Source organism: Ptychodera flava, chromosome 16 (genome assembly GCF_041260155.1).
Source record: "Ptychodera flava strain L36383 chromosome 16, AS_Pfla_20210202, whole genome shotgun sequence".
In the NCBI taxonomy this organism is placed as follows: Eukaryota; Metazoa; Hemichordata; class Enteropneusta; family Ptychoderidae; genus Ptychodera; species Ptychodera flava.
Genome location: NC_091943.1, coordinates 11633993 through 11695896, shown reverse-complemented (window position 1 = coordinate 11695896; position 61904 = coordinate 11633993). Strand labels below are relative to the sequence as shown.

Genomic DNA, 61904 nt, shown 5'->3' with positions numbered 1-61904 from the left:
TTTAAGTGAGGCAGTCTGACAAAAAAACAAGTTTCCTTTTTTCTAAAAAAAACCCTTTAACTCTGTTTTCCTGTTGGGGTGTCACACACCATTGTCTGTGAAACAAGATTAGCTCCATTGATTAAAAGATTGAAGCACTGTAACCAAGATGTACTTCCATAAATACAATGAAGGATTGTGATTTAAACTTTGAAGGTAGAATTTCCTTCGCAAAAATCACTGATCAATGAAGTTGTTGAAAACAGCCTCTTTGAAATTCTACTCTGTGTTGTCAGTGATATGCCTATTCATTCCTCAATTTTAACTTGTACAAGTACTTAAACTTCAAAATCAGCATAAAAATCAGTATTCAAATGATCACTGTGACACTGTCACTACATCTTTGCATCTCATCAACATTCAAGAGAGACAGTTATGTGTATTTTTGTATTAAAATGGTCAATTCTTTCAAAATACCCCATGTGATACATTATAGGCTTCTCCTGGTTTTGATCTTCTTGACCTGATAGTGACAGAAAAACCTGGCATGGTCAGAGTTGCATGATGTCACCGACGAATTCATCATAATCAATTGTTGATATTCAATGTGCATTTTTTAGTGGAAAGATGATTCTTAGACATTGAAGAGTACCTGTATTAAAGGTTGGTTAATTTAATCACCTGTCAATTAGTTATATTAAATAAACAGTATTTTTCATTTTAGATTAGAAACTCACTTGGTTTGCTCAAATAATTGCATAGAAGGTATGAAAGTGTAGCTTCTCTTCATTATTTGCATTTAAAAAAGTGAAGAAACCTGATACACTCTGAATTGTGGTACTGTAATTCTATTCAACATACCTTTATTTTACAGCCTCTGACAGTATCTAAAAAAAGTATGTTCACTACAGATCACCAGATTACTGCAGAATATATTGCATTTGTCTGCCACACTTGGACAACCTACAGTACCTATAAATCAATTTTATTCCCACTGTAAAGACCAAACAAAAATTTCACACAGTTTCTATATTCTGAAAATGAATTCATCAGTAATGGCAAACTTCATCTGTCACAGCGTTCTGGATTTACCGTGATCATAGAAAGTGGAGCGAATACATGTATGTCTTTATCACAAACCTGACTGAATACAATAAACAAACAAGCCAATCAATAAAGGATATGTATATGGTAATATCACAATATGAACAGAGTTGTAGCAATATGATTGAAGGAATTCACAGAAATCAATAGTGGTGTTATCATTCAGTGAATAACATCCAAGGAATAACGACATGTTTCTAGTTTGAGTGTAATTTAGAGACATCGTCAGATGATTTGTGTGGCCACCATCCTGGGACAGATGCCTTCACTTCATAGGTATGACCATTTTCACTGGACACTCTCAGTAAATTGTCACTGAAAGCCATTCTTACAAGAGCTAGTCCATAGACTCCAATGTGATTTCGGAATTTTCCAGCATTCTTTCCCTCTGGAGTCTTGACAGTTTCTCCAGCTTTGATGATTCTGTCACCTTCATCACAAATGAACTTGATTGGCATAAGTCTTTTCCTTATAACGCCTGTATGATAGGTCCTTGCAGTGAGCTCCTGTCCTAAGTAGCATCCTTTGTGAAAACTTACACCATTCATATAATCTAGGTTAGATTCCAAAGGTAGTGAGTTTCCTGGAGGTAGATCCTTGATTCCTTCAGGTATACCATGCAAGTACCTGTGGGTATCATACTCAGTTAATGGCACTTCACACAGATTACTATCCATGTCTGGTAAGGACATATTCTTTTGAACTAGCAGCCTGTGGCCAACAGATGGTACCCTTGGATCTGCAACAGAAATTGGTGGGCTGCTTGTAAAGTCGATTGCGCCACCATTGTTGTACACGGCCCATGCTTCATACTCTGAAGAAACGTTTGTTACAACAACCTTTTTACGCAATTTGTACGTCTTAAGGTGCTTCTGCAGCTCATCAACGACATTTGCATCACACTCAAGGTAGTACGCCGGTGCTGCGCTGACTTCACTAGGCTCCTCTCGATAGATGATTGCATCATACAGAACCCTTCCTTGCAAGTTCAATAACATTGTGTATATTGCCCTCTCGTTCCTCATTAGCCCCATGTCATTTGTTATGAGACCCTGTAGGAGGTTTTCTGAGTCCTTCCCACTAACTCTTAGAAGAGCTCTGCTGCTCAATCTGGAGCACTTCACCGGCGAAGTGGCCCCTGCAGCGAACGATGACGCATGTCTGAGGGTCTGCGACCGATGTTTAGCCACGGCTCTGGAAACGAATTTCTCGACAAAACGCTGCCGTGCACACAAACTGTACACATTCCCGACAATGCCTAGCATATCGACACTCACAAATTCATAAAACACGGGTTGTTGGACAAAAAATACCTGTGTGTATGGCTGGGTTGCTTCTCACCCGTTGCGTGCGACAGGAGGAATGGAAGCTTACAAAAAAAATACAAAAAGCACGATTAGAAGCAGCAAAGTGTGCGCATGCGTGCATCCTCGTACGCGGATGTCATTTGAAAGATCAAAAGAACGTGCTTCTTGAGATACTTGTTTTGTACCTCTAGAACCACAATCGTAGTGAAATCCACATGTGATCGTATCGTCCGTGCTCTCTGTTTCCAAATACGACTGGTGCTTCTTGCGAGACATATTTCGTTCCTTAGAAGCACACTGTAAAAAGACATGAAAATAAAGAAATTGCACCATTTTAACCACTTTACTCAAAACCCCTTTTTTCCCCATTAAATTATGACTGGTGCTTCTTGCGAGACATATTTTGTGCCTTAGAAGCACACGATTAAAAACATGAAAATATAAAGAAATTGCACTATTTTAACTTAACTTACTGATGAATTTATTTCACGTTTTATGAAACAATTGTGACTTATCTTCTACTGACCATCTGTAATAAAAAAACCACACTTTTCCTTATATCTTCCTATTTGTGCTTCTTGCGAGACATATTTTGTATCCTTAGAAGCACATTGTTAAAAAACATGAAAATATAAAGAAATTGCACCATTTTACCGTAACTTATTGATGAAATTATTTCACGTTTATGAAGCAATTGTGACTTATCTTCTACGAAGACCACTTTCAATTGAATAAAAAAAATTTCCTTTGATGTTATGGCTGGTGCTTCTTGCAAGACATGTTTTGTTTCCTCAGAAGCACACTATTAAAAACATGAAAATATAAAGAATTTGCACCATTTTTACCGTAACTTATTGATGAAATTATTTCATGTTTTATGAAGCAATTGTGACTTATCTTCCAAAGAACAATTTTAATGATTCAAATAAAAACCACACTTTCCTATTGAATTATGACTTGTGCTTCATGCGAGACATATTTTGTATCCTTAGAAGCACATTGTTAAAAACATGAAAATATAAAGATATTGCACCGTTTTAACGTAACTCATTGATTAAATTCTTTCACAGTTTATTAAGCAATTGTGACTTACCTTCTACCGACCACTTTCAATTGAAAAAAAAAACTTTTCCTTTGATATTAGAACTGGTGCTTCTTGCAAGACATATTTTGTGTCCTTAGAAGCACACTATTAAAAACATGAAAATATAAATAAATTACACCATTTTAACTTAACTTACTGATGAATTTCTTTCATATTTTATTAAGCGATTGTGACTTTCTTCTACTGACATTTATCTTTTATCTTTATTTAAAAAAACACTTTTTCCTTTTATCTTCCAATTTGTGCTTCTTGCAAAAACATATTTTGTGTCCTTAGAAGCACACTATTAAAACATGAAAATATTAAGAAATTGAACCATTTTACCATAACTTATTGAAGAAATTATTTCATGTTTATGAAACAATTGTGACTTATCTTCTACCGATTACTTTCAATTGAAAAAAAAAACCTATTCCTTTGATATTATGACTGGTGCTTTTTGCGAGACATATTTTGTATCCTAAGAAGCACACTATGAAAAACATGAAAATATAAATAAATTACACCATTTTAACTTAACTTACTGATGAATTTCTTTCATATTTATTAAGCGATTGTGACTTATCTTCTACTGACCATCTTTTATTTAAAAAAAAAAACACTTTTCCTTTTATCTTCCAATTTGTGCTTCTTGCGAGACATATTTGTGTCCTTAGAAGCACACTATTAAAAACATGAAAATATTAAAAAATTGAACCATTTTACCATAACTTATTGATGAAAGTATATCATGTTTTATGAAGGAATTGTGACTTATCTTCTACCGACCACTTTCAATTGAAAAAAAAAACTTTTTCCTTTGATATTATGACTGGTGCTTCTTGCGAGACATATTTTGTATCCTTAGAAGCACACTGTTAAAAACATGAAAATATAAAGAAATTGCACCATTTTACCGTAACTTATTGATGAAATTGTTTCATGTTTTATGAAGATATTGTGACTTATCTTCCACAGACCAATTTTAATAATTCAAATAAAAAACACACTTTCCTATTGAATTATGACTGGTGCTTCTTGCAAGACATATTTTGTGTCCTTAGAAGCACACTATTAAAAACAGGAAAATATAAAGAAATTACACCATTTTAACATAACTAAGTGATGAAATTATTTCACGTTTATTGAAGCAATTCGACTTATCTTCTACAAACTGTTTTTAATCATTCAAAAAACAAAACAAAACCCACTTTTTCCTATTGAATTATGACTGATGCTTCTTGCAAGACATATTTTGTGTCCTTAAGAAGCACACTATTAAAAACAGGAAAATATAAAGAAATTACAATAACTCCATTTTAACTTACCTTACTGATGAATATCTTTCATATTTTATCAAACAAATGTGTTTCATCTTTTACACACCAATTTTAATTCAAAAAACATTTTTTCCTCTTATCTTCCGATTTGTGCTTCTTGCAAGACATATTTTGTGTCCTTAGAAGCACACTATTAAAACATGAAATATAAAGAAATTACACCATTCTACCATAACTTAGTGATGAAATTATTTCACTTTATATGAAGCAATTTGACTTATCTTCTACACACCAATTTTAATCATTTAAAAAAAAACCCACTTTTTCCTATAGAATTATGACTGGTGCTTCATGCAAGACATATTTTGTGTCCTTAGAAGCACACAGTTAAAACGGGAAAATACAAAGAAATTACACCATTCTACCATAACTTAGTGATGAAATTATTTCATGTTTTATGAAGCAATTGTGACTTATCTTCAAATGTCCATCTTTAATTTAAAAAAAAAAACTTTTTCATTTTATCTTCCAATTTATGCTTCTTGCGAGACATATTTTGTGTCCTTAGAAGCACACTATTAAAAACATGAAAATATAAAGAAATTGCACCATTTTACCGTAACTTATTGATGAAATTATTTCACGTTTTTTGAAGCAATTGTGACTTATCGACGAAATTCTTTCATGGTTTATGAAGTCATTAATATTGTGACTAATCTTCTACAGACCATTTTAATTTTCAAAAGCTAAAGATAAAATCTAGGTAGACATCCTGAAACATACTGAAAACTGACTATAAAAAGTTGAGAGGTGTAACAGCGAACAAAAATGAAGGATTATCCAGACCTAAATACATATTTTTTTGAAGATATTTTCACCTAAAAGCTTTCAAACGTGAAAAGATATCGATAAGCTTTTGCCCTCCTAACTTCAATGGAGCAAAAACTGATTGATTTGATACCCAAAGTTTTCCTTGCCAGAGGAAATCAAGAAAATTATGTTGAATTTCATCGATGATAAAAGCAGGAGGACAGAGGCAAATCAAAAGATGGAAGAGTTTGGTTACAGCAAGGGGATTATTACATGACGCGGCCTTGGAATGGCATAGCTGGAGCATATCTATCCCGCCATTATTAACACAGTCAATCCAGTTTTTTTTAATACTCACTACTGTTACCCAAATAAGTACCAAGGACCGTGAGACCAATACTATTCCCAAAAAAATTCAAGCAGGTGATCAGTACGCCCACGCCAAGGGCCAACCAAAAGACCCGAGAGACTTACGATAGATAATTTTGCTGGCAAGCTTGTAAACAGAAAACCAATATTTTAACCCTAAATTCGGTTTTACGAGTAACAAGAGTATTTATATCATGAGCATTAGTTGAAAGTATACGTTTATGTGCCGTGGGCTAGAGGGGCTACATGCACCCCCCCCCCCCCGGGATAACAAACCTGTATTTTTCAGAAGCCTTGTTAAAACCGATAACTTTGTTACTAACCAATAACGTATCAAACCCGATAACGTAGTAATTTTTCCTAACCGATAACGTATCAACAAATTTACCGATAACGTATCAATGAACCAACAACGGATTAAATCAACTGATAACGTAGAAAAGTCAACCAATACTGCATCAAAACAACCAATACTGTATCAATTAACTGATAACATCTGATTCAGTGATTAATTGGGAGCGATAGATCGATCGATTTATAGATAGATAGATATTAGATAGATAGATAGATGGATAGATAGATAGATAGGTCGATCAATGTATCGCTAGATAAATCGATCACTCAATCGATAGATCGATCGATCTATATATTGATGTTGATAGATGGTCGGTCGATCGAATTGATCGATAGATAAATTGATGGGCAGATCGATCGATAGAACGAAGGATCTATCAATTCGATAGAAAAATAGATCAATTAATCGATAGATCGATTTATCGATCGATAAATTCGTCATCAGATAGATGGATAGATATATCTATAGATCGATTTGTAATCACATTGTCTCGTACTCAATTTTCTTTTCTTCAATTTATTTTTTTCGTTTAGCGTAAATTGTTACAAATTTGTTTCCCATACTAGATATATTGCAAAAATGATGCGGTGACGCGGTTTTTTAAATTTCTCCTCACTTTTTTACTCTTTAACCAACAAGAATGCGCAAAAAACATGACAACGACATAGCAATGCACGCAGAGATTAATGCACAGTAGTGTTGTTTTAGTATTTTTGTATAGCAACAGTTCTGTGGTTTGACTTTTAGTGCAGCAACGCACAGTTTTGCCAGCTTAATATAACAGTGAAATATATGTACAGTTCTGACCGGAATGTTAGCGTCAGTTATTTACTTGAATAACGACAGAAAGGATAAAAAGGAAAGAAAAAAAGCAATATGTTTTCTGCAAAATCTGTTGGCTTGCTTATACAGGAGTGAATTTTGATTATAAGAAATTCAATTGAGCAATGAGTCCAGATTTACCTAATTCAGCCCTAGAATGAGAGTTACATGAGTGTGTACGGGTACTTTACTATCTGCTCTGTTCTGTCAAGAGTCTATGTTTTATAACTTGTGTATTACGAATTTTGACCTAGTGTTATCGGATTATGGATTGGTATGATTACGATTATTTCACAAATATGAAATAAGTTTTAACAGGAATATGATATGATTTAGTAGCCATTTGGATCATATTTGGAAGGGTACCCACGTATCACGGCAAATTTGCTGAAACACATACATGTGCCATATCTGGGTGCCCTACCAAAATGATCAAAATGGCTACTAAATCATATTATCTTCCCATTAAAAGTTTATTTCATATTTGTGACATACTTTTGAAACAAACAAACAAATCAGATTTTATATAAACGTTGCCTTTTGTATCATGTGTAGCAAAAGTATGGCAATTTTTTTGCTATTAAAAGTCTTGATATATTTATGACATTTCCCTGCAGCAATAAAGCAGATTTCATACGAAGTATTGTCTTTGTAATATATCTAAGTAAAACTTTGGTAAAATTTGAGATTAGCTGTGTAACAGTAATTTTCGATACAAACGTTAGGGTATCGGGTAAATGTTTGTCTTATTTCAGAAACAAAGATAGACAATATTGAACATTACAATATGTCATTTTGAAGACTAATAAATTGCCTTTCTAATACTAAACAAGCCAGGTTAAGCTCATTAGATGACTCACAAGAATAATTTAACAATTTGAAAAAAGGTGCCAGTCTGCAGAACTGTGATAATGCATTACTCTTCAAAATATGGCTATTACAGCTATACAATCCAAATATTTTTTTTCTATTAAAAGTCAATTTTATATTTCTGGTATGTTTCTGTAGCAATTAAAACAGATTTCATACAAAGCATTGCATTTCTTATTATGTCTAGCAAATAATTGGTAGAATTTGCGATCCACTGTAATTTGCGATGTTAAACTTTGGGGTATGGGTAAGTTTTAGTCATATTTCATGAATCTGTACGAAGCCTTTGAAAGAAAATGCAACGACCATCTCCATTGGTAGGAGCAAAAACATTGAGCAAATGATAGGAAGTATCATCCATTTTAACATGCAAATGCAGTAAACGACCTTGAATGATACTTTTGACAGAAACAACATCAACATTTTTGTTTCGCGGAAACAGCACCGCAACACCAGCAAAATTGCTCGTTCCATAAAAGAAGTAAATAGGCGCACGCCAAACAACTTTCCAATGTGCCTGATTTGCCATTGTAGAATGGGTTTCTTGTAGAAAATTAAAGTCAGCGCAATGGTTACACTTTAGTTAAGACAGAAAGTTGTACCGTTATAAAGAGCGTGACATCCATTCACATTCCAAGAAATGACTGAAATACTTGTCATCACCAGAAAAGCAAAAACAAGAGAGAATATACATTCAATGTTTACTAATTGCCACATTTTTCACTGTCAGATTTTGTAATTAAGTCAAAAATTTTGAATATATTAACAGATGGATTGTCTTTTGTTCACATTATACTTACCTGTCATAAACCTCGAAATTAGCGCTTAAAAATCTTCAAGATGTGTTTAAAGACGCGATGATAACCAGCAGAATATTGCTATGTTTCAACATCAAACAATGGTTGTTATTTGATACACATGAAGGTAATTTTTAAACCGAAGATTGGTCCTCAGATACACGGAATTATAATAAGAAGAGGGATTTTTTGAATAAAAGGAGGTCTGTAGAAGATAAATCACGATGCTGTGGAAGGATTTCATCAAAGAGCTACCATAAAATGGTGCAACTTCTATATTTTCATGTCTTTTAACAGTGTGCTTTTCAGGATATATAATATGTCTCGCAGGAATCACAAGTCAGATATAAACGGAGAAGTGTTTTTACCGAATAAAATCGGTCTGAACAACATAAGTCACAATCGCTTAGTTAAATATGAAAGAATTTCATTATTGGGTTACGTTAAAATGGTGCAATTTCTTGATTTTCATGTCTTTTAACACAATGTGCTTCTAAGGACACAAAATATGTCTCGCAAGAAGCACCAGTCTAATATAAAGGAAAAAGTTTTTCTTTCAATTAAAAGTGGTCGGTAGAAGATAAGTCACAATTGCTTAATAAACTTTGAAAGAATTTAATCAATGATTACGTTAAAATGGTGCAAGTTCTTTATATTTTCATGTTTTTTAACAGTGTGCTTCTAAGGATACAAAATATGTCTCGCAAGAAGCACAAGTCATAATTCGATAGGAAAGTGTGTTTTTTTTGAATTATTAAAATTGGTCTGTGGAAGATAAAACACTATTGCTTTATAGAACGTGAATAATTCCATCGACAAGTTATGGTAAAATGGTTCAATTTCTTTATATTTCATGTGCTTCTAAGGACACAAAATATAGTCTCGCAAGAAGCACCAGTCTTAATATAACAAGAATGTTTTTTTTAATGGTCTGTGGAAGATTAGTCACAATTTTCATTGCTTCATAACCCATGGAAGAATTTCGTCGATAACTTACGTTACAATAATGAATTTTCTTTATTTTCATGTCTTCTTATAGTGTGCTTCTGAGGACACAAAATATGTCTCGCAAGAAGCACCAGTCATAATTCAACAGGAAAAAGTGTTTGTTTAATTAATAAAATTGGTCTATAGAAGATAAGTCACAATTGCTTCATAAAACATGAAAGAATTTAATCAATGAATTACGTTACAATGATGAATTTCTTTATTTTCATGTCTTTTTACAGTGTGCTTCTAACAGGTTTGGCCATGCACTTTTCTACTTTCTTTCTGTGTTTCTGAGTGCAAATTATGTATCTCAAGAAGCACAAGTGATAATAGAGAAGAGAAGACATATATTCTTATGTTTGTACTGCACCCACAAAAGTAATATAGTATCCCGGATATGTTTACGTACTATAAAATGACATAATTTGAGAAAAATGTTGGGTTTAAAGCTCATAGAATTTTCTTTTTTCATTGTGCTTCTAAGAGTTACAAAAAACCCACGAGAAGCACAGTTACACATTATACAGGGGAGGGATTTTTCGTTTAAACTGTGACCCAACACTAAAGAATTTTGCTTTAACTAAATGGTAAAGGACATCATATTGCATACAAACTTGGTTTTAACATTCAATGTTCTGTATATTTGTCTCATTGTGCTTCATAGAGTACAAAATATGTATCTCAAGAAGCACAAGATATCATATTGTCTACAAAATTGGTTTTGATATTCAATTTTCCTATCTTTTTCTCATTGTGTTTCTTATAGTACAAAATATATATCTCAAGAAGCACAAGACATCATAATGTCTACAAAATTGGTTTTAACATTCAATGTTCTGTATATTTGTCTCTTGGTGCTTCTTAGAGTACAAAATACGTATCTCAAGAAGCACAAGACATCATACAGGGGAGGAGGTTTCTAGGTTTGAACTATGACCCACACTTTAGGCATTGTAAATTTAAATAAGCAGAAAAAGCATCATTTTGTCTAAAAAATTGGTTTTAACATTCACTGTTCTGTATATTTTTCTAATTGTGCTTCTTAGAGTACAAAAATGTATCTCAAGAAGCACATGTAATTATAGAAGGTAGCTAGGAGATATCTTTATGGTTAAATGGTGACCCATACTTTTAGGCATTCTAAATTTAACTAAGCAGAAAAAGACATTGTATTTTCTAAAAAAATTAGTTTCAACATGCAATTGTCCTATCTTTTCTCATTGTGCTTCTTACAGTATAATAAAATATATCTCAAGAAGCACATGTAATTATAGAGGGGAGCTAGGAGAGATCTTTATGATCAAAATGTGACCCACACTTTAGGCATTCTAAATTTAACTTGGGCGAAAAAGACATCAAATAGTCTACAACGTTTGTTTAAACGTTAAATATTCTGTATATTTTTCTTATTGTGCTTCTTAGAGTACAAAAGATATATCTCAAGAAGCACATGTAATTATAGAGGGTTAGGAGAGATCTTTATGGTTAAATGGTGACCCACACTTTAGGTATTTTAAATGTAAAAAAGCAGAAAAAGACATATTGTCTACAAATTGTTTTTCAAAGAGTACAAAATATATACTCAAGAAGCACATGTATTAATAATGGGGCCTAGCGGAAATTTTAATAGTTAAGAAGGGATGTGACCCACACTTTAGCATTCTTAATTTAACTAATCAAAAAATTTGTTTTAACATTAAATATTATGTATATCTTTCTAATTGTGATTCAAAGAGTAAAATATATATATATCTCAAGAAGTAGATGTAATTATCATAAAAGAGCAGGAGCTAGGAAAGATTTTTATGTTTAAAAAGTTACACACACTTAACGCATAATATTCTTTTAACATTCACTGTTCTGTGTTTGTGTCATTGTGCTTCTTAGAGTCCAAAAAATGTATCTCAAGAAGCACATGTAATTATAGAAGGTTGCTAGGAGAGATCTTTATGTTTCAAAAGAGACCCACACTTTAGGCATTCTAAATTTAACTAAACAGAGTACAAAATATATATCTCAAGAAGCACAAGACATCATACTGTCTATAAAATTGGTTTAAACATTCAATGTTCTGTATACTTTTTCTCTTTGTGCTTCTTAGAGAACTATATATATATATATATATATATATCTATATATATATATATCTATATATCTATCTATCTATCTATCTATCTATCTATCTTATCTATCTATCATCTATCTATCTATCTATCTATCTATCTATCTATCTATCTATCTATATATATATATATATATATATATATATATATATATATATATATATATATATATATATATATATATATATCTTTATGAGATCTTTATGTTTCAAAAGAGTACCACACTTTAGGCATTCTAAATTTAACTAAACAGAGTACCAAATATATATCTCAAGAAGCACAAGACATCATACTGTCTATAAAATTGTTTAAACATTCAATGTTCTGTATATTTTTCTCTTTGTGCTTCTTAGAGAACAATATATCTATATATCTATAAATATATATATATATATCTATATATTATTATATATATATATATATATATATATATATCTATATATATATATATATATATATATATATATATATATATATATACACAACTGAGTTGATCAGGATAATCTAAAATATTACATTTCCACTACAAATTTGTTTCGTATAGGCTGCAGAGCCGCCTACACTCATCGGGTGGCTGTGATCGAAACAAATTTGTAGTGGAAATGTAATATTTTAGATTATCCTGATCAACTCAGTTGTGTATTTAGCTCTACTCTAGTATTGAGCACTCTACTCCAGCTGATCTTGAACTAAACAAGAAGTGTATATATATATATATATATATATATATATATATATATATATATATTATATATATATATATAATATATATATTTAATATCTTATGAGATCTTTATGTTTCAAAAGAGTACCACACTTTAGGCATTCTAAATTTAACTAAAACAGTGTACAAAATATATATCTCAAGAAGCACAAGACATCATTTTGTCTATAAAACTTGTTTTAACATTCAATGTTCTGTATATTGTCTCATTGTGCTTCTTAGAGTGCAAAATATATATCTCAAGAAGCACATGTATTCATAGAGGGTAGCTAGGTGAGATATTTATGTTTAAAAAGTGACACACACTTTAGACATTTTAAATTTAATAAGCAGGAAAAGACATATTGTCGACAGAATTGGTTTTAATATTCAAATTTCATATTTTTTTCTCATTGTGCTTTTTAGAGTACAAAATATATATCTCAACAAGCACAAGACATCACATAGGGGAGGGATTTTGGTTTAAACTGTGACCTAAAATATGCATATTAATTTTAACTGAACACAAAATGGCATGATTGCTTAAAAATTAGTTTTAACATGCAATTTTCCTAATTTTCTCATTGTGATTCTAATGGTACAAAATATGTATCTCAAGAAGAAAGAGCCATAACAGAGGGGAGGAAAAAGTTTTTTGTTTAAACTGTGATCCACACTTAGGCATTCTATATTTAACTATTATAGAATGACTGAATTTAACATAATAGGGTGTAATTGATGCGATTTTCCTATCTTTTTTCGGTGTGCTTCTAAGAGTAAAAAATATGTATCTCAAGAAGCATTACATGTTAGTGATCCACACTAGGCATTCAAACTTTCACTACAAAGAAATTAAATAATTTTCAAAAACAATGCAATTTTGCTATGCTTTCTGATTGAGTGCTTCTAAGGACAAAAAGTATATATCTCAAGAAGCACATCATAATTAGATAAGGGGGTGGGGGATGGTGTGGAGAGAGTGAGAGACATTGTTATGTCTAAAAGTAGGCATTTTACGTTTACATTAATATAAATTGACAGCATTAAAAATGAGTTTGGCATGCAATATTCCCATATTTTCTGATTGAGTGCTTCTAAAGATACAAAATATATCGCTCAAGAAGCATGTCATAGAGGGAGGGGGAGAGATGTTGTTATGTAGAAAATGTAGGCATTCTACGTTTACCTCAATAGAAACTGGCAGCATTAAAAATGAGTTTAACATGCAATTTTCCTATATTTACTGATATTTACTGATTGTGCTTCTAAAGGTACAAAACAAGTATCTCAAGAAGCACGTTCATCTTTGAAATGACATCCGCGTACGAGGATGCCCTTACACGCATGCGCACACTTATGCTTTCCCCTGCTTCTAATCGTGCTTTTTGTACTGTTTTTGTAAACTTCCATTCCTGGCGACAGATATGCTGCAGACGATATGAAGTGCGCCACCACAACTTCCTGCACCCTGAACACCCAGAATGCAAAGGTATTTTTCTACTAAACATGGCCGACCCACGAGAAAAAGCGATACAGGATTACAGAAAGAAGTTGCTTGAACACAAGGAATTAGATGCTAGACTCAAAGAAAGTAAGTCGATTCAATTCTTAAGATATGTTAAATGTGTTATTTCGACGAAAATTATCCTCGACCCGTGTAATACGGCGCATAACCAAATATCAGAATACACAGTACACGCTTCTATGAAGTTGTATGTAGTTGTGCATGCATGCTGAGTCACTGTAAATAATGCAGAGAAGGAGAAACACGTTTTGAAGCAATTTTACATAGATAACTCTTGACTTCTCCTTTGTTCAGTCATGCTTTATGTAAACTTGATTGTCTCTTGACGTGGAAAGGCCGCAGTGAGAAAGATGTCAGATTTGTCAAAAGTAAGGTGGTGTTGACTCGCACATTTAGATAATGCATTTATGTATACATGTAATAAGTTATGAGTAGTAGCAATCCCATCGTAATATTATTTTTAAGCAAATTTGGAAAAAGTTGAGGTCCATTTGTGACTTTTGGTAGATAAATACTTATACATGAAGAATTAATGTTAATTTAGTAAAACTAATTGAGAACACCTTGCCACTCAGAGTCATACCAGGCAATTTGGACCACATTTTACTGTTGTTACAGAAGACCATCACATGTCATACCATCACATTATTGAGAAAAGACTGAATAACAGTCGTCCCATCAAGTATCAGTAGTCAACCTTCTGGTTACAAATCTATCATGTGCGTACATTGTCACATCACTACTCAAGTGTTGAAGGGTTTATTCTATCTATATTATAACACTTCATAATTGTTTATAAGTGCCCAGAGTACAGGTTGCAATTATGGAGTTCTACATCCAGTGCGAGTGAGTTTGGGGCATGTTTATCCATATTTGAATATGCTCTAGATGAAACTTGTTAATCAGGATAATATAAACATGTGTATCTTATTTTCTGCCACACAGTGCGAGAGCAGCTCAAAGAGCTGACCAAGGCATATGACAAATCAGAGAATGATCTAAAAGCTCTTCAGAGTGTAGGACAGGTAAGTTTTGGACAAGTACCATATTGTCTCCTTTTGTATAGCAAGTCTAATTTGTTTTTTATGCATTTTGAAAATACATACACGGACTCATTTAAACATGATGAATAATTACTATATGGTGAAGCATGATACTTTCAGAAAATGTGTTTTATCCATGCAATGTAATATAATTATCAACTTTTTCTACAGATTGTTGGTGAAGTGTTGAAACAGCTTACAGAAGAAAAATGTGAGTTAATCAGTTGCACTCTGAATATTCTCTCTGCTCTGAAATTCTCAATCCAGGGTGTCATCTGTCATCTTTACAGTCCAAGTTCATCAATTTCCTAAGTGTGGAATTAATTCTGTACAGGAGACTGATATCGATACTGATGATAACAACATGAGAATGGACCCAACTTTTATAATAAGGAAATACGTACTATGGAAAGGAAATCTTTGCAGTGTTCTCCCCAGGCCATTTTAGCGTAGCGGTCCCGCTACGCTTTCGCCTCTCCCCGCTACGCTTTGATTCTCCCCGCTACGCTTTAAAATATTCCCGCCATCCTTTAGTTCACACGCTAGCGCTCTGCGTAGCTACCAGCTGTTGCATGCATTGTCTACTAGCGCTCACTGCAACTTTCAACCTGGTGAAAGAGTGGAAGGTGTGAAGTATGGTATGCGTCCGATAACTTGTCCGTAAGTGTTGAGAGGAACGTTAAAACAATAGAAGAATCGGCTGGGTTGTTCACAAGTTTTCATTCTACAACGACTATTACGACCAACAAAGACCTTTGAGTCGGTATACATCGAGGACAAGTATTCACAGAGTTAGGCGGTGTAGCATGCGTAGCACTAGCGGGACCTTTGATCACATTCCCATGCTTTGATCAACGAAATGGACCGCAAAAGAAACAAAAGAAGCAGTTGACTAGTGAGGTTGATTATGATTTTACAACGATGATCTTTTTTTTTGTCCGAGTACGATCACGATCGCGATCGAGTTCACATTCTGACATTGCATGAATTCCAATATGGCGGCGGCCATGTTGGCCGACGTGTTTACAACGTGTTGACATTGATCCTGGCGTCGCGTGTGGTTCCACTCTGACACGTTCTCTGAAAAATTTTACACCTGATTTTCGAGTGATTCTAGTCGTACTTAGTTCATGTCTTGTGATCATCTTGGTGGTATTTTTAAAATCAAGAATCGAACGACGATTTTCAGTGGCAGTGGTAGTTACGCGGGGGGGGGGGGGGGGGGGGGGGGGGGGGGGGGGGCTGGTTGAAATTGATCCCCGTGATGAAACATTATTCGCGGTGTTGTCGTTCAAAAATGATATAAAACTCAATTACATTTGAATTGTGTAAAGCCTAAACTTGTGAATTTTCTCTTTGTTGGCAATTTTGACAATTTTATTAGCAATATATGTATTAATGAAACTCCAATCAGACGAACCATTTCTTGCTTTCAATCTGAACTTGCTGTTACTGTTTGAATCTTCTATTTTAATTGCAATTGTACTATACTGTGATGATTTATTTAAGTGTAATAAAGAGTTTCCATGATGTTCAAATTGCATACTTGTGTGTTACCATTGCATTTTGTTGTGAGTGTACATGAATGCGTGGGTGCATGTGCAAGCTTATATCCATATGCAAATATAAATTAATGATATGCAAATGATTATGCAAATTAGCCGCTACGCTTTTGCTTGATCCTGGGGAGAACACTGCTTTGTATAGTAAATAACCTTCATACTGACCTTACACCTGAACTTGATAAACCTGTAGGTGTTATGAAAGTCCACTTTTGTTCTGGGAATGTTTGAAATCTAGTATATCAGCTACAGTATAAATAACTGAACAAATTTTCATGTCCTAACTATCATTCTGCTTCTTTAACTCTTTGGATCAGTTATCGTGAAAGCCACAAATGGACCAAGATATGTAGTTGGTTGTCGTAGAGGTGTTGACAAAATCAAGTTAAAGCCAGGTACCAGAGTAGCACTAGATATGACCACACTAACGATAATGAGGTACCTACCCAGAGAAGTGGATCCATTGGTTTACAACATGTCACATGAAGACCCAGGAAATGTATCCTACTCAGAAGTTGGTGGTCTTTCAGAACAAATCAGAGAACTCAGAGAGGTATGTCAGTCTTGTGATCAGAAAATATATGATTTGTTCCCAGTCTACGACATTGTTCAGCAGTTTGTGGCTCACACTATCATATCAGGTCAGGTCAAGTAAAATTGCTGTGTTTATGTATGTCTTAGCAAAACAGAAATTGAGGGAAATTACGTTTGTATATGTCTGAAGAGCCTTCAAATTGTCAAGTCTTTTGAAATGCCTCATTTAGGACATGTTGGGATTACTCTTGTTATTCAATTTGGACATGGATAACAGCATATGAATCTGGCAAAAAGTGTATTTAATCATTATCTTTAATTTTTGATTTGATGTAGGTAATAGAGTTACCACTGATGAATCCAGAGCTGTTCCAGCGTGTTGGCATTACCCCTCCAAAAGGATGTCTTTTATATGGGCCTCCAGGTAGGTAGTGCAGAAATCAGCACCCAACTAGAGCTTAGTCTCACATTATACTGTATTTGAACTCAGAAATAGATTTTTGTATAGTCACCAACAAAGGCAACCAACGCTGACTCTAGAGATATCATAATATTTTTAAACATTTAGAAATCACACCAATACAAAGATGATCTTGTTTGCATAGGAAGTTTACTTGTCTGTTTACAATTTGAACAGTTTTCTGCCATTGCATCTCACTCTGTCATGTGTATGTTGTTGTGTACTTGATTTCTGTAGGTACTGGTAAAACACTTTTAGCCAGGGCTGTTGCAAGTCAGCTAGATTGTAACTTCTTAAAGGTAAGATGTGAATCGACAGGAGAGCAAATGCTTGAAATTCTTATTGTAAATAAAAAAGGACTTTGTTGCAAGTTTTGTCAGTGACAGTTTTCATGGATATTAATCACATTTTCGTTTGTATCTTGTGAAATGAATGAAAATGTAAGTGTTCAACCCACTTACTAAATTTCTTGTGTGATGATTCTAAAATACATACTTTTTCATCAAAATTATCAATGTGAATCATCAAAATTAACAGTAACTTCTCTCATACTCTGTGATTCTCCTTTCAGGTTGTGTCAAGTGCTATTGTTGATAAGTACATTGGTGAAAGTGCCAGGCTAATCCGTGAAATGTTTGGCTATGCCAGAGATCACCAGCCATGTATAATCTTCATGGATGAGATTGATGCCATTGGAGGAAGGAGATTTTCAGAAGGCACATCGGCTGATAGAGAAATTCAAAGAACACTCATGGAAGTGAGTAATCAGAGAACATACACACATATTCATAAGGGCTTGCCACGAAAAAGCTCCTAGAGCTTCTTAATTCTAACACCTTCAGTTTTCTTTTCCGCAATCCAAATGTCAAAATGGCATCTAAGATGGCAGATTAGTGTTTGTAACCAGTGTTCTGACATTAAATATTCATGAATCTCTGGAGGGCAATTCACCACGCTGTCACTTCAAATGTAACAAATAGCTGTATGTTGTTTGTTCCCTGTCACAGCTGTTGAATCAGATGGATGGTTTCGACACACTGGGTAAAGTCAAAATGATCATGGCAACAAACAGACCAGACACACTGGATCCAGCATTGTTGAGACCAGGCAGATTAGACAGGAAAATTGGTATGTCAGATATCTGATAATATTTCTGAACATTCTATTGTGATGCTGAGAAGTAGTAAAGAAGGTTTTGTTGTCAATGACAGTTCAATTCTTATGTCAAGGCAGCTTGATTTTCAGGTAGACATTTGAAATGTGCAAATCCTGAGTAACTCACAAGTAAGTCACATGTGTACTGCCTTACCAAGCATGTAATGTAATTGTGATGAGTTGCCAAGGTGTCTACCTCTATGAAAGAGACAGAAATGGCCTGTGTCTCACTCCAGAGAGGTAGACGAAGAGATTCACATTTTTGTTAAAATTACAAATCAAATGGAAAGATGTGAAAATTGAAAACATTTCAATGCACCATAGGACGTTGTCTGTACCTCAAAATACTAATGTTAAACTTTTTCTCAAATTCTCCACAGGGGAAATTTAAGATTGGAGTTACAATACTAAGGTTTAATGACATTTGACATTCAGAATGACTGTAATTTCCATGTTCACTTCATTTGGAAGAAGTTTCACAAAAACACAATGGTGAAACTCCATTTTCAACACGAATGTCAAAATGAGTCCGTATATTGTAAAGCAGTACACTGGAAGAGTATTGTCAAATGTGTACAGCCTAAGACACTGCCCAAAAATGCATTCTGCAGTAAACGGACAACCACTGCTAGTACATTCTGATTCCCAAGCTGCTTTTACCCTGTTTACATTCCCCGTATCAATAGAATAGATCCAGCCATAATGATTAAAGGGTCAAGTTTGGCAAAGAACATGTTATGTCTATGTGTATTGCAAAGGTTTTATTGAGTTATATTACAGTAAGTGATAATTGTTATTATTTTGTTGACCATGCAACATCTGATCATATTCAAAATATGGAAGTATTATGAATGATAATTATTTGCTGTATTTTTTATTGATGTACAGAGATTCCCATCCCAAATGAACAAGCTAGAATGGATATTTTAAAGATTCATGCAGGACCAATAACAAAACATGGTGATATAGGTGAGTGTACATCTTCCTGTTTCAAGTTGATATATGTGCAACAGAGTGAAAATAGAGTGCAGTTATCAATCACACATGTAGGACAAGTCTTACACAAGTCATTGTGTGCATAATGTAGTGATTCCCCAAAGAAAATTTGTTGCACCACTGATATTCAAATGGTTTCTCAATACTCAAGGATTGCATGTGAAGCAGTTTTAAAATTGATATCATAAAGTCACAAGGCTTCAAAGAGAGAAACATTTCTTGATATAACGCTGTGGAACACTCTGAAAAGTGGTATCATCATTTGTTTGTTCAGTGATGAACATATGATTTCAACATACTAACACCAATTTCTTGTGTAAAATTGACTATGAAATTTCCAAGGATGAATTCTCAATATCTTAGGGTTTAGAATATGTACAGTGCATTGTAGCTTCTTGATCAGCACATAGCTGTGTCATCTGTAAAATGTTTGTTCTTTCATGTCATATAATACAAACTTCTGATATAATCATCATTCTCAATTTCTTCACAATTTTAGTGATCAAAGCAAAAATTTTGTGCTGATCAGTGACAAAGTTATATTGAATTTGCTGCAGAGTATTTTAATCAGCTTATAATTCTTACAAAATGATGAAATAATTCTGATGTTTACTGTGATGTTTATCCATTTCCTTGAAATTACAGACTTTGAAGCTGTAGTTAAACTGTCTGATGGTTTTAACGGAGCTGATCTCAGGAATGTATGCACAGAAGCTGGTAAGTAAGATCTCACAGCCTTCATTTTATCCTAGAAAAACTTGAGTATCGCCATTTATACTGTGTTTTTGAATTTCCATAACTAGCAGAGTAACCTTTTCAGGTTAAGATTGAAATGGATTTAAAATGACATAATAACCACTTGCTAACCACTTTCTATATTAACTGTAAACACTCAATAGCACTTTAAATGTCCTAGGTTAAAATCACATACTGAAAGTTGTACACAATTTTCTTTTTTAATTTTGAAAGAGTTTACTTATTCAAAATTGGTAATGAAGCATTCCCTCACTGTCTTTGCAGGTATGTATGCAATTCGTGCTGAGAGAGAGTATGTTATAGAGGAAGATTTCATGAAAGCAGTGCGTAAAGTAGGAGATAACAAAAAATTGGAGTCCAAATTAGACTACAAGCCAGTGTAAAGACATTAGAGATATTCTTGACCTTCTAAAGAAACAATTGGTTTAAAAAAAATTAATGTTCACCCAGTATGCATTCAAGGTATTATGCCTTTGGTACTTTACAATGCAGGTTGGTTGGTCTCTAACCAACAGTGTCGTTATTTGTTGAGAGTGCAGAAGTCAAAAGTTTTTGAAACAGAATCACAGCCTGAAGATAATGGCCAGTTGCACAAGAGGTCCGTTTCATATACAAGTTTAAGGCTGTCGTCATTCATTTACCATGTCACAAGTATTTCTCACACAAACAGGATATCAGTCATGAAAAAGCAGTTTCTCTCACAAGGAGCAAGTTCTGTATAACATCCTCATTAGAATTTCTGCGGGCTGTCTGGCCCCCTGTAAACCAGCATTCTGGGATGAATTTCACACTTGTTATAGGGGACATATATCTTAAGTACAGATTGTAGTAGATGCTATGTAAGTTCTATTGTAATATACATTTTGTATAATGTACCTTTATTATTTTTACGTAAGTGTCTCACAAGATGTAGAAATAAACCATTCATAGATTCTGCTTCAATATTATTAGTGTTGTCATCATGTCTAACATTTCATTACTAGTTACCAACAATTTCTGCACAGAGATGGAAGTGCGGTGTGGCAGCAGTGCGGCGTGGATAATTCTAACCAAGGTAGAGAGTCTCCCAGTTGTTGACTGTGTGCCCCCACCAATCTGTGCTGCCAGTAAATTTAAATGTTCCAAACTGAACTTCTTTCAGTCCTGCACGTGCCCAACTGGTTCAATAAACATGGCAGAAATAGCAGATTTTGATAGGAGCTGTCCAGCTAGAGATCACACTTTCCGCACACTGGTAAAAATAATACATGTACACTAGTTTAAATAATACATAATCTGCTATAATTTTGACAATCGCGTCTGTAAAGCTGACAGCCATTGGGGCATACATTTTGAATCATCGATTCACATCCATGTAACCTAGAGCAAGGTCTATGTTCTGCCAGTGTTCACGGAGTCAAGGATCGATAGTGAAACTAGTGTATTCTTCATTTGTCTCTTTTTTTTGGTTCAAAGTATACTATATTTTGAAAACTTGCAATACCCAAAAAGGTGTGTAAAATGTCGCCTGTGGTAGGGATTAGTGTGGCTACTGCTGCGAATCCCTAGCTAAGTTACAATTATCCCCGCCGCACTATAATATCTGTACGGTGATTGAGTAACACCAAATGGGAAATGTTGCTTGCAAGTTTTAAATTTAAGTTTTGTCAGTACAGAGGATGAAGTTCCTGATGAGGCCAAAATAAATGAATTCTCTGTTTTGCATCTGTTCAAATTTTTGACAGGTATACGAGCAGGTGGTTCAAAAACACAAAGAACATTTTGCACATTTAAGTTTTATATTTACTTCATTGTTTCAATGTAATACGGATGCCCATTCAAGAATCCAAGCAGAAATTTATTTTCACTTCCTCATAAATGTACAGTAGAATGTGACATTCTACAGGCATCTAGGTGCTTTGAGTATAATTCACAAAACTTGTAAACTAAGATTTGTATGCAGAAAAGTGATTCGTCCAGTTTAAATTCTTTTTGATGAACACCTCCATAAAACTGACACAAAGTTCGACGCAAAACAAAGAAAGGCCCGATAGCTTTATCTTTTTAGCATTATTTTTGTGATTTTACTTCCAAACTAAAATAAGTTCGTTGGAATGTACTCATTGAGGGGTGTTTATACAGGTAGAATAAACTACCCACTAGGACTACATGTGCAATTTTGAGCAAGATAAATAATTAATGTTTGCCCAAAAATAAAATGGCGCCCTCATGCAAATAAAGCAAAAGCACAGTACCCAGCTCATATATGCATTGAAATCTTCACAGAAACAACAGAGTAGTCGAATATAATGCATAGAGCTGAATGTTTTCCACTGGGACACCATATGCTATGTTTTCTTTGCAATATTACCAATTTTTAAAATGGCGGGAAATCAAAATGGTAACGGTTAAAATTTAAATTTACTTGTCCAATTTTTCAGTAGTAAAAGACTATGTCCTTTAAATCTGTAGAATTTACAGAAAACCAGAGAAAAAGAGAAAGCCTTTTTCAGGTCAGCAAATTTTAAGAGTTACAGCTACAGGGGCTTTAACTTACTTTTGCTTGAATGGGAACACAAGGTGTACCAAAATTGCTAATTATGGTTTCCATGCACTTGCTGCAAGGTCAAGAGAGATATTACAATACCTTCAAATGGTTAGATTCGAAGACATTCTTCTGTTCATGGTTTCATACAGAATATCTTTCACATTTGGTTGCTTTGACTTGTGCCCTGGGGAACATAAACAGTGTCTTATATGTACTTGTCTTTGTTAATGAGAAATGTTTGTGTACACAGAAAATTACAAAGTTGTAGGTGTCTTCACAAGGGGAAAAAATCTTGTCCTAGGTCTCTAACAAAATTTCAAATAGACTAATTGTTTACAGAGTCCAACTGACTTATTTGCTGAATGAACATGTGGCCACTTCTTAATTAATGAATTCAATAATATTTTATTACAGTTTGGCATACATGGTACTGAGGGCGCTATTGTGAAGGCGTACAGAACAGCGCCATTCCATACTGTGGCTTGCATGTAATACTGAAATATGATAAAGATGTTCACTTATAGAGAACAGCTATCATATATGAATGCACATACAGGTGTGCCACTTTTAGTGTTTCATTCCTTTGATTTAAATTCTGCTAGAGAGACAGCTTGGGACAATCAGGGACATGCCACATGCACGTCAATGCATAAGTGTGTTTGTTCATCCAGATCAAGATCTCACATTTGCACTGATTTCCGTCTTAGTCCCAACAACAATGATGTATTACGGGTGATACACTCAGTAAACACAGAACGAAGTGCCACATGAAATACTGGTATCACTTCAAACAAGGTCAGAGGTCAGCAGTTTTAGTAGTCTGTTTATGATCGTAGTTGTTGATGTGTGCCATTTGTAGAAAACTGGCCTGTTCTGGACTCCACCCTTTTGTTCAAAGGAGAGGCAGGGGGCCTGTGTTTTGGTGTCACAGGAGTGCAATGAACTGCTCTGACCCAGTGGCTTAGGACAACAAAATTTACAACCAAACACATGTCACTTTATGATAGTCGGGTTTTCAAAAACAGCAAATCAGAGAAAAAAACATGTTTGTCGACTTGGAATTTTCTGAAATAGATGAATAATGTTCCTGCCAGATGAGTGAACTCCATGGTGTAAACATTTCACCCACAAGCCAGAGATGTATCAGGTTACCATGCTATGAATATGCAAGACCAGGTTTGATCAAGTGAATATGCTTTTTTGACTCAAAGTGTTTGTTTTCGCTCTCAGAGAAATATATAATCACTTTGGATAACACCCATAGAAATTCTTGTTGATGGAATGATATTTAAAAATTCCCTAAGCAAAATAACAGAAAGCCATTAAATATTGCATCAAATTTCATTATTTGTGCACAAACTCTCATCCTGTATCAATTTCAGTATTTTCTATTGGAAAATTTTAAATGAACATGTTCCCGCCAAGCATCATGTATATGGTAATTTTCTAGCAAATGCACGAAAATAGTTAAGCTTCAAATAGCAGGCAGGCACAGATATTCAGCCTGGCCATAGTTTGATAGAAAGATACACAGAATGTGATTAAATTTTGAAAATATTAGAGAAATTGCATTCCTATTGCTTAGAAAAGTGAGGCAGCTATTAGTTCCCATTATTTGAATCACAGAAACATTGCCCAGTGCTGATGTTACTCTTCCAAAAAGCTTTGATCTTTCATAGTGGAAAATTCACAAATTCACAAAGAAAAACCTGCTTTCTATATCACAACAAACTCTTTTTACAAAAACCCTTCTTATCACAACAATACAATTACTCCCATCTCTAATGACGATATACAGCGCCCTCTACGACAGATGGATTGCCAAACAGCCAAAGTATGTTGTCTATATTTGTCACGGGAAATAACACTCACAAGTCTTTCCAAGTGCTATAATTATTTTATTTGCCCAGACCATTTTACAAAATTACAAAAAAAGGCAATACAGGTCACAAGACAACCACTTAGAGCTTTTTGATATTAAACAGACCTAACTCTCAGAGAAGGTCTAGATTGTCAATTATAGCAACATGCAAAAGCACATCACCACACCGTCAATTTATCTATTACAATGAACCATTGAAGTGTCACAACCGAAATATTTATGGCAGGATTTGATGCAGTCTAACATATGGAGCCTAGGTAACGGCCAGTACATGGTAAAGTCCCTGTGTAGGAGAGGATAATGATAGGCAATTCATTAGAGATTTTTTTGTCCCTCAATCCAACAGCTGTCTTTCAATATTTACACCATCAATTTATCAAAACCCTTTGAAATTTTGAATTTCAAAACAGAAAAAAACTGAAAGATGAGGTGCATTTCCTTAGTGCAATGTACATGTACTAACATGAAATTTCAAAGATTTAAAGGAGATAGTTTTTCTGCACAAGTCCATTGCCACAGGTAAGCAGAGAAGAAAAACTACACAAGTTACTATTGCTAAAGAAGATTGTCAATAAGTAGATTGCATTTTCTATACATCAACTGTTGAAAAAACCTGAATTTTAACAAATGGAATCAATGAATTATGATTGACACATTTAAATTAGTACCTAAGCCCCCATGACACAGTGAAAAGAAGATTGCATATTAATGATATTTGGACAGAATTATGATTGTATAAAAACAAAGGTATTTTCTCCCTGCTCCCAGTGGCAAAATCAGAATGGAGACAAACTATGTGAACAGGCTCACTCTTTTACATTTCTAATAACAGCTGTCTACGTCTCATGACACCTTTGTAAAACACTGGACGGGGTTCAAAGTAGATAGCACGATGCAATCTTTTCTATTTCATTTTCATTTCATGCCACCAATGAATTCAAACTTTTTTTGGATAGGATGAGCAAGGCACACAGAAATTGAAATGCATATGTACAGTCTACTAAAAAAAAAATTGCTCAGGCACTTTGTGTTTGACACATATAATACAAACCACTATGGATATACTGTACATGTACTGTAGCCAAATGAAGTAAATATTACAATGAAGTTTGCTGAATGATAAGCATCTAACCAAACTATGGATCACTGTCCCTTGTGGTCCATGACATTTCAGATAAAGGTCCTCATAGCAAGGCGTAACGAACACTGATCATGAAAGCTTACTACAGAAACTGCATCTCAGAGCATTTTGAAAGTGAGATAAACTAAGTAAATGGATTGAAAACACTGCAGAGTTTATGAGCATTGCAAAATTACTTCGTATTCGCTGAACAAAGAAGTTACAATTTAGTAGGAAATACTTCAAAGGAGTTACATGATGACATTCCATATTTGACAGAATTGTATTTTCTGTTGAAGCATGACAGTCCATTTTTTTCAAATTCGGAGAGAATTACATCCTGCTGAATAATTTACAATGGATGTTTTCTAGAAACATGTATCAACTGTTAATTGTTGAGTTTTGCATTGTCAAGGTACATGACATGTCTCAGATTCTCCCTGTCTACCAGTATGGTCTTTTCTTTATTTGTCACTGCTCATTTCATATAAGTTCCACACATGTTCTACAAAACACGGCATTCTTAATCCTATATCTATTAATGATTGTACAACCAATGGTAAGGGTTTACTTAGAAATGACCATGGTATGAATTTATTGCATACGATCATGAGGTCACGCTGTATGAAACCCTCAGAAATGGACACAATATGATTTCTGTATTAAAAAGCATGGCCAAACACTGTACATTATTGTAGATACAGCACTCACAATGAACAGGTATGTTATATTTCAATCACGAAAGTTGTGGGTGAGATACATTGATTAACCTTATATTGATTCTACATACACCTGGAGATGTCTACGAGATTAATTTGATGCTGCTTTAAATGACACATCTGCAGTTTCATTTGTGAAGAGGAATTTTGCAGATTGCAGGTTTCTGCCAGACCTTTACTGTGTACAGTATCACTTAAAGATTCTGCCTTTCTTCTAACTCCCTCCTTCACTGCGCTTCGTGACTATCAGTTGAGCATTGCACAACGATTGCATGCAAGTCCCCACTTCAAAGATATTTCAGGAGTTGACAAAGTGTGGTAAATCACAAGAGTTGGTTTAAAATTGATTCTTTTCTTGAGCCCTTGTTTCACACACTCAATATTGTTTGGCAGCTAATTACAATTAAACACTGTTATCCACAAAACGATACAAGTCCTCAGATTGTAATTGTCTGTGCATGTCACATGCAGCTATCAAAGCCTGCAGCCACTACACTATGATTAATGAAGTAATCAGCAGAAATACACTGGTATTTCAAACCCTGAAAGCGTAATGTCTCCTAAAGTTGAGGCACACTTCCTGTCTCAAATTTTGATTGTCTTGAAAGAGCCAGAACAAGAGATTGTCTCATCAGGATTCTACAAGTCAAATCTGTTACTGAAAGAGTTGATTCATACTTAAAAAACAACCACAGCACCACAAGGAACCATACCAAAGGTTGCATAGATTGAAAAAAGGAATGAGCAAATGATAAAATTAAGTCATATTGTTTTTTGACTCTGGGCAGTCAATACAATATGATTGAAGTTTTCTTTTGATCTTGATTGAGTTTGTTTTGAAATCAAGGCAACATCTAAATCATATCTTTCAATATGGAATGTTTGATAGTCTTTTCATTGGTTGGTTTGATTTTGTGATGCTAATGTTATGCTAATTTTATGCTAATGAACACTGCAGAACTGGTGCAAACTGGTCAAGCACATCTGTAGATTAGATGTTCCCTATCTGGTATGTGTGATGCGTTATCACCAGTAGACAGGATGGCTTACAGAGCATGCAGACAATTCTGCGAAAGATTGTTTTCTGTGACTAAAACATCAATACTGCGATATTGTAACTAATTATTTCCACAAATTTGGGCTAATGTGCAGCATCTTGGAAGCTGTTATCCAGTTGGTTGGCTGAATCTTACCATTATCATTGAATAATGCAAATAGACTCCCTAAGTTGCTGTGAATAGTGACAATTGATCAATCAGATATAAACTTCCGAGCAAACTGCTCATCAGCAACAAATTTTGAAAAAAGAAACAGCATACAATTAATTTGCATAAACAAAAACAGCATGGCAGGTGCAAAGAAAAGAGAATTCATAAAAGTGGATGCTATGTAAATCATAATGGTTTCAGTAGCTGTACAAAGCGATACCTTGCCAAATTCTACAAGGTTACGATCCTTAATTGAAATCTGAATCAACTTACACATCACAAAATACTTGTCCACATGTCTCAGAGAGATGCAAGAAAGCTTGCACTGAAGACTACACCAGGAAGTTTTCACACTCAAATGTCTGAACAATGACTGATGAATATTGTACAGTATTGGATTTTACCTTTCCATTCCTTTTATGACAAGAAAAGTTCCAAGCAATGAAAGGAATTATGTGGAAAGAAGGAAATAAAATCCAGAAGGGATGTCAAGATGGTGTTGCATTGTTTACTGCAATAAGTTATCCATGTTTATATGAAGGACAGAGCTTTTATATTCCATGCATCTCCTTCCTTGATGCTGATCTTCTTACGTGACGGAAACTGGCCTGTCCCATTAAGTACAATTCATGAAAATCTCACGTCTGGAGCTTGTTTGCTTTTGCAGCAGATCTGCCCGTGGCTCCCGAAGTCTTTGGTTTGAAAATATTAAGTAGCAGTTAAGCCCTCGGTCTCAGCTATTTGTAGCTGAAAACACTAGGGTATTTGAAATACCCTAGAGCATTGTGGGATAGCCCAGAAGAAAACAAACAGATCCATAGAGATGTGATCAAAGTGCTGACAGTCCAAAGTTGCATCGACATGTTGTCATACTGTTCACAGTAGTCCATTTATCAGTTAGTGGGTCAAAACACTGGGCAACGTTCAGATATGATGACCCCGAGTGACCTCCAACAGCATACAGTTTATGGTCGACTACTGCCACACCAAGCCCTGAAAAGTTAAAAAAAAGAAAAAAGTCTAGGAAAGGCGGCAAAAAATTTACAACTTTTACTTTTAAGCTGTCCTTGGATAAAACTGTTCCCTTTGATAGCCTAGTCTGGCAGTTTTCACTGGAAATTTGCTAACAATTTAAAAAGATTTCAGATGAGTCGAAGGTACACTAAAATGAATGACTTCACGTCTTAGGTTTCTACATGGAGGCAGTTGCTATCAGTAACAAAATACTGTACACGATTTAGGCCTATTGATTTTCTCCATTGATGATAAGTCCTCATCACTTGATCTACATGTTCTAATAATGATTATTGGAATACTTTGCACAATAAAGTATGTTTATGTAGGAAATCTAACATTAGATGAGTCAGCAATGTAAATAGACAAAGAGCCCTTCTGGTGATATTGTTCCCAACCTGTAGTAACCAAACTATGTTTGAACAGACTGGCTATCAAACTTAACACATCAAACTCCGAGATCACATTTTTTGCAACTGCTGGCACTCACAGTACAAATAAATACACAAATTCTGGCAATTGCAAAATATAAAACGCCAACTTTCTAAAATTACTGAGTCACAGGAAAAGCAATGCTGGTACTCACCTGTCCTGGGTTGGTCCATGGCTGGTACCTGCGTCCACTCATTCCGATGAGGGTCGTATTTTTCCACACTGTTCAAATGAGATACACCGTCATGGCCACCGACTACGTACATAAATCCGTGCACCACTCCGATGCCAAAGTTGATTCTCTTGTCAGACATTGGAGCCACCATCTCCCAGCTGTCCTGGCCAGGATCATAGCGTTCCACACTAAGGTTAAAACAGAAGACATTTTTGTAATGCAGTGTATTCATTTCTAGCCACACATCAGCATACTTAACTGGCTATTTACAAATTTTCACTGACAATTTTCCCCATCAAATATTTTGCGTCCATTGATGATGACACACCTGCTGTGAATTCCACTTTCCCACTTGATGCTTATCAATCATAATTTACCACCAACTGGGTATTTGAAAAATCTTGTAACACTCTGGCAGTGATGGAAAAATATACCTTATTTTTGTAATTTCTGAACTAGTGAGTTGGAACCTATAATTATTTGGATAGGAAAAAACCATAGTGAGGGGCCTATCAAACCTTGATGGGAATTTTCATTTTTGACATTGGTAAAACATGAGTGTCTTTTTTTACAGGTTTTCAAGAATCACGCATTTCACACATTACAAATGGATTTAAGTCATTGACACAAGGTGCACATCAGATATACGATAGTTGTAAAAACAAATGATGCTAAGAAAAGCAAACGAAAGACAGATTTATCTAAAATGTACTGTCAACAGCTGCCTTATACATGTATAGGTCAATCAAAGCACACACGCCACGAAATATTGTAATATTGTCACGTCGACCAGATTCAACTGTAAAAAAATTATGGCAGTACATTTCACCTTCATTGATAATGCAAATATACAAAATAGATGGAGAAGGGTGATAAAATCCGTCGCAAATCTCCTGAATTCACGGCATCGGTGAACTGTGGGTATACGTGAGTGTGTAATTCAGATACTCATAAATATTTCATGCTTCTGTTCCAGGAACTGTTAGTGTCATCCGAAAGCACTTTCTAAAACCGAAAGCGACTCAACCTCCGTGTGGAAAGGCCAAACTATTTATAGACACACATGAAAAAAAAAAAAACTGCGGAGGCTGGATAATTACCTTGATGGTCACCTGAATATGCTTGGCAGAGTTAGAGCACAGCTGCCATTGAAATAAATCAAAACACATTAACCGTCGGGTTATAATGAATACGATAAACCTGTCTTTTCACTACTCACAGAAAACCATGGTGATATAGAGACCATATCTAATAATTTATTCATTTTGTTCATTTTACAAGTTAATATCTCAGGCGGAAACAGCTGTTGCTTGTAACCTACTGTAACCATAGACGGTAGAGAAAGTTGTTTATACTGTAACTCACTGAAATGTATTACATTTTCATATCCTACTATACATGTATGCTGACAAATCTCCCTTTTTTCCAATACAAAAACTTAGATCAACCAATTAAGGAATGGCTCATACCACTTAAGAGGGGTAATAAGCTTTGTGACCTCTGAGAAATTTGTAAAGTCTCCCTGTATCATATTTTATTAAAATGAATTCAAGAATGGTCTTATCTTACGATTTCACTTTGAATGTTCTTTACAAAGTACATGTACATGTTATTGAGTTAATCATGGTTATTTATGAAGAACCACAATACCAGTTATAAATTTCAGAAGAGGGACTCATCTTTCAAAGCCAAATACTGAGATACTCTCTAGATTATTTCCAACTTCCAAGGGTAATATCAAATCATGAAACATGGGTGTCTTTGAGGAAAATCAGCAAAGTATAGTGCAATGCTATATACCTACGGTACTTTTCACTGACAGACATTTATTGTGATCAATAACTGATTTTCACTGGCAAAGCCACACAATTTCACAATTACATGTAAACACAGTTGAAATGCCCCATTCACCGTACATACTAGGTATTTCTAATTTGTGGTAAAGGTAGAATGTGCCTCAAGGACTGATATTCGGACTCTCAAATTTTTACAATACTTTGATGATCTACCATTTATGAGGGTTCATTTTGAAGCTTACCTAAAAAACAAAGTTTTGACTTACTTACTTTTCTTTAAATCGAAAATTTTGTTTTTTTTCTATATGGCGGCCATTTTGAATTTCTCATATCAGTAAATATTGCGAAACTTGTTTCTTTTGTACCAAACTTTGCAGGGTGACCCATGATTTTTATTCTGTATTTGAAAGCGGGAATGATTTAAAGTTTCTTTACGGCAAGTTTGAGTAAAAGTTTAAGACTTTGGATTTTGAGCTGTATGCACCTTCTTAAAGTTACAATATATATTTAAAAGAAAAATGTCTAAATTTTGTTCATACATTGCCAAAAGAAAATATTAATAGTTCATTTTAAAAACCAACAATACAAATCAAGGGTCACATTCCAGTTTTTTGGATTAGGAAAGCAAATGCCTAAATGTTACTATTACTTAATATTCAACATGGCCGTTGTTTTCTATGATAACTCTAGTAGAATGATTAAATCACTGATTTAAAAACAAAACAAAGGAGTGACAACATATTTCTACTTCGGTTGAAAATGAATCTACACAAACTCCGGAGAAGCATAGATTTGTATGATTTGGAGTCTCCTGGTTTGAAGTGAATTCTGGCATCAACAGAATATGAAGTCAACTTTTTCAATAACCCAAACAGATGCAGAACAATAGAACCGTTGATCAGAAGCAAGTAACGTTACAAGAAAGTGCGACACAGCTAAATTATTTTTCCATTTACCTATGGTAGGGTGAAATATCCACAACAGGTAAGTATACTCAGAGTACACTGAGATGACAAGCATACTCAGAGTACACTGAGATAACAAGCTGTGCAAAAGTGAACTTTGTGATTCACTACAATTTGCAGAATCTTAATTTCTATTCAATCAGATATAATCAAGACATTTTTGAATACCAAAGAATCAAAAGCTATGGACTGATATTATCATAGCACTGCTAATTATAGGGCACAGCACTGGTGCACTTGTAGATGTCCATTTCTGAACAGAAAAGATTTCAGTGATTCAAAATTAGCATATTGAGGGCTGTTGAATGTGAATGTGTAGTAGACTTATTTCTATGAAATATTCAACCTACTTCGCAAATTCTGAGAATTCATGAAAACATACGGACACAATCTGAGAAACACCTGTCAATGTAATAACATGCTAGGCAATGCTGTGAATTTCACTGTTCAAAGAAATTGACAGAAGGTAAACAGACAAAATTAACATATTTATAATTCTTGTTCCAAATAATGAAGCGAATTTCAATATGTAAACAATGACATGACTGCAAACACACAAATTTCTCATATTTCATCATCTTTCCTCCAAAATGTATTCCACGTTTCTCCAATTCAGAGAAGAAATGAGTTACAGTTCTGCAATGGTACAATGTAGAGTTTTTGTTGGAAATATACATTTTTCCATGACAGGATTACATTCATATCATCAAGCCAGCAAGCAAAATGAAAGCAGTGGCTTTATTTAAACAGATATGCTGCAAAAAAATTTTGGAATCTGTAAGTACTAGCAGATAGCTGAGTAAGCACGCCCAGTGATTATGAATAACGACAGAATTGGTCTAAAAATATTCAGATATATATCTGCGCTAATTTCGTAATGTGAGTCTGAATCGTTTCTTTCATTGATGTCAAACATAAATCTGTATCACGGTGACTAGACATCTAAAAATAGCCTCTGAATACAAAAAACCTACACTTTCCCTCTTCAAAAGGCCTGTGTGTGATCAGACTCCTCAATGTGTGTAGCTCTGAGAGGATGTATGTGTGTGTGTCACGTACACCCTTACAGAATTGCCAGCCCACCAGTTATGATGAAAGATTTCCACTTTCAATTCCAATACGCAATGATCCAACTCTTACATTATTGAGTACAAGACATCCACCCTGGTCTCTCCAGTTCAATTTATATCAGTCTAAAATTTCTCTGTGTAACCTGACAGACAATTTTACATATCATACTAATGAAGGAAAAGTGTTTTTTCTCGTTATAACCTCTAGTGCTAAAGAGGCAATACTCTTCAATGTACCATGATTACACCTGTGTCAGTGACAATGCAAATATTGCTCTATACGAATCAATGGTGATTAATACTTTCCTACTTGTTTTTCACAACAGAGAAAACAACTGGAAGCTCTATGTGAACAGAAAATTTGATCTGTCATATGACAATACTCAACATAACTAGTACATGTATATGCCTGTGATCTCAACCTGATATCTTTTAATTCAATCTGATCAGCTTCATGATTCTGTAAATGAGTCACCTCAGTTCAATAAAATTCACAGCAGTCAAAATCACCATGCTGTATGCTGCCTATACAACTTCAGGCTCATAATCGCCTGCATTCTGAACCTATAGGAGCATAGAATGGCAAAAATTTAAAATTTTCTAAACCCCTCATCACATCCTCTTTCTATCCACACTTTCCCTCCCCCCAAACTACATCCCCCCTTCTCCAGTTCATCCTGCAACAGTGGATATCTGAACAACAGTTTCAAGCAGACTTTTACCAGTATTTGTTTCCTTGCATTTGTACCCTAGGCAATGAAGAGATGAAATGCGCAATTTTCTCTTTTGGCACAGGAAGTACACAAAGAAATCTCCAATCTGAAGGGTGAATTGTGAGACGGCAATAAAGATCACCTTTCTCTGTTGTTTCTTATTTTGATCCTTCTACGTGGTCTCTTGTGCCCCATTTCAATTACTGGTAACACTATATAAACTATGTAGGTTTTTATGACAAACATTGGAAGGATACAGGATCTCAGTTGGTGAAATTCCATATCTGCTATTTGGTTCTCTAATGAGTTTGTTTCCTGTGTGTGGTGCACATGGAATCAATTTTCTGTACACATATGGTCTTCTCTGCTTTCAATACGGCCATTTGTTGTGGGGACCTTAGGGGCATAATGCTAGGATACACACAGAGTGAGGGCAACGACATTCAGAGGATTGAACTAACTTTCTCTGAGTTTAAGGACACACATAAGTTCACACTGGATGAGAGAGTATGGATGAAAAACATGTTGGAATGCAAGTGTTGTGGAGCTAAAGTCTCTTGTGGGTTGAAACTTCCAAACTGTATTTATTAGTGGAGGAAATACAAACCATACCTGTTCAAATACGTTGGGCCATAGCCACCAACTGCATATATCATACCATCCAGCACAACTGCAGCAAAACAACTTCGACTTTTCAACATGGGTGCTACAAACTTCCACTGGTTTGTCTTGGAGCAGTATTTCTCAACGCTCCGAAGATACGTCTCCCCGTCATAGCCTCCGAGGGCATACAGTTCCCCTTCCAGAACCACCACACTCAAGTTACTCCTGCGAGTCGCCATGCTGGCCATTCCGGTCCATGCATTGGTGTCCGGGTTCCATCGCTCCACGCTGTTGTCATGGTGGCGGATGGTGGATGCACCTCTCAAAACACACTTCATCCCGCCGATAACATACAACTTTCTGTCCAGTACAGCGCTACTGCACTCGTAACGACGGCAGCTCATCGGTGCCACTGCAGTCCATGTATCATTTCGAGGGAGATACACTTCAACGCTGTAATAACAACCAAATATAAATTAAAAGTCAACAAATTTGAATCAATTGAAAATGTATACAAAGAAACATCATATCTGCAACATTTTACAATGTGCATACAAGTTATCAGAACACCAAATTTGGTAATTACCCAACAACGTAGCTGAACACTTTGCTACATGACCTGGCATTTACCTAAACAAGAGTCTCTTTTATTTATTTATGTTTTATTAATATGTCTGAAGACTAATAAGAAATCCACAGAACTCGGCAGGCAGCTCCTCCACTGAGTAAACTGATATGCCTACCGGTACACTGGAACAACCCATTTTCAACAGGCAATTAGTTCAAGGGAAAATGCTGAAAAAGGGGAATAAAATATTGTGGTGTAAAACACAATCTATTTTAGTCATTTTGTGTCCTGGACGTAAACCTGACAGGTTTTGCTTCGGTAGGTTATTTTGAATTGAAACATCGCCGCATCCCTTGTAATCTAGAGTGTACAAAACTGTCATCAAATTTACCGCCTTCAATGAGCCCACCACCAACGTTGATGGAACAATTCATTTTTTATATGATTGGATGGTTGCTCTGACAGTCAATGTTTCTTCCATGTATGTAATTCTGATTCGAAAACTAATACTATGCATATATACAAAGACAGGAAACAAAATGACAATGGCAAATCATGCTTTACACTTTACAACATGTTATTCTCTCCCATGAACTAGCTGCCAGTTGGAAATGGTTTGTTCCAATATCGGCACATCAGTTTACTCAGTGGAGGAGCTGCCTGCTGAGTTTGGTGGATTTCTTATCAGTCTTCAGACATAAAACAGACTCTTGTTTAGGTAAACGCCAGGTCAAATAGCAAAGTGTACAGCTAAGTTGCTTGGTAATTACCTAATTTGGTGTTCCGATAACTCGTACGCCAAGTGTAAATACACTATCTTTGGGAAGAGTTTGCTGTAACATCTGCACATCACAACATATGCCACACTGTATTCACTGTGGGGTTTTGATTTTATAGTAGTCTAGCATTACTGACAAGGATATGGCAATTTCTTGAAAGATCAGTTCATTAATTTGCCTGTATTTGCTACATCAAGTAAACGTTGAAGATTCAGTCTCTTAAACACTTCGCCAACAAAGTGCACTAATAATGTATGATACAGCAGAGATATTTTTTGAGTGAATCAATGATGAATAGTATTTTCATCATCACGTTCATTACACTGCAAACAGCCTGAAGGTGTTTGCATCACAAAGTACATTAGATTATCCCTGTATCTTTCAGGTTTTCTTTTTTTTAATTTTTGATGACTGCCAAGCATTAAGAGATACATGATACAATACGAGATGCAAGGACATGATGATGTGAATGGCAGAGACAAACGCCTTCTCTATCACTGCAAATCAAGAGTCCTCATGCGACCGAGACTTTAGTCAAATCACAGTGGGGAGAAGGCACATCAGATAAACTAGGTCTCTATTTGCAAAGAAAATGTCAAACGTGAAAGTCTCATCAATGCTATCAGCCCTCTAGGAGGGATTATGGTTCATCTCTGACTGCCGTAAAAATCACATGTTTATTCATCAGCTCTCTTCAAACAAACGCTGTTTCAATTTTTACTTCATCTCCTGACGCCACCTCATGGCAATTTTTGCTGTTTCTGCAACCGTTTTATGTTTGTCTCGTCTCTCTGTGATTCATTTCCTGTTGTGAATGGAGACAATGAGCCCGGGTGAGAGATGTTCTCCGACAAACATTGACAAGAAGGTACCCGGTGTGTTATGGGCAAACGCCCGAGTCTGTACGGCTACAGTTTCCGTGTACTGATCAATGAAAGCATTACTCAATTCTGAAGGACAATGGCAGACAAAACTAGGGGGAGAAACGTTGTGTGACCAAAATCCTGGATGACTCTGTTTGAGCCACATTACACAAATAACTCTTCAATTACTTTTCACCCTTGCACTGGCAGAGTCTGGAATAATCCCATCATTTAAAATAGGTTGGGTGAATCCATGTATTTGGAACTGGGGGTGAAAAGATTATATTATAACAAAACTTGGGTGGTGGGCCAAACAATGATCAAACCATAACCAAAAATAATTTTACTTGCATTTCTTGTCAGAAATGAAACTTTAGAACCTTGTTATTGGCATTTGACCTTATAAGATGACAGGCCACGAGTCATATATGCCTAACAACAATACCAACCTCAAAACTATGGTATTTGTGTTCCTACCATCAAATAGAAATGGGATGCAAACACTATTCAGTTCTCTTACAGCTCCATAATTTTTCACTTTTCTCCCACTGGACGTATGGATGACATCTATCAGCACTTAGAACATTCAATCCAGGAACTATTTACAGCAACAATGATGACGCTCATTTACCCCATGTACAGTGATAATGCTATCTTTTAATCCTTCGATGACGATCATTTGTCATGCAAAATTAACATAAAAGACATGAAATACCCAAAATATCACTGTGACACTAGCTATCAGGTCACGTCTGAGAATATCAATATGTTAATAAATGTCCTGAAAGTAAAATTAAGTGGATTTTCATGAAAATCTTCCTTTTTAGTTCAATTGTAAGGGTACGTCCTACAGTTGATGTTGTTTGTTAAATATGTTCCTCAGGGCATGTCGAAGCAGATTAGTCAAAATATGTCACGTGCCACAAGTTGTATTATACTACTAGCACACTAACCAATTTGACCTGCAGGTGAAATGTGAAGCTGGCAGGAAGGGTTAAAGGCGCTGTTCGAATCCCTGGGATCGCCTTTGTTCTAGTCTGTAAGAGGATTATGGAGGTGTGATAGCCTTTTGTTTTCCATTGAAATTGTAATCTGGTGGGTAAATTTTCTGATGAGACAATCTGAGTGCCAACACAGGCCTTTAAGACTGCACCACCAACATTGCTACGACAGATGGCACGGTCCCTCCAACAGATGGCATGGCCCCTCCGACAAATGGCATGGCCCCTCCAAGTGTTGAAAACCTGTATCCATCAGTCACCCTAATTTCCATCAATAGCACAATTATACATTCACTTCTTCATCTTCAACAAGAAGAGGAACTAGACTCGTTGCCCTGGCAACTTTGCTGAGTCATCGCAGTAATTTTTTTCAAAAAACAAATACAGCCACCTGAAGTGAAGTCGTTGCTAACAATCCCAGTTGTTGTCATAGAAATCTGCAGCCCACGACACTTAAGAATCACAGCCATCAGCCTCATCCTCCGATTTTCCTGTACACAACAGTTTTGCACTAAATCCCATCGGTAAATGTATCAAGTAGCCGACATAATCACTCTTTTGTGCAGTATTTTCAGATCTTGGAAGACTAAAGCCCTCTTAAGGAGGAAATCCAAGACTAAATTTAGCATCAGAACCTTCACACCACCTATTAAATTTCCGCTTCATCTGTGGAGGGTGTTAGCATTTGTGATGTTGTCACACCAAGTGAGTATTTTGCCTCTCATATGGGGAGTACAAGTAACACACTACATTGTCTTGAGCTGTTAATGGGGAACTTTTTGTTTTTTATTTCCACAGGGATGGACTGTTGAGAGTGAAAAAGAGTGATAAAATACTCTGAACACTACATTAAATCCATCTTTAATAATATGGTCCTATTTACATCAATGGTAACGCCTCCACCGTACAGCAAAACTTGACAATGAGACCGTCACTTGACTGCAGATAGTAACTCAACAGTTTTGTTCTTTCAACAGTCTCAACATTGAATATGGACTAAGAATTGCTTGAACTGAAAAACTCATCAAAATGTCTCACTTGCAGTGACTTTTTTTGGCTCACGATTATCCATATTTAGGCAAGCAGGGTAGATGGGACGACATGATGCGGAAAACTTTGGAATAAAATTTCAATTTCCAAGGATGCATGAATCTGAATTGCATTTATATCTCACACTGCTGATAAGGGATTAATTTTTTTCAAACACTTGCTGTTCAGTTTTCACGTACAGGTAGCACCAGTTGAACATGCATCATGGTGAGAACTTTGATTTAGAAAGCTCTGTTCTCCATTTCCCGCAAAAAAGAACAGCAAACACAGAAATGGAAATCTCTCTTCCTATCCTTCGCTTTCATATTGTGACACATGTAGAACTTGCTTGTTATTTTCAAACAGCAACATTTTCGAAAAAAATTCAATGATTGAATAATATGTTATAATATGTGAACAAGGAAAGAAAAAAACATGATTTAGAGAAAATAGTCTGACCGCAAATGTTGCAAAAATCTATATAAAACATGGCAGTCACAATTTATTTCATGATAATTTGAACAAAACTGAACAGGGTCATACTTAAGGAAACTGTTAACCAGGTATGAAAGCTTTTTGAAAGGCAGTTTTTCAGAAGATTTTTGAGCTAAACTTGATAAAAAAATTATAGTGAAGACGCAAACTAATTTTATGCTAATTTAGAAAAATCTAAATAAGGACATAAAAAACAATATATATATACTAGTATCAAATATGCAAGCGACTTTGTCAGATGGATCACATCCAACACTTGGCTGACATCGCCTGTAAGCTCTGGATGGTTGACAGTTGGAATCCCGAAAGTGATTTTTTTTTTAACTCATTTATTAATTCAGTGACTACAGAGACACGTTAGGTACAACATACTGGAAACAATTTGAACAGGACATTTTTCACCATGTTATATATCAGTGACTCAATGATTATAGGGAGACAACCAGAGGAACAACCTTTCTTTAATTTCAATTTCTGTACATTGAACAGGAAAAATAACGGAAGTGCCTTCTACTGTAAATTCATCGTTCAATACTGAGTCATGTTGGCATTTTATCCAAACCCTACAACTTTCTCAGCAGTATTTTGACAGATCTGCCTCAGAGGCCCCGACAGGATGGATCAAAAGCAACTGATTCAAATTTATGACTCTGGGAGAGAGTCAATTTCATACTGGCTCTGGCCAAGGTCATCTAGCATCTGTTCATATCCATTTACCAATTGTTTGATTTTTTCACAAGTTCCGTTTGGAAGGACATGCAGATTCACAATATTAGCAGCATGAGAACCTCTGGATGATTAATGGAATTGATGAGGAACTCTGCCATACAGCTAGAGACAGATTCCGTCTTCTTAGACCAAATGACATTACAATCACTTAAAATGCACCTGATCCAATCATGCCCATGTGAAGCTGCGTGGTTGAGGTGGGTGGGCGTGTCCTCAACTTCATAAATTGCCTAGACGTTGTGGGTAATGACAGGCACGGCTCTGTAGATTTCACAGATTGGAAGAGCTGTCAACCAGAATCAATGACATAGGAAAACAAAGTAATGGAAAGTGAGACAGAATGATACATGGGTTTTGCGCTATATATAGAAAGTGTGTAATGAAACTGCTTGGGGTTCACTGACTCTGTGCTCTTTTCTGACATTGGAATGACATGTGTAAAGCACAGAACACCATCCATCACTCAGTTTGCTAACAAATTGTCAACATATTTTTCCTCTACCTGGGACTTAATGTGAAAAGCTAATTTGGGATCAACAAGACGCGGAAACTAATCCTGGATATAAATTTAACAAGCTTTGAGCAAAAACTTGTCTTTTCAGAGCATTGATCCGTTTCAGGTAAATTTCTGATCCAACCAACAAATTGTCAACTTCTCTCCAATTAGGACATCACGTCAAATTTTTCTTTGTCTCTCTGTCACTGTGCAATTTAATGGACACGGTAATTTCTTCATTGTTTATGCAAGAATGTCATGATAGGGTCAGTTTCTTGTGTACTCAACACATCACTGAGGGTGAAATATGTCACACAAGATGATAGGTATGAACATGTGTCTCTGACAAACAGAAAAGGATGCCACGCACCCTATGCATGCCAGTATGCCAGAGACGAAATTGAAACCCATAAGAATATCAACACTCAGAGTGGTGCTGCTGAGATGACTTAGAGGGGACAGAACAGATATGTGGAAGACAGATCTACCTTTAGTTATTGCCATGAAAAGGTGTACGTAAATCAAAAAGAGCAAGAGAAGACTTATTTCAGTGTTATTGTACACAGAAGAAGCGGAAAAAATTGACCATTTTCATCAAATTTATCTTGATACTCTCAATAAAGCAATCTCCATTTCACCATCAGAAATTCTCCATGAAAAGTACCTTCTCGGCTTGTAGAGGTGAAATATGGCAGATAGGACTAGTTGTTTTCGGGTGGCCTGGCAGTTTATGATTACATTCCCTAATCAGTATTTTGCCATGGTGTTCACTTTGCAAAGATACATATTAGCCTCCCATTGGTTACACTGAAAGGGTACGTCAGCCAAAATGGGGAAAATTGCACTTTATGATTTGAGTTTCCCTGCATTACACATCCATGCTTGGTGTAGTCAGAAGATTTGAAAGTAAATTTAACAAAGTATTTACAACACAAACTTGAAAAGGAAATGGTGGTATTCATAGTAAGGACACTCCCTGAACAATACCTTAAGCTCATTGTCCCACGTCTTTTCTTTTCTAAATCAGAGTCCGCGCAACGCCTCCTCACTATAGCGATGCACTTTTTATCTGGTCTAAAAATAGCGCTTGAAAATCTGTCACTCGGAGCATCTCAACTGCTACCTTAAACCAAAGGAAGTTGGTCTGTTTTGTGCATGAATCACCTTCCCCACGCTTTGTGCCGCTGCCCACCTACTGCAAGTCTGAAAAGGCTTTGTTACCAAGGCAGTGCTGGGCCAATAGAAACAACGTGATCTCATTAGTACAGAGCAATGCACCTTACTGAATCCCATCCCATTATTCTCTTCTCGTGTACCGTACATACATAGCCATGAAGGACTTGTTTATCACTAATACCCGGCAGTTACATGGCAAGCCGGGCAGTAACAAGTCCAGGTCACAATGACAATTCATTTGCAACTACTTTTGTGAATGAAAGTGGCATGCAGAAAGATGTTGAAAATAGGACTGAATTGACAATTCCGTAAACATATTGGATTTCAACGCATTCACCAATCTTTAAGGGTCCTACTTCAAAGTTTGAAAATGTTAACTTTCATTGAAGGAGATTTCCTTACTATAATTATCAAGGACAGCAAGTACTTATACGTCTTCATTTCATCACAATTTACACAATTATTCTATTATTATCTACATAAGTTGGGAAATTACAATTCACCAGTTCCCTTTCATCAAGAACTAAAGATATACACTGTACAGGTACACTGATATGTTGTCAATATAAATATTTTATGGACAGTAAATTTATCAAACAGACCAGATTGAAAACTCTCATGTCAAAAACCACTCTGATGGTACTTTGAACTATTTCTGATGCGTTCAAACATCAGTAAAATATCTTTCCCTTTGCTGTCCTTAAATACAGACACCCCTATAATCATTTACATAGGCCCAGTGGCAGCATATCAAAGCATTAACTTTGACTTTCAAACACGAAAGTAAAAGGGGTTTTCCCTTTTCAGCAATGAATAAAATTTTAATGTTGGCCTCTTTTTCTCATGATCTATGGAAGACAAAAAGCGGAATAATGTGGGTTTTAGACTCCATGAACACAGCAAACAAATAAATACATGTTAATAAACACATAATCTATAGTTGAATTCCCTGGGAAAGCACAAATAAGTGTTGTGTCAAATACACATGTAATAATGAGGTGTACACATGTGAGAGTGAGAACATGATGTAGATTTTTAAAGCTCTAGTTTAGCTGTCACTTTTGATGTATTTTCCATTATTCCACTATTCTGTTTGTTTGACAGTTTCTTGTTTTTTTTCCCCAAAACTGTAAACACAATTTAAATGTGTATGATATCCAACATTGTTGACAACAGCTGAATTCCTCTCTGGACTAGAATTCAATTGTCCACGATAACACTGCAAATGGTACAATACGGGCTTTGTTTGCATGGCTTATGATATTTCATATTTCAAATACCTGTTGACCCTTTATTTTCCCTCCTATGAATTCATTTAATTTACATTTTTAAAAACATTTTTTTTGATATGCCTCCACAATCCAGACCCTGCCACGATCACAGGTAATTAGCATATCATAAAACTGATATCAAGAAAGCGATGAATAAATCATCAGATCTAACTAGACAGGCTTTGTAATTATCTCTAGCCAAACAGTCAAGCTATAAAAATATTTTTTAATTAGTGGTCGGGAGGAAAAATTTAACAATCAATCAATCAACATAAACCATTAAAACCACGACCAATTGTTTGGCTTTGATTTAGTGCAAATGTTCAAAACCCAGGAAGAGCAGAAAAAACAATTTCCTATTTTATTTTTAGCTTGCTTAATGATCAAATATAGCCACGTACATTATTAAACCTACAGAATTTCTCAAGGACAATAGCGAATATAGCTCTAAGTGGAATTTTATGGCAGGATGATATAAGAGAAGCCTTTGTGAAGCCAACTGGGCTTCTGTTCCCTTTCTTAATAATCTGACATCTTTCATTATTAATGATTGTTTCGAGTATATTGCAACTTAATCAGTTGTAAAGCTGAGGACGGTTTGCAATTACCAGGTAATGCATTCGGGTTGCTAGGCAACTGTCAACACCAGTTAGTTTTGTGAAAGATTCTAATAAAAAGCTGTGGAAACAACATATTAGCCCCAAGCTGCAAAGATTGTATTCTTATATGTGAGGCAGGGATTGGTGTATTGATTGATATCACATTGAGGCATTTCCACTCTGCCTGGTGTGTGCATTACCTCTGCATATTAAACAGAAAGAGTCAGACATTGAGAAAGCAAATAGAACAGGCCTAACATCCAGCCCTCTTCTCGAAATGTCACATGGCGACCTTGAGCCTCTATGTCTCACTGTCATTAAATTTATATACACAGCCTGTCCCAGCTGAACCTGATTTTCACATCCTGTCTTTTTTCCATTTGACAGTGAAGGCTCCATCGTACTGAGGATCGGGAATCTTTTTGTGCAACACAACACTCAGGCTGGAACATTTCACCCCCATGGCACCAACAGCTGCTTCCTTCTTAAAGCCACCTGTACTATTCACCTGTTAAAGGGACTGTGACAGGGTCATCACTATCTGTAGTTTCTAAAAACACAAATAATACTATCATGTGATCAGTCAAGAAATATTATATGTTAATAACGAGAAAATCAATAACAAATTTCAGTCTTGACATCAATACCATATATTTCACTGTGTTCTGATTTGACTTCTAATGGTCAGTCATCCTGGATTATCATGACAGGTATTTTTAATTCAAGTCAGAAGACAAACAAACTGCCTTACCAAGGGAGATATATTTTCTGCAAAAGTCATCAAACTTTAATGGGAGAATATATTAGTGTGTCCCTGAGAATAGATTGAAAATAGCAAACATCTCCCAAGGGTTAGATGTTACAACATTTCATCATAATTTTATCTGCTTACTTGTTTATCCATAATTTATCATGTTCCTGAGTTTTCAGTGTCTTGTCTTAAATCTTCCCGTATTCTATTCCATGAATTACAATCCAGATCGTGTGGTTTCACATTAATTGACATTTCCATACACACATTAACAGGAACTGTAGCTGTAACTGTTTATAATATTTCCATTTTTTCCACGAAAAAACGATAAATTTTCTTTTTATTCGCCCTAGAATGCTAAAATGCAAGTGTATAAAAGTCTTTCCTACACAATGCACTGTGTACAATATACAATGCTGCTTTTGAGAAATAATTCTGTATCTTTTTATAATATATGCTCGCTGGAAAGGAGGCCTGGCTGTTAGGTTTGTTCTATTTGCTCTCTCAACTGACAAATTAACTCCCTACCATTAAAACATGATTTTGGCAGTAGATTTAAACTAGAAGCTCTGTACAACAAAGAACAAATACTCTGGAAAATACATACCGGTAATCTATCCCTCTATCAACCTTACTTAGTACCTGATATCCAAACTTAAACAATGCTCAGTAGAATTTTGAGTTTACGTGGGAAATTAAAATGCGCTCTGTCTTTCAAATGCTTCTGAATCTGAGCATTGCCAATGGACAAATGATACACTGTATAAACCTCCAAAAACAAAATCAAATACACTGTCTAGATATGAACCTGCTGAAGAAAATTCACCAGGTTAAAAAAAGTAGTGGAAAATAATCAAGCTATTTTTGTCATGTCTAATAGGTACCTGTACAATTGCAAAAACAAATGTATAAATTTGAAATTCTATGTAATTGCTTTGGTGGTATGAATTTTTAAATAACATGTTTGCACTAAAAAGTGAAAGGAGCATGAAATGCTGGTATCTGCTTATTCATTCTTGCGTGGAACCTGTTGTTCGCTTTGGAAAGCTAAAACTTCTCTGAGAATTTCGGCTTCAACATGTCTGGAACTTACAGGCTAGCTTCTACGCTATGTTCATATAGGTACAATGAGTACAAGAATGACTTTACTTCACAATCAGAAGGGTTTGACAGAGAATGTCACATTAACACATCTGCACTTGAACTTTACTATGCAAGTTCTTGTACCGTGATTCTCTGTCATCAATGGAGGTTTGACCATTGTATGGTTGTAGAAAGATTACATATTGTCAGCAGGTAATAACACCAGCCAAACCAGAGTTGAAACTTTCCCATAATCTTATTTTTCAACAAATTCACATGATAGGCAGATTATTAAAAAATACTTAAACACTTGTACATTTAGAAGGGGTATCAACTAGAATACAATAACCCTTGATTTCCTCAGAATATGACTTGCCGCTTTCACCCTCAGAATGTTGTCTTCAGCAAGTCATGTAGATCACTCAGACTAACATAAAACTATACGGACACGCAACGTGAAAAGAGGGCTTTTCAATTATCCACTTTACAAAGAGAATTGGTATAAGTGTAATGGTCCATTCACTCATACCAAAATGTTGAACCATACTCCAATGCCAGAATGAATAGACAAGTCAACTTTTGGTTGACGTGTGAACCTTTTCATATTTTCAAAGTTTGTAATTTTAGCTTGCAGAAATACTATACTAACGCTGACATAGGATAACAATAATGATAGTATTGCGGTTAATGATGGACATTATTCATTAGGTTATTGACCATAGAATTATCGTGATCAATACTTGGTAATTTGGCACACTAGTTTTGTACTACTGCAAAATATCTCTAATTATGGCTTATGTTTGTCATTACACAGATTTTATTATTACTCGTTATGGTGGAATATTGCATCTTAAGGTTGTAAGTACTATGATGATTTGACAGTAGTAATTAATCATAGTTCGGAAAAAAGACCGTTATGGAGCAAAATTGTGGCAACAAACTGGAATTTTATTTCAGAGTTATGAAATACCAAATGGATGAAACAGCTGTTGCTAAGCCACACACGTCAAAATCCTTTCATAAATTACTTTTACACTTTACTGACAATTGTCACATTACTTTCACTGGAGAATATCCTCTTTTTATTATTTCGAGCATTTTACAGACTCTGTTTACTAGCCAATTGCGTTATTATTGTGGGACTGTACCAAGCCAAACATATTTTCACATTTTATGCTACAAAACTAATATTCACAGGGTGGAGTCCGCAAAACAGCAAATACATTACTATGTAACACAATCCATTGCAACAGTAATACATGTGAGGGCAATGTCCCGACACAATGCTCCTTTATTCTGTGCAATGCCACCTCATTTTACTGCAGTAGCAGAAAAAAATTTTGAAAAAAATATAGTGAATATCGAAAAAAGGCTTGCTGATATTACGGTATATTTAAGTAATGACTTAGGTAAAAGACATTAATAAGATATACCACTCATACACATTAACATGTATCTGTGTAAAAATATATATCTCTCAATATGTAGATAATTAATTGCCAATTGGAAATATACTCATTTCCAAAGAAGCCAATTGCCACTTAAACCGTAAGCCAAGCGTGTGCATATATTAATTATTTATTTAATCTGACAGGACATTAATCTCCTTGTCTCGAAGCATCAATGTAATCGGAGAAGTATAAAAATAGCTACAATAAAGGAAAATTGACTGATCATTATCGTTCAGACTACACCGAAATTGAACTTATACCTATGGATATTAAATATTAGCATGGTATAAATATAGAATATATACATATTTACACTCAGTATAAGTGTTTTTGCACAGTAATGCAAGCAACAGGAAGTGACTGCTTTTGTGTACAGCCTATTACCTACCAAGAATGGTCTATTTTTAATTTTTGCCGAGCTTTATTCAAATTCAGCATTCTGAAGGAAATATGGAATATACAACTGCCTTACTCCATATCAAGAATAAGAAATAATTTTGCCTATTTCTGGAGAGTTCAGAAGGGGCTGTACTTAATTAATGACTGGATCTGAATCTCAATCAAACTGCAGGGAACAAGTATAAATATATTTCATGGATTGGCATGATTTCGTCGTGAAGTGGATCAATGTTGGATGGAAGAAATTCCAAACACTGCTGTGATCAATCCAGTCAAGAAATTAATATGAACATGCTACTGGGCTAACTGAAAATGAACACCTATGTAATAAATATTGGCAACATGGTTCGTTTCACAAGCATGAAAATGCATTTGGAATGAGAAGAAAAAGTGTTCAGAGTCGTAGTTAATCATTCTGGTCATATACATGCTTACAGTGTAGGAGGTATCATATCATGAAAATATCAGAGAACCTTTTCTTATTGACAAACCCCCATCTTGTACGGTATTAGGCAGACATATCGGAATGATAGTTGCATTGAAAAGCAGACAATAAGAAAGGTTACTGGAAAAGATGTTACATTCACTGTAATACCTGGAAACAAATAAATTGTGGCCTAAGTGTGAAATATTAGCGTAGTGTTGATGTAATTAACATATGTCAACATTAACAATAATTGTTTTCATAATATTTGTCAATACTGTTCACATACCAGCATGTGAACATCACCAGGATTGTCGCAGTGGTAATACTGAAACAAGGTACATATAAGTCTCTTAGGTGTGTATTCAAACCAAGTTTGACATAGCCATATTGGATTGCATCGCAAGACAATATAACGCACATGTTTGCTAGAGTGAATTATCCATGTGTTTAGATTGAAAGCTATCAGGTTAGTCTATTAAGCTGCAAATGCATGAGATAAATAGCCGGTGACAAATGGATTGGTAAAATATAGCAAAAACTATAAATCTTATAAACTTCATCCACTTGAGAAAGATTTAATCATCTTTACTGATGTTTACTGATTTAGGTTTTGGAACAACTTTGTAGATCTATACAGCCACAGAAAGTAAATTCACTAAATTGTTACATGTAAACACTTGATAATTATATGGCACTCCCACCAATCTTTTCTCCAAAGACAGAATCTTTCAAATCAAATTTTATTACACATCTTGGGCCATAACATTCTACTAATTGTCAGTTTGTATGCTAGCCACACCAAGGGAAAGACTATCCTTCCAGAATGTTTACTCAAAATGATGGCATACGGTCACATCATTTTTCTATATAACCAGATTTATTCCATACCAGGAGACATGTGACTGGATGAAAAAATGGAAATTCACAAGTATGGATGCAGTGCTGGCATCCTTTAAGCCTTTGTTATTAAGATGACAAAAACAAGACTACAGCAGTACTTCTTTCCCACATGAACTGAACATAATTTACAGCAATCTACTCTAGACAGGCACAAGCCACTTGATATCTCTAACAATATTCTCTTTGCTGAAGCAGTTGCTGTCTTCCTGAATGCAAGCATTTCCTGTTTATGGACTGTCTGCAATGCCAACTAGTCTCTGTGCACCTTGACTACAAACATCAAAGCAGCTAGCAACAAAATTTGACTTAAGAGACCATCAAGACAAGAGGTGTAGATTCCCCGGTAGAGCAAAAAAAAAAATCCAATTTTTGGTGTGATGTTACATATCTGTAAAAGAACAGATAAACCATTCCTGATATTGTTTATTCGATATGAGGTGAAACCTTAGCAGAAAAGTGATCTTTTTTGAGCATAACATGAGTAATGCTACTGGGTTTCAAATATTATCAAGACCTTCCAAATGGAAAGAACTGTCAATATCCATAAAACTAAGTAATTATGTTTGTTAATGTGAGGTCTTGAACTCAATTTGACTTGGCTTTTCTGCCCCAGGGTAACAAGTCCAAAATATTTGGTTACCACCGCTGCTCAAAGTTTCTGTAAGGAAAGCTTACACCACTCCTTTTTTGAAATCAGGGATAAGATTCAGAGGTCACTCTGAAAAATTTGGTACTGGAGAATCAAATTTGCCCAATATTTACCGACAAGTGAAAGTAAATATGGCTGCCGTCCACGTTAACTCTGTGATGAAAAATTTAATTTTCGATTTCCACAAAAATTATCTAGTGAAAACCTCATTAATTCCATGAGCTTTGGAATGAGCCTCCACAAGTGTTAGATCCAAAAAAATATTGTAAAAATTTGAGAATCTGAATATCTGTCCCCAGGGCATATTCTACCTTCAAATATTCAGTGCATTTTGTCAACTTATGACAGTTCACTTGTCAGTTCACAAGTATGGCAGTATCTCAGTTTTTTTCAACTGTTCAATTTAACTTCTCGGGTAATAAATCCTGCTTTTACAAACATTATATGTAAAAAATTAATACAGATTTCCGGTAATGAATAAACTTGACTGTGGATTTCATGGTTGTTCATTTGTAGGAAACTTGTAGGGAGGTTTCGATCAAAAGGTTGTAAATGCCACTTGTCTGAAAGCAAAATTAGGGTACAGGAAAAAACTTCATTCTGTTAAATCTGAGTATTGACCAACTTGGAGAAAGACATCCATCTACTTCATACAATGACATGTTAACAGTGTAACTTGACAACAGTAAATGACCTTCTACCTTAACCTGATTATTAGAATTTTTTAATAATTTTACCTCTGTAAACTACAAGCAAGAAATTGTCAAAATACAAATAAAACTGTTGAGCTGTGTAGCTGTATGTGACCTACAAAGAGATTCTATCTATTGTCCATCACTGTAATCATGGTGTCAATATTTACAAATATGAAACAGTTAACACTCCATGTGAGCATTCGTCATTGCCCTATCACAAGATTTATCTGCCACTCAGTCTCTGTGTCCAGTAGGTTGTCTTAATCTAAGCATAGACACTCCGTTTTTAGGGTCTATGATTTAAGCACGGTCCGTCTCGGGGGACCGTGATTTCAGCAAGGCTTGGATCTGTTGAAAAATTCATAGCGGTGGAAACTCGGGTATCTATATATCCCTTTAATGTTATGGGCAAACACCAGTATCACTTCTATTGACACACAAAATGTGTAGGCCAAACTGTTCGCACCATGAAAGGCACGTAGAGTATACACAGAGGGCTATTTCTATCGTTCCTTTCATTCAGATGTTTGTTTGCTTCTTCTGAGGACAATGTGTGCTGCAATAATTTAATACATCAATCCTGTAGCAGGTTATCCCTGGCCATTATTTGTGGAAATCAAGCTGTCATTTGGCAATTGAGACACTGCACTGCCTCTGAAATCACTACCAACGGTGAAGTCTCCCTCTCTGATCTTGCATTGCTATTTCAACAACGTCAAAGTATCAGTTGTCTTTCTCTCTTTTCTAGTTGGGGCTTAACTTTAACTACAGGCGCCATATAGTTCAAGCAATACACTGACACTGGTTTTAAATTACTGGCCCCTCAATAGTGGAAACACAAAATCACCATTCTCAGTCTGTTCTCCCGCCAGCAAAAGACAGACAGACACCTGTTGCTGCCGTGGGACACTGGCTTCCCTACTGGCTGTATGCCACTGGACAACCTTGGTCACTACCCACATAACTATTCTATTATTTGTTTCTATAAATGGCTTGGCCTATTATCTCTTTTTCACCTTTCACGTTCTCTTACTGCATTGTTTGCGTACCCTTGTTTATGTATTTGTGAGGCTAATCAGGGCATGCCTTCACTTGTTTATGGATGGCTTCTATTGTCTTGCACGGCCATAAAACTCATAAATAATTCAATGGGCTTGGTCTTACACCTCAATAAATAAATCACATTCTATAAAAACCTTTCACCAATGGCTTGAAGTAAACACGTTGTAATGCCTTATTTGCCACTTGTTGACAAAAACATATAAGCGTAGGAGATGGAATTTGCCAGAGATCATTTTATTTCAGTGGATATTACAAGTGTAGTGCTGCTCTGTCCCTTTTTATTAAATTTATTGAGTCTCTAATTAATGTCACATACAGAAAGGTTGTTATTCATGTGTCCATGTTGTGTACGGTTGATGTAGTCAAAACAAACAGATCACCTCTGAATGAACTGCATGGAGCAAGAAAGAAATCTCAAGAACATCAAATTTTGCAAAACTGCAAAAAATTCACCGATTGAAAAATAACACAAACCTAGATGGACAGCAATCTACCATGCTAACTACAAAGGTTACCAGATTATTTTAATTGAACTAGGCTTTTATGATGTGCAATTTCTAATGGTAGTGATGCTGAACTAATGCTTTTGTTCTGTGATTGTACTTAATTGGTATATAGATACCTGGTAACTTTTTTTTTCGCCATTGGGCTGTTCATGCCCTGTAGAATACCTACCTACTCAATGTGGCGAAAAGTCCATTCTTGCCACCAACCGCACATATCACCTTAGGCTGCCTTCTGGGTTGGATACTTTTCTCCATTTGTTGAGAAAGTTGTACTCTCTCTTCAGGCACTAACTGGTATTTCAGGGCTTTGTTGATGAGCTCTTGACACGCATAGTCGTCCCGGATCAGCTGGTCCGCTTCGTAGGACTGGGTCAGGAACTTTACCGTTAGTAAAGGCAGGCGTATACAAGACAAAAGTTTCGACAGAAAGCATCTCCTCTTGTTGATGTCGTATTTGATCCACGTCTCAAACGCATGAAACACCGACTTTCAGTTTTGACATTCAGGTCATTGCTGGAAAGCAACTCGGCGACCTCGTTCACCCCGAGGTTGCAGAATTCGTCAGTTTCAAAAACCTCCTCGAAATGCTGACATATGTAAGAATACGTTTTGCGGTACAGCTCGCTGCAAGCATGGGTTTCTGCGAACTTTGCAATGCCGATGCAGTTACTTGGGTGCAACTGTCCCTCCAAGAAATCGCAGCATTTCTTAGTCACCGATTTCAGTTGCAAGATGTTGGCAGCTGGCAGCAGCGACTGCACGGTGACTTGGGAGACGTGAACTTTTCCCGTGTAAGCAAAATCAACCAGTAATTTCATGGCAGACTCGTCAATAGATTTAAACTCTATTTCCTCCTTTTCTCTTTCACACATGTTTCCCGTAAACATGGCTTTAAAGTACGGACTGCAACTGGCCAATACGCCCGATGGCCCGTATCCTGCTCTCATCAATCCGAAGGACAACATCGCAAAGTTCCTCCCGTTGCCTCAACTCGTTCAAACCATGGAGTAAATGCTCAGAGTATAACTCAACCTCACCGACAGTGACCAGACTGTTGGCGTTTTGTGCGTCTCCTTCAACACCATCCATTATGAATTGAAACACCACAATAATTACGCAGAGATGCGAGAAACCTACAAGCGAATCTTCAGCATATCGTTACCTATGATTGTCGGGCAATGAATGATGATATCAATGAAAGAGGAATCACACGAAATACTCTCCAGGCAGAGGGAAAAATCAATAAGGCTGCCTTTGGTTGTGCGAATACTGTTGACTGAAATGTCCTAATTTGCCAGGTTTAGAAAATAATGCAACGAATCAAATTATTTAGCAAAATAAAACAGTCTCCTGATACAGTTATTTATTTACTTTCATTCGATCGGAAAAGAAAACATTGTACAATATCTGGATGTCTAATGCTAAGCTAAGGGGCTTCTTAATAGCGACTGTGCGTTGCACACAGGGGGCAGTATACAGTAAACTGAGCGCAAAGATAGATCGTGAAGATGTGCATTTCACATATCACCTGAGGGCGGTTGCAAACAACTGAAACAAGTATAAACCCTGGTATAAACCATGCATCATCCCAACTTTCTTCCTAACAAAGAATTCAGTGTGCGTTTACTATGATACTACAACATTTTGGGGCATGGCCCGACAAGTTGCTAGTACATGGCTTGGGAAAGTGAGCTTACCAACTTGCCCCAAGTCTGTGAGCAATAGGCCTAGGCGTACATATTATCAATCACTTCATTTGCACGAGTGCGGCAAGGCAAAAGTACTCAGTTCAAAGTTAAAACAAAATTGTGTTGGCGGCTGTTGGGGAGAAAGTAAAGTGCTATGTAAATATATTTCACAAGAGGTCATCCTTCTGAGTGAGATGTGGATGAACGTATCTTGTCCAATCAAATCATTATTTATAAAACTAGAGTCGTACAAACCTTATTGCGGGAGGGGGAGAGAATGTCTCGATGAGTGCTTTATGTTGGACATACCCTGATGAAAAAGTGAAATTCGTCAACTAAGGATTTCAGGACCTTTCGTTCGCAGGTTTTGGCGGACTTACTAGTAGGCCCTAATTTTATCTGTTAGATGTGATCAGGTATTCTAAGTTTTGTCACCCTCTTCTGATTGGTAAAAGATTTTACATCTGACAAGGAAACTTTCAAATTCGAAATCATATATGTTCTTAGTTCACTCTTTTATATTCCACATTTCCTTGAAACTTTATGCATACCACTGAGCTAAGTCTATCTGACGTAGATTATCCTTACCAAAACTAAATGTAGCATTGATATTACAAACAGAAGACCATGATATGTTACTCCCACTGTACGAGTTCAATACATTTTGTACAAAATCAGACCAATGCTGACCTTTTTCATAGTAAACTGTCATCAGTTAAAAGCAATCTATGCCAATACTTGAGCATGATGTGTCATATATAACTGTAAACTGAATTGGATATCTTCCCAACTCTCCAAAAAGACAGGCACATGGAGCATGCTCAGAAACCATGAATAAATCTATGAATAGAGATACTAAAATCATTTAGAAAATCACCTTTATCATTAATTTCCAAGAGCTAATGCTAATTTCACAGATACTACAGTGAACAAAGTGAACCGAAGGAATACACTTCAGCAACCTATCGCGTACGTTGATGATAGTGATCGCCAAACCCAGTCAGTAACTACCGCGTACAAAGCTCGGGTATAGAGGCAAAAATACCTCGCCGTCCGAAAGGATCAGTAGGACAATTAAGATGTGCGTAGGAAAAGTTATGCAAGGCGATTAGTGGGCTAATCTTCGGAAAGTGTCTTAAATTCCACTATTTAGTGTAAACGCAAAAACAGTATTGATCATAAGTACAGCTTGTAGTATAAATAGTGGCAAACTTATTCTGGGCGGTTAGCAGTTTCAAAGACCAAAACAACAGCGGAGTACTAAACGCACACCAACAGAACATACTTAGTTTTAGTAGCCTAAATTGGAAAGACGTCTTCTTACCTTGTTCTGATAAAAATTTTTGCGGAAAAATTGTCAAGCACAATCTTAACATTTCCGTCATCATGGCGATCTTATCTTGGGTTGGCGTTCTGAGACTGCGTTCACGAATACCCAGGTGCCGCCGACTGGTAAATTTCATCGATTTCGCAAAATCATCACAAACATTTTTTGAAGGCTAAAATACCAATTTTACGTAACTTGACCTTGACATAAAATTTGAGGGGAAAGTACAGCTGTTCGTAACTGCCCTCCCACTGGCATACACGGAAATTGTGCCCCCCACTGAATTTTGATGCCCACTGCCCTCCAGTATCTATGGTCTGCCCGCTTCCCACTCCCCACAACAATTCAAGCTCTCCACTGCCCTCCCCCCACTACTGAATTCCCCCGTTGCCACTAGATACCCACTAGGCAACCCAAATCAACTCAAAACCGTGCGAGTAGCTAGCAGTATACCTTGGAACATTGCTCCCCTCTTCCTCAACTTCAATCAACTACGGTTTTCCACTTCCTCTACGTATTGTCGGCTATCCACTGTCAAAAATTTTTCTTCCAACCTACTGAAAATAATGAAATTTCTTCCCCGCCTACAGTAAATATGGATTTTTTCTCCTCGCCCGCTGATTAGTTTTAAAATTTGCCCGCCCGTTGAAAAACTGCACACGAACACCTTTTTGCACGAACAGCTTGGTTAGCAGCACCTGAATACCTCCTGAGGTGGAGGGGAGCTTTTAGGAGTGGAGCTTAAAGGTACTTGGCGGGGGTACTTGAAAATACTGTTGGACTGAAAGGTGGGCGACTTGAAAAGATGTTGCTGCTGATTTGAAATATTGTAATGGACTAATATTGAAAAATGAGTAACCCCATAATAAAGGTTAACAAAACACTGTTCGTAGTTAGTTATAATTGTACTTATTGTACACATGCATTAAAATCGGGTACTTTCTTATCCCACAAAGATTCGCACAAATCACAAACTGCTCCAGCTACTTGTTTTGTCAAGAGAACGTTGCATGTTTTACCTGTAAACCCTCAAAGGTTCGTGTGAAGTTGCCAAACTGATTCCACATCGATATCTGCTGGTTCTGACAGGCCGTTTAGGACCTTTTTCCATATAAGACAGATATTGATTGGTTTCGGGGTAAGCTTATAAGGGCCGCCTAATTAATACGAACTTTTGGTGACTTTTTCACTTTGTTTGTTTATGTCAAGCACAGTTTCTTGTTCTACTTCCCAAGCATGTTGACCTACACAATATTCAGCTTGTACAGCCTGTACATGTGTAAACTCCCTTGTGGTTGTTGAAAAGTGAATTCTGGTCTTGACTACTAGAATTCAAAAAAAAAATAATAACAACCCGTAAATAATAACAATACATTTACCTATATAAGATAAAAAGTGGATGTTTCAGCATTCTTTTCGAGTAGAATAAGAACTTGCAATTGACATACAAAATAAAACTGACGAAAAAATGATCAAAAGTTAGGATTACTTGCCCTTTAATGGCTGAACATAAAGTTCGCTCTGGGCCTGAGTCACCCTAAAACAATTCTCTGATATAAGCTCATAGTCTCAACAAATAGATATTTTTTGTGAGATTCACGGTGCCACTCGGGCCAAAGGCAAAGAAAATTGTCGAACCAAACTATAACCAGTGAATCTATCATGTTATTTTCGTGACAATCCAGCGTGTTCATTTTTTACGGACTACCGGCCAAAATTCAGGCCTATCGATAAAATTTTGCCAGCTACAGTTCACGAACATTTATTATTGTATAACCGTAATGCCTTGTCTAGAATGTAGCTTTCTGCAAAGCTCTACACTACAGTCAGAATTAACAATTAGAACCGATAAAAAAGAAAGTTTTCTTGGAGAGTCTGTGGACTTAGATACTTGTGATGTTTTACTTGACGACTCCTACTTTTAGTTATTTTCGCAGCCTTTTTTGAAAGTCCAGTGTTCAGTTTACCATCATATTGTATGGTGATGTACCTCTATGGGCAGGTTCGTCATCGCATGCAAACGAAGCTGTCTTTTCCAGTTTTCAAGCATAAGAATGCACAAAATTGCTCCATTGTAATTTTCCTACAGGGCCTATATTGAAGATGAAGTAGCCCATACCATTCTCACCTTACATATGCAGACTGATTAAATGGATTTCGCGAATCGTATATTTTCAGAAAAAGGGAGTTTATATTTTCAAAATACGAAAGTTATATGTGTAAGCCTTATCCACCTCAAAATGCGCACAAAAGTATGACGTGCGCAGGTTGTACAGCGCTAAGCGATTGCAGGAACTGGCATTCCCTGTGAGCGCCCTCGAGCGGTCACTTTCTCTCTGGCAGTTCAAGGTGTCGGGAGTAAACGCTCATGTTTTAATTTTGTTCATCACATACTTAAGTTATCGAAATTCAAGAAGTTAAAAAACTGAAAAATAAACAGACTTTATGAAACAAAAAATCTAAGAAAACTCCTTCCTTCTTTTGTGAAATGAACAGATTTTTGTAAGTTCCAAGTCCCTGGCGACCGCAACCTCAACAGGTGGGCTTTTGAAGGTGATTAAAATACTTTGTGAAAAAAGTATTCTGTAACAAATTAAATTTTTTGCATAATTTTGTTAAGTAAAAGATGTATTTTTTTTTGTAAGCAGTAGAAGCTCACATAATTTATTTCAGTGAGAGATATGTTTGCTTTGGTAAAGTTCATAAGAGTCCGTTCAAGATTTTAGTAGAGAGGGCATATTTAGGTTAACCGTGTTAAAATTCGACTATTGTACAATTTTAGGAGAATACAGATAACTCAATGGTGTCTGGTTTGTATATATATATATATATATATATATATATATATATATATATATATATATATATATATATATATATATATATATATATATATATACACATACATACATACATACATACATACATACATACATACATACATACATACATACATACATACATACATACATACATACATACATACATACATACATACATACATACATACATACATACATACATACATACATACATACATACATACATACATACATACATACATACATACATACACATTAAATGAGACTAATACGATACTAAGCATGTGCCTTTGTGTTTGCTAAATTAGATTACTGTTCATCTAATTCAGTTTGCTTGATGCTTATTTATGATAGCAGCATGGTTATCGTCATCAATGTCATCATCTTCAATACGGTAGTTTGCGCCTCGAAATTTAAAGGCTTAAAGTTTCTTGAGAGAAACGTCAACTCATTCCCTTTCCACATCAAGAATAACAATCAGAGGTCACCTTGCAAATTTGGTACCGGAGAACCAAATTATCCAATCTCTGTGTTACCTCTATGAGAAAAAGAACATTTTGCATAAAACTAAGCCGATGAAAACTTTATTTATGAGCTTCAAAATAATCCCCAACAAGTGGTAAACTAAACAAATATTGTAAAAGTTTGAGAGTCCGCATATCTGTCCTCGACGCACATTCTACGTCATTCATATCACTCTCCAAGCTTCGACAGTGAGTACGGTATCATCGTACTCACTGTCGAAGCTTTTAGAGAGTGATAACATTAACCAAGGTTGTCCATAATGCTTGCAGGAAAGTAGAGAGTTTTTTCCTGACAAGCATACCGGATGGAGTTGTATTTGTGGGTTACGAACCCGAACACTTTACGTTGATATCACCGTAATCGGCAAACTTCCACAGTAATCGGACGCTGTAGGCCTACTCAGATTTTTGTCGGTGGTGTAAAGTTGAAACAATCAATCCCAATGAAATGCACGCTTGCAGGGGTTATGAATTATGCGGTTAATGTTGTCAGTTTTTTCTATCTACTGCAGCCATCAAGTTGGACAGAAAGATTCACTTATGTATGGGTCTCCGCCAATTCCAACCCAAAACAGAGTTTTGTCATTAAATATTAGAAAATAAATGTTAATGGTACTATTGTGCGAAAACATTTTTGTGTTTTCCTATTCGGAAGTATATATCTAGGAACATGCACAAAATTAGGCCTATTAATTTTTGTAGTTTGCATCACTGAATGCTTGCAACATGTCAACACCAGGCAGGTATACTAATTTGGACGGGCACCATTTAATTTATTACACCGTCAGTTAGGATTATGTGGAGGCGGGATCTCATGCAGTGTTACAGCATTAGATGTTTAGGAAGATAACTAATTACCCTGGATGCTTCACATGATTTTTGCGACTAACACCTAACCAGCACGAAAAAACCACCAAAACAACTAGGTCATGGCAGTGGAAATTTTGGTTGAATAGTGCCAGTCTATGTACGTCCTTCTATGTCATAAACCGACATCCAACGAATCCCCCATCCCAGATAACTTGTGAGACACTAGCTGTAGCATACCACAGTCCATTTGGTAATCAGTATGACAAAACTTTTCATTGGCTGTCACTACATACTGTACGATTTCCCTGGTCAGGGGACCGACGAATTCCATGGTGAGATGCCCTGACACTTGTGAAATACACGGTCGCACGGTAATTAATATTAATTAGAGTAATTTTGAAGAGCAAGATACCTGTGGTTTAAGTGCTTGCTTCAATTTTCGTCAGTTATAACATTACTTACAATTGTGCCCGATTATCAACGACGGTCGTCATGGCTATGATTGCAAAGGCAATTTGTTGTTTCCTATCACACTTACGTAAGAGAGAAAGGCAGTGGTGATGACGTCATTGGGCAATTGTCGTTAGCCCATAATACTCAACAATTGAGGCACATTTTTCATTAAATATCAGTTGGAAACCTTTGTGTTAAGGTAGATAAGATGAACCAAAAGAATACAAAAACTATTTTTATGTAAAAAGTGAAATGGATGACTTTTTGTACGTACAGGAACACATCCAGTTTAGCATGACGTTTTTTAACTGCAAAATGTATGCATTTACACGGAGATTCTTGTCAGATAAAGGTATAACAAATTTGTGATAATTCTAAAAATTGTAAAAAAATCTGCAGGAAACTGTTAAAGCACTGAACAGTAAATTTTCGCGGGTGAAAGAAATAGTAGGTGGAAATGGAATGAAGGATAAATTACAATTATTCAATAGTGTGTCATCTTTCCTTGCATATGTGGAAGACAAAGAGGTTTCTTCTTTGCCATGAATCTAAAATATGATACACAAAGCGACTGAGGCCGTTGCTTGATGTCAGAAAATTGTGGCGGCAGGGTGCATTGTAGTTGAGTGTAGATGCTTTTTCCAAGTGGTTTTCCAAGTATGTCAAGTGTTTTGAACAAAAGCGACTGCGAAATGAACCTGAGCGGCGCTGTACCGTATGCATGATGTCGCCTGTGTCGGACAGTTTGGAATCCATAGGTTCCTACCTGTACAAGAAATTAATTCCGCCTCTATTACTTTATAATTGTGCAAGCCATGCAAACATTCGTTTCTGTACATAATTTCGTACCAAATTTTGACAGCAGTGCTGCAGGTAATGCGGCAAAAGGAGAACTACACCAAAACAAGTGTAGGTACGGACATTGCGTCGTTGGTAGCACAGTAACCCTTAGATTTTTATTATATTTGGTTCACGTGAACTAAAGCCAATTTCCACCATTTTTCTCAGCATTATTTCGTATAATATACCCAAAAGACCAATTTACTCTTGTTTTTAATTGCCTGACATAACGCAATACCGATGAACATGGTTTTACCGTTTTTCATTGGCCTTGAGAATTTGTTTCCATCTTATTTGAGTGATTGCGTGGAGTCGACTAAAGGATTTGAAGAATTATAGTAAAAAGTAACTTGTTATCATTATACATGCTGAAGTCGATGTGCTGACAAAATCGCAAGATGTCTGTAGTATATTCCTTCGGCATAAAAACTAGTCTTCTCTCCGCAAGTTACAAGCCTTAAACAAGAATGGTTTCTTCATTCAAATTGAAGAAATATTACTGTAAAGCGATCGATCGAGTTACTTAACCTGTTAGCTGAAAGATTCGGTCGTCTTTTGGTCTCCGCGCGTTGGTGGAGACCCATACACGACGGAGTCTTTCATACATCGTGAAGATTTACTGTAATGAGAAGATGCCGAAACTGATGCATGAAGGCGTGAAGTAATTATTATTTCAGAATAGGAAGGAAGGAAGAGCGTGAAGTAATTATTATTTCAGTATAGGAAGTTTTCCTCGTCAAACGCTTTTGTGATGCAGCTCTATGCATCAAATATTCTTTCAGATGCTTCCGCTCTTTCTCGTTATTGACAAGTAAAATTTGTTTCGTGTCGGCACTTGAATTCGGAACGCTTGTTTAAACAAAAACAAACTTTACTTGTCAAATTTCAATCCGACCCACAACACCAAATGGTTTGACCCGACCTGATACTTTATGCAAGCACCTGAAGCAAATTTCATAAAATAAAATCTACCTATTTGACGATCGCGTGTATGCGTGAAACTCGAGTAATAAACATACTTGATGTGTTCTCATATTTATTAATTATTGTATATATATATATATATATATATATATATATATATTATTGTATATATATATTATTGTATATATATATATTATTGTATATATATATATATATATATATATATATATATATATATATATATATATATATATAGTCAAAAGCAGTCAAACAGCCTATATTCACTCGAATGGAAACAAATACAGATATATATAATATATATAATATATATATATATATATATATTGCATATATTGCATATATTGCATATATATATATATATATATATATATATATATATATATATATATATATAAATATATTGCTTATACATATTATCTGTAAAAAGACATACAATGACGTAGAGACAGTTTACGTATACGCATTAGGCCTACTGCATACCATACGTTAAATATACCGAGACAAATTTAACATTGTCGGTAATTCAAGAGTCCAGAGTAAAAATTTATTAACTGTAGATTTGCTGGACAGACAAAACGGAAAATGCAATTGCTCTTACAGCTGCTGCGTGTACATTATAGTAATATGAAAAGCTTACCTTCTAACAAAATATAACTAGTCACTCTAAACATATAAAAAACTGTTCTACATACAGTTCAATAAGTATTTCAAATATATT

General features: G+C 35.7%; 3 protein-coding genes across 3 annotated transcripts; 1 reads left to right on the top strand and 2 right to left on the bottom strand.

Moving 5' to 3' along the window:
• Positions 1-393: 393 nt before the first annotated feature.
• On the bottom strand, positions 394-2426 carry LOC139152824 (putative transferase CAF17 homolog, mitochondrial). Its single transcript, XM_070726169.1, has one exon. It carries the CDS (start codon positions 2346-2348, stop codon positions 1281-1283), a length of 1068 nt encoding a protein of 355 aa, XP_070582270.1. The 5' UTR covers positions 2349-2426; the 3' UTR covers positions 394-1280.
• Positions 2427-14046: 11620 nt separating this feature from the next.
• On the top strand, positions 14047-21566 carry LOC139152823 (26S proteasome regulatory subunit 10B). Its single transcript, XM_070726168.1, has 11 exons — positions 14047-14184; positions 15064-15143; positions 15333-15372; positions 17041-17276; positions 17594-17681; positions 17955-18016; positions 18289-18474; positions 18725-18845; positions 19761-19841; positions 20514-20585; positions 20889-21566. Exons 1-11 carry the CDS (start codon positions 14100-14102, stop codon positions 21005-21007), a joined length of 1170 nt encoding a protein of 389 aa, XP_070582269.1. The 5' UTR covers positions 14047-14099; the 3' UTR covers positions 21008-21566.
• A 5413-nt stretch (positions 21567-26979) lies between these two features.
• On the bottom strand, positions 26980-52975 carry LOC139152822 (kelch-like protein 28). Its single transcript, XM_070726167.1, is given in 6 exon segments — positions 26980-29073; positions 29681-29889; positions 34858-35301; positions 51947-52265; positions 52268-52704; positions 52706-52975. Coding segments are annotated over 6 exon segments (1734 nt in total). The 5' UTR covers positions 52867-52975; the 3' UTR covers positions 26980-28909.
• Positions 52976-61904: the final 8929 nt, after the last annotated feature.

Bases quoted from the DNA above. Each gene is read 5' to 3' on its own strand.
- LOC139152824 (XM_070726169.1), bottom strand. From the start codon at position 2,348: ATGCTAGGCATTGTCGGGAATGTGTACAGTTTGTGTGCACGGCAGCGT.
- LOC139152823 (XM_070726168.1), top strand. From the start codon at position 14,100: ATGGCCGACCCACGAGAAAAAGCGATACAGGATTACAGAAAGAAGTTG. The intron at 15,144-15,332 runs GTAAGTTTTGGA...CTTTTTCTACAG, and splicing joins CTCTTCAGAGTGTAGGACAG to ATTGTTGGTGAAGTGTTGAA. The intron at 15,373-17,040 runs GTGAGTTAATCA...TCTTTGGATCAG, and splicing joins ACAGCTTACAGAAGAAAAAT to TTATCGTGAAAGCCACAAAT.